This window comes from Nicotiana tabacum, chromosome 3, assembly GCF_000715075.1.
Source record: "Nicotiana tabacum cultivar K326 chromosome 3, ASM71507v2, whole genome shotgun sequence".
NCBI lineage: Eukaryota > Viridiplantae > Streptophyta > Magnoliopsida > Solanales > Solanaceae > Nicotiana > Nicotiana tabacum.
The window spans coordinates 87,042,401-87,114,489 of NC_134082.1; the positions used below are offsets into that span (position 1 = coordinate 87,042,401).

At 38.8% G+C, this 72,089-nt stretch overlaps 2 protein-coding genes and 2 long non-coding RNA genes across 6 annotated transcripts; 1 reads left to right on the forward strand and 3 right to left on the reverse strand.

Annotated features, from left to right (window-relative positions):
* Window positions 1-10,989: 10,989 nt before the first annotated feature.
* LOC107767695 (putative galacturonosyltransferase 13) lies at window positions 10,990-21,133 on the forward strand. Of its 3 annotated transcripts, none has more exons than XM_016586779.2 (7): window positions 10,990-11,429; window positions 11,508-11,754; window positions 13,558-13,613; window positions 13,775-13,930; window positions 14,196-14,786; window positions 15,833-16,135; window positions 20,110-21,133. In XM_016586779.2, exons 2-7 carry the CDS (start codon window positions 11,532-11,534, stop codon window positions 20,389-20,391), a joined length of 1,611 nt encoding a protein of 536 aa, XP_016442265.1. In that variant the 5' UTR covers window positions 10,990-11,429; window positions 11,508-11,531; the 3' UTR covers window positions 20,392-21,133. The 3 variants fall into 3 exon arrangements, with proteins under 3 accessions (XP_016442265.1, XP_016442262.1, XP_016442263.1); XM_016586776.2 differs by having other exon boundaries at window positions 10,996-11,429; window positions 13,772-13,930; XM_016586777.2 differs by having other exon boundaries at window positions 11,304-11,429; window positions 11,495-11,754; window positions 13,772-13,930.
* A 1,145-nt stretch (window positions 21,134-22,278) lies between these two features.
* On the reverse strand, window positions 22,279-25,081 carry LOC107767698 (uncharacterized). The gene is made up of 2 exons (XM_016586782.2): window positions 24,100-25,081; window positions 22,279-23,563 (listed from the first exon to the last, which is right to left on the reverse strand). The coding sequence occupies exon 2, from the start codon at window positions 23,494-23,496 to the stop codon at window positions 22,366-22,368; it is 1,131 nt and encodes a 376-aa protein (XP_016442268.1). The 5' UTR covers window positions 23,497-23,563; window positions 24,100-25,081; the 3' UTR covers window positions 22,279-22,365.
* Window positions 25,082-37,193: 12,112 nt separating this feature from the next.
* Window positions 37,194-40,821, reverse strand: LOC107767696 (uncharacterized). Its single transcript, XR_001643959.2, has 2 exons — window positions 40,370-40,821; window positions 37,194-38,040 (listed from the first exon to the last, which is right to left on the reverse strand). It is a non-coding gene; the product is annotated as an uncharacterized LOC107767696 (long non-coding RNA).
* A 7,878-nt stretch (window positions 40,822-48,699) lies between these two features.
* Window positions 48,700-51,656, reverse strand: LOC142179460 (uncharacterized). Its single transcript, XR_012707635.1, has 2 exons — window positions 51,225-51,656; window positions 48,700-48,938 (listed from the first exon to the last, which is right to left on the reverse strand). It is a non-coding gene; the product is annotated as an uncharacterized LOC142179460 (long non-coding RNA).
* Between the last annotated feature and the right edge of the window lie 20,433 nt (window positions 51,657-72,089).

Here is a 72,089-nt window from a genome sequence, read left to right on the forward strand (position 1 = left end):
GGATAGCTGAGACTGAACTTTCCTCCGAAATAGGAATCGTTGGCAGAGGAACTTCTGAAGACATTTCGACACTTCCTTTCGACCTTGTGAAGTATGTATGAACACTTCCTCTTGATTTAGTGACGGATGGCTGAACACTTCCTTTTGATCTCGTAAAGTATGAATGTGAGGCCAGACCTCCACAAAACCAAACCACCTTTCTAAAAACCTGGACTTAGCAGCAAGCAAACGGTTAGTTTGAAACAAATAACAGACAGGTAATCTCACGTTGGGGTGTGATGCACCTATACAGTTAAGTGAGTTTCTACATGTTTGCATCGATGGCATGCGTCATTCCGGTTTCTCTTTATGCTCCCCTTTATTTATATTTTTTTATTTATTATATATATATTTTTATCATTATTATTATTATTTTGGTTTTACAACCTTTCTTCTTATTTAAAGTTTCGGTCGAATCTTACGAAGATTGCCTACGTATCACGGCCCCGCGTGAATCAGACCAAGCGTAGTTCGTGACATACAAGTGCAAAAGTGGAAACATTCTTATTACAAACTAAACATTTTGAAACAAAAGGAAAATAACAGACTTGAAATAAATACAAACTCAAAAACTATTGATACACCCTTATGCGAAAAGACAAACAAAAGACGCCAAAACGGAAGATCCAGACTCGACCTACAAACACACTAAAGTTTTAAAAGTTGGCGCCCGCGGGGCATCGTTCGGCCTCGCCACGGGCTTAGGTGCGAGGTCCCTTTCAAGTTGTTCCAGCTCATACATGGTTCTCTCGACATAAATCATCACTGCCGAGAAGAAGGTAGTATGGGTCATATCTTCGCACCGTAGACACCTCATGATGATGGCATGGGCAATGGTCTTAATCTTATCCCTGGTTTTCCCTTTTTCTATAAGTAGGCGCTCTATTTGATCATTACGGGCCTTTAAAACCCGAGAATCCTAGAGATGTCGATTCTGCCGCTACTGAATTTCTACTTCCATCTGGGCCAGTAAATCATAGCAATGTCTATTTTCAGCTTCAAAGGTTCGGGCTTGCTTGGCTGCTTTGTCCTCAAGAGTGGCCACTTTTATCTTTAAATTGGCAATGGTTTGCTCGTGATCCTTTTTCAACTATTGCAGGTACCGGTGGCGCTCCTCTGTTCTTTTTGCCCAGTGTGCCTCGAGTCCCGCCAACTCACTCTTGTACTCACTAATTTCCATTTTTAAACCTTTTATCAGTCGCTCATCCGACCGGCTCCTTTGTTGGTTATCAACGGCTATCCTTATTTGCTGGATTTAGGCCCTAAGCGCCTCGTTTTCCTGGGCCAACCTGTTCTTTTCTCCCAGATCAGTAGCAACTTGCACGTTGTTCTCAAATTTTAGACCTTCAATTTATTGTTTCAGCTTGCTGATTTCAACCTGATAGCCTTTTTATTTTGCTAACCAAATCCATTGCTCCTGTGATGACTCGGCAAAATTCTGAATATGTGGTCTTTTAGCCGGCCTTTTGTGCTCAAGTTCTCTTCTGTACCAAGCAAGGTACCCTGGCGCTACTTCACCTTTGGCTCGATCCTGCACGCAAGTATCTGCTTTTAAACATTGGCATTCATTCCAGATCTGGCGGATTCTTGTTTTAGGAAATTGTCTGTCAGGGCCAATCTCGATTGCTTGGGCACTAAGATCTTCCTCGTATGGCACTATCTGGCATCTCCCGAGTTATCTCAAAACTCGATAGGGCGCGTAGGGCTGAATGCTCTTGAGTCCCATCAATAGAAAATGGGTCCTAGCTGCCGGCATATATATGACCTCATCGACAGGCAACCACCCCAATATCCACTGTATTTGGCTGGCGATGAGGGTTCGAAAGAATGACGTCCATGCCGTAGCTCCCTTGGGTAAACTGACCTCCTTGATTCTCGTGTAGAACTCTTCTATGCAAGTCTTCTTCGAGGAACCATAACCCAAAAGCTCGGAACGGTGGCAGAGATGTTCAGTCATCCATATTTGTAGCAGCAAATTACACCCCTCGAAAAAGTTCCCTCCGGCTTTGCAGGCTGTGAGAGCTCGAAAGATATCACATACTATCATAGGCGCGAGAGTGCTTTCATTTTGAGTGAGAAAAGTACTGACGACCCCGGATATTTTCAGATCAATGTTTCCTTCTTTCCTCGGAAACACCAAAAGGCCCAAAAATGTTATCATGAAAGCCACTCGTCTATGCTCATCCCACTTCTGACGGTTAACTTTGCTGCATAACTTGTTAACCGGATTGTTGAACCCTCCTACATGACCATATCTGTCGTATATGAAGCGCGGACTACAGAAACATGCGGCCAAATCTGGGTTATGGACCGTCCTGGGTATCTTTAATGAATCTAGCAAACGATGCACAGTGACAGCTCTTGGGGCAACCAGGTATTTTTGCCTTAATGGAACTTCAGCATTTCCGATGTACCCGGCTATTTCCTCCAGAGTCGTGGTGAGTTCAAAATTGGAGAAGTGGAAGACATTGTGTGCTAGGTCCCAGTAGGTGACCAAAGCTCTTATGATATCTCCCCGAGGCTGGATTTCCAATAAACCTGTGAGACCTTTCAGATATTTTTTGACCTCATCTTGCCCTTCACCACCTAGATCATCCCACCATAGCCGCAACTTGACAGGGATTTTAGTCATTATTGAAAAGTGTTCATTTTGCGTTGTGCTCATCCTGAACATTTATTAAGGTGATTTAAGCAAAAATAATTTGACTCGAAAATGATTTGACTATTTTTAGAAAAGAGAGATCCGATTTTCGAACACGGCCTTTCAGCACTTCGGAGATGAAGATTTTAAGGTTGTGAGGGTCAATCGATCCAAATTCTAAAGAATAATCGAAAGCGGCCGTTTATGCCAAGTCAGCCTTCCGCCGTCTCTTTTGGAAACATTTGGCTATTTTGACAAAAACAGCATCGCTAGATTTATTTATGACTCTTTTTTTTAGAATAGTGGCCCGCCATTGGGAACACGGCCTCACAGAGCCTCGGGGACGAGGATCTTAAGGCTATTGGGCAATTTGGTCAAAATTCAAAAAATGACCAAAATGGCTGTTTATGCAAAGTCAGCCTTCCGGCGTCCCTTTCGGGAACATTCGGCTATTCTTGACAAAAACGGCATCATCCGACCCATTTATTAAAATTCTGACATTTTGGGCTATTTCCGAAAAAGGGGAGGTTGGACCCGATGAGGGTTGCCTACGTATCTCACACCCTGTGAGAATCAAATCGGCGTAGTTCGGGCCGATCAGGAATAAATGAAATAAACTAGCTTTTTTTTTGAATAAAATACCTACAAAGAAAAAAGGAAATATTTTTTTTAGATTTTGATTTGTCTTTTTATTTATTTATTTATTTATTATTATTTTTGAAAAGAAACGACGACTATATATATATTTTTTTGAATTTTAAATTCTTTTTCCCCTCTTTTTTTGAAATTTCGAAAAATCTTCTAAGGAAATATTTTGGACTATTAGTCTGAATTTATGAAAGAGATACTACAAAAGAAAAGAGAAAAAAAATATTTTTGAATTTTGAATTTTTTTTTTAAAATTTTTTAAACAAATATTTTTTGGATTTTGAGAGCGATTAAAAGGAAATATTTTTGTATTATATATATTTGTTTTTTTAAAAATAAATCAAACTACAAGACAAATTTTGTTTCATTTTTTTAAAAAAAAAATCGGCAGGGTTTTGACACTACTTGGACATTGGTTTTATTTTTTTCTAAAAATAAGTAGTTATCTCCCTACACTGCTATTTTTATCTTTTCCTCTTTTTCACAATTTTCAAAAATTCCCGATTTCAGAAACCGGTCAGCATGCAGATCTGAAGCAAATAAATGCGTAGAACAAACAGGATGCAGCAGGATGGTCTTTTTCATTTCAGGTTGCTTGTCCTAGACGGACCCAACCCCTGTGTTGAGTCCCCTAAGTCAGATGCAACATGATGCAAATAAACGTTCCTACTAGGGATCCGGCATAAAGTCGAGTTATTCTAGGTTCATAACCTGGGTATTTGTTCTAGACTGTGTACCCGAGTGGACAACTCGAGTCGAGGAGGGGGATACGTACCGGGGACCCGCAAGATCGTCCGGCTTTGTAACTTGTCCGGCCTTTTCTTATTTCAAGGTATTGACACTAACTGAATAGGGAGTCTTGACCAGCAAGCTCCTCCCCGGAGGTAAGAAGAGAAGGGTTTCGGCACAGTTTATATATTCAGATAATATCAAAGCGGTAAAAGTAACATTTAGCACGTTAAGCATGAAACATGTAGGAAAATCAGATATAACCAAATACAACAATTTATCTAAGCTCGAATTCTGAACCCTGAACAAAATGTTCCGGGTTATTCCCCAGCAGAGTCGCCAGAGCTGTCACACCTCCTTTTTGCGCGCCTACCCCGAAGGATAAATGCGTGAGGGAGTTTTTCCAATTTAAGTGACAATATTCGAAATGGGATTATTTATTTAATTCAGAGTTGCCACTTGGAAAAGGTTTGGCTTTTGGTGTCCCAAGTCACCGGTTTATCTTGAATCCCAATTCGAGGAAAATATTCGACTTTCCAAATGAAGTCTGCGAATCAGAAATTCTAAGTAAGGAATTCTGTTGACCCGAGGGAAGGTGTTAGGCACCCCCGAATCTCGTGGTTCTAGCACGGTCGCTTAAATTGTTATAATGGCTAAATATCTGATTTTAATACATGTTATAACTTGTGTGCTTTTATTATATGTAAACCGCTTTTATTATTTTTTTTAATGGAATTACAACGTCGTGAAAATGCATTTCGAACCACATCACAATCAATGCGCCCGTGGTTGTTAATACATTCCGACTCCGTTGAGATTTGGATTTGGGTCAAATAAATGCGCACCCGAATTTAAGAATGTAATTTAATTAAATCGCGCCTAAAGAGTCTAACGCGTTATTATCTTTGGGGAAGGCAGTGAAATTCACTAAAACAGTCCATCCCGAAGTCTAAGTATTCAATTAAACATTTATCGAGGGCCCCGCAATTTGTGCGTTTTATTGGGCGAGGCTCATCTCATTTATTTTAAAAGATGTCCTAAAGTGACTATATAATTTTTTTTTTAATATATAAAAGGAAAGTCCTACTTACTTGCATGCTTGAGAAGGTGTAACTTCTTAGTCATTAGATTAGGACAAAAGTAAACGTAAAATTTGCACTCAAATATGTACAAGAGATAGTCGGTCACAAACCTTAGCCCAAGCCCAAATGGAATTCTAGTTTACAGGAAATGAAGATATGCTAAGTAGTTACATCATGCATTTAGTAATCATCCAAAAGAGTAGTGCATGGCCTATTTGAATTAATGAATACTGATTGTTTATTTCCAGTCGCGCGCACGAACCTTCCTTCCTAATTATATACTTACGGGTTTCGTAATGTCATTAAGAGTGCAAAACGACTAGGAGAATCATGTTGAAGTTGGCATTGAGATTTTAACAAAAACGAGACTGACGTATCAACTTCCACTCATTACTAATATGTTATTACGCGTAGGACTCGCAGATTTCGGAACCATTTGCCTGTTTCGATTACCATTTGATGTTCAATAACTAAATGTACATAATCTATAAATGTAGAGACAAGCGAATGAATATTGATTCCTTATTCTAAGTTTAACTACAACATCTAACTATTAAGCATGAATTTAAACTAAGAATCAATTTTCAATCCATAGTCAATTACGGATACTGAAAGTTCAAAGCAAAACAACTTCCGACAAACTAAACATTGAATAACTACAAACTAGTTGAATGTCCATAACTACTGTCAATATGCGTATGTCAGGAGTATGACTTCATTTCATTCAAGTTCAAAGTTACATCAAGGGGAGCTTAAACTGTGTACCTGAAATCGTAACACAAAAATGAAGAGGAAGCAGGAGTCAGCTGAACCAGCAAGGGCAAAAGTAGCAATAGCCAACAGCAAACAGTAGATTAAAACCAAGCAATTCCCATAATCCAGTTGCAATTTCAGAAGAATCAAACAGCAAATGACGACGACAAACCAACAGCAAACAACAAAGCCAGGGAATCGAAATATGGCCTAGAAGAACTTTGGAATTTAATCGAAACAAGTCACCTGGAATCCAACAGTAGAGTCCACCCCCAAAAAAAGACCTCCCTCAACTGCCTATCAATGGCTCTATATATATGCAAAAACAGACCATGCCAGCTCTTAAGAGCAGTCAAACCAAATTAAGAAACTAATTCTGCCATCATATTCCCTCTTTCTGCCCACTATTGTGTGTCCCATTCTATTTTTAATTCAAACGTTAATGGCATATATTTATTTAAATCAAACTCCATCAAAACTCCCCGTACCATTATCTTTTGTTCCCAACTTTTATAAAACAACTTCATTAGATTAATGGCATATTGGTACTTCCTGACAGTCCACTCAAGTTAACCTCTTTTCTAAGTTTTGAAATCCCCAAATTACCCCTGAACACCCTGTGATTCATTGTCCTACCCCAAACCCCTCAAGTTCTGGATGCAGACTTTCTAATTACAATAGCTATAACCAATTCAAATCCCTAGTAATTTGAGATACTAAATCAGATGGCGTTAGGATGAAGCCTAAGGGTTCAGGGCAGCATATATTGTACCAAACTATAATTGGGGAAACAATCATACTTAGCTTAGCAGCAGATGGACTGAGATCAAACTGACTAGTCTATGCCCTAACAGATCTGGAATGCAAAAATAAGGAACAAACAGCAGGGTTTCGAGGGGATTGACTAATCCAGGCTGGCAAACGAGTCATAAATTCAGCTCAATGAACTGAAGACAAACCACAAGCTCAATTCTAAACTCAAATATACCCACGAGCCCATTTTAACACAATATTCAGAACACAAACGAGGTAGGAGGAGACACAGACAAGAATGAACCCAACACCAGACTATTATCATGCTACTCTACCATTCAAATATATCAGACTAATTGACAACGCATTACAACATACAACAAATGACAACAAGCAGAAATGATAATAAAAATTGGAAACTAATGAGAAGGTCTGATGGGGCAAGATGGAATCAATCAAACGAAACTGAATCATAACCACCTAAACACACAACGAACAAGGAAGGAGAAAAAGGGTACCTTAAACAAAACAAAACTGAACGAGCTCAGGTCGAACCCTTGACTCGAATCTTTTGAGATCGAAGGGACCTTAATCGAGTGTTCTCTACTGAGAACACTTCGACTAAGGTTCATTGGACACCCAAATTTCTCCGCTTCAGACCAATTCCAGCTTTTGGTTTTCTAGGGCTTTTGGTTCGATCTTAGGGTTCGAACGATTCTAACCAGATTTGAACGGAACCAAGCGTGTCTAGGGTATGAGGGGGGTCAAGGGATACCAGGGTGTTAGTTTTGGTGGTGGATTGGAGTGGGTCCAAGTTTCGCTCGAATCTTCAAATAAAGATTCGAGAAGTTCGGGGATGATTCGATGCAAGCGGGTAGAATATTTGGAATGGGGGTGGTCAGATGGCTCAAGGATGTTAGTCTGGGGTTGGTTAATATAAGTCGAGGTTTGGCTCGAATCTTCGACGATGTAGGTTGATTCGAACCAAACGGTTTGCAGATATGTGTCCAGGGGGTCAAGGTGCACTAGGGGTGTTAATTTGGTGGTCATCGGCGTCGTTGCCGCTGGGTTTATGGTGAGGGAACGGAAGGGCGGCGCTAGGGTTTTTGAGGGTTTCGTCTCCGAGTTGATGGATACGAAGGGGTGCAGGGGGTGTTTGGTTACGGGGGCGGGAGGAGAGAGAAGAGGGTTTATATACGGGACGGGGGAGTTGAATCCTGGTCGTTGGATCAAGAATGGTCAACGGCCCAGATCTTTCATTTGGGTGAAACGGCGTCGTGTGATTTAAGTGAGATTGGGCCAGTCTCTGGGGTTAAATGGGTCGGGTATCAGGGACAGCCTGGAGCCGTTGGATTGGATGGGATGAACGGCTCTGAATGGTCATGCCTAAACGGCGTCGTTTTGGATTAATGAAAGAGCTGAACTGGACCGTTGGATATGTTTGATCAACGGTCCAGATGGAAGGTGCCAAAACGGCGTCGTTTCTTGTGTCTGGGGAACGGATTGGATCAATGTGTTTGGGCCTGATTCCTTTGGGTTCAAAAATGAGCCCAAGTCCGAATTCTTTCTCAATTTGCACTCTTTTTTCTTCTTCTTTAATTTCTAATTAAAGAACACAATTTCTAATTAAAATTGTAAAATCAAAAAAATAAATTACTCAAATATTAATTAACACATATAACAATCAAACTCATAAATCAAAATATTTGATTAAAATAAAATCACACGATGACGAAAATAAAAGACGAATGAATATTTTTTGCGATTTTCCTTTTTAGAACCAAACTATGATTTGATTAATTCCTAAATGCACAATTAAATCCTAAATATGCATGCAACATGTATTCTTTATATTTTAAGATTAACTACAACAAAGTAAAACATTTACGGACAAAAATAATTACCAAAATGTCATGCAAAAATTCTCAAAATTGTACTCGAAAGTAAATTGTTTTATTTTTGATTTCTTTTGGAGTAATTTCCGTGAAGCAAAAATCACGTGCTCACAGTACATATACATTTTAAAAATATTATAGGGAAAAATTGGGTATTAACATCGTCCCATTAGAAACTTCCCCGAGAACCCGATTGGGGCGAAACCCGGGTGATGGGAAGAGAGTACGACTTGAGGTGTGTCCTCTTTCAGGAGTTGAGGTATTTGAGGTGGGCGGCATTTCAATTATTTGGTAGTAATTTTCCCTCCATTGTTTCTAGTTGGAATGCTCCTTTGCTCGCTTGCCCGTACGACGCTCGTGTTCTTGTTTAAACCAACAACAGAGGGCAAACCAAAATAAAATTTTCTGTACCTCGATCCAACGGGTTGGCGAAAGGGAGCGATTTTGTAGCGTTGCTTGCTCTGCCTGGTATTTGAATGGTTGATGGAATGGTGGTTTTAGATTTGGCGGCCGTGTTCAGCTCCGTTTTTTAGCAACGTCTAAGCTTTGTGCGAGTTGGGCTCGCCTCACTTGCTGCAGTGTTGAAATCGAGTCCCGGTCCAATCTCGTTCAATTCGTACCCTCCACAAGGGGACATATCATACTTCGTTCATGGACCATCCGATGTGTGGGAAAATGTGAAAGTAGGGCAGGATGTGCCCATTCTTTCAAAGGACTTCGCAGCAAGCTGTCGTCCTCTCATAAAGGGTGGGAACATAGGTTAATATACAAGGTGAATGTGTAAAATAGGGATGTGGTCACGCCAGATGACCATGATCCTATTTTGAACGTGAGTGGTTACATTTCGTTGATTTTAGATCTGAAGGAAACTAAGGAATTTGGCTAAGAAATTCCCACAGACGGCGCCAAATTGTTTAGGCAAAAGATTTAAAACTCTTTTGTCAAACTAATTATCGATAATAAAGAAGGTAAATCTTAGCCAAACATAATTAATTTCAGCTCCAAGCATACAAAGTACGAAATAGCGAAGAGTAGGAATGTATAAGATTTATTAATGTGATAATCGTACACCAAACACGAGAGATGGGCTTATATCCAGAGCAGTGATGCATCATAAACAAGGGAGCAAAGAAGGGAAAGAGAAGTAACTGTTGATAAGCGGGAAATTCCTCTCGTTTCCTCTAGTGTGGTTGCTCTCCTCTCCAAAAGATCCCCTTTGAGCTCTCTCTAGCTATAATATAGTCCCTTTCCTTCTTTATCCAATGGTCTTTGACCTACGTGTTTTTTTTACGACTGTACCTTTCCTTGTTGTCCGAACACAATGTTTATTCTATGATGTACGCTTTCGACGATTTGACCCCGATGATGGCCGAGGTGCTTTTTGCTCGACCCCTCATCATTCCTCTTGGGGACGAATCTCAGATTTTGACCAATACAATGATAGTGTATGAAAAAATTTACATTATCTGTGAAAGAAGTTACAATCTTCAAAATAAATGATTTTACACCCACATCGAGCCAAAAAAGCTATAGAAGAAAAAAAAGGACGTCTTTGGTTATGAATTTCAACTCTCAAATATGTCTATTTTGGATGATTATCGACAGCCCGATTGCCGACAACAAGTTAATGAAATTAACACTGTAAATTAATGCCCTAATGAATCGTGCCTTACATGACTAATTCTTCTTGGGAGGACAGTCATTAACGCAATTAGAAGAAGAAAAATAAAAGATCAAAGCCGATTTTTTGATAAAACTAATTTTAAAAAGTGTTTAATTTAGGAGCTGTCCATCTTTGATTTTACTTTCTACATGAATAGATGGATTACAAAACAAATGTTCTATTTTTCTTACAGAGTGACATTATCCAAAGTACGAAGATTAGATCCTCTAATTTTCACAGTATATTTATCACCATTTTTCATTATCGTCCTATTGTTTTAATTCAAAAAATCACTTGTGCTTCGATTTGAATTAATATTTTATTTCTAAAAGATAGTATATACTTGTCGTTGATATTGCTAAACATGTAAATCAAATCAAGTTAAATAGAAAACGAATTTATTTCTTTTGATATTAATAATTTTTTTTTCATTTGTATCAATTGAAATAAAACTATACTAACGGCAGGGGAACAAAGAAGATAAAGTTAATTGAGTTAAAGCATTACAAACTTATCCATAAATATTGGACACTCTTTGAAAAGTTAAAAACTACCAAATCTCTTTATTAGGTAATTGTAGAAATTTTTTTGAAATAAAAAAAGAATGTGCTACAAGATTATAATAGTACGAAGTTTGCGTCTATTTTTAAATTTGAAATGATTTTTTAAACTATCCTTTAACATCTTTACCATAATTTTAGGACAGCTCTTTTATTCGAGCTAGGTAGCTTTCATTGGCCACATGCTTTTGACTAGAAAAATGTTACACATTCCATTTTTATATTTTATGCTGACACATCTTCCCCTCTTTATTTTTTCTTTAGTCCTAAAATAGAGAAGGAATTATGGATCAAAATTAGAAAAAACACAAAAATAGGCAATTACTCTCTCCCCTTCTTTAAACTTTCTCTCTCTATATTCCTTCTTCTGATCTCAGGGAGATAAATTAGCATATACTGCAGAAAAAAAATTCCCACCTCGGATTCAAATACTCAATTCATTCTCTTTTGATTAATTCACACATTCATGGATAAAAATTTCCGTTACACACATTTGCCGTTTGTGTGTGTAATTTCCATATATAGAAGCTGATACAGAAAGTTCTAGACATTTCCATTAATACAAAAGGTGCAGCTCGCTTTTGGGTTTTGGGCGAAAGCGTGAGCACCCAATGCATTGGTCTCAAAATTACTGTTTTGGTGGATCTGACCTAGTGCCTTCTTAGAGTATGTGCTTTTATTTTAATATCCTTTCTGTTTTTTCAAATTACCAATTAAATGCAATTAGTCAGTTTTGTTTTTCAGGTAATTTTTGTTAGGACTATTAAGATGCAGCTGCACTTCTCACCTAGCATGAGAAGTATTACAATATCGAATAGTAATGGAGGAGGTGTAGGTGGTGGTGATTTGATGAAGATCAAAGTCGCAGCTCGCCAATTCTCTTATCGAACGCTCTTTCACACCATATTAATCCTAGCTTTCTTGTTGCCTTTTGTCTTCATTCTCACTGCTCTTGTTACTCTTGAAGGTGTCAACAAGTGCTCCTCATTTGGTACTTCACTTTTTCCCCTCCATTTTCCTTTATTGTAATGTTAATTAGATATTTTTAACTCTCCATTAGTAATATTGTCTGATTGGTCCTTAGATCATAATGTGTTTCTTCATTGTTGGAAATTGTTGATTGAGGTGGTAATGTTCATGTTTCTTTTTTCCCAAATTATCATTGGATTTACGTTCTATGCAATGATAGTGTAATGAATTCTTACACCTTCACTGTAATTTAACCTCTTACGGCAGATTACTTACCAGTACGATGAATGCTTGTTAAATAAAGTTACCTGCAATTACCGTCTCAGTGACCTAATCGTTTTTGCACAAAGCTTAAGTTTATTAATATTGGGTAACTTTTTGTGTGTTGACGTCCTAATGCACCAGTTAAGCGTGACATTATGGTGATTGAAGTACCAGAAGGGACGAGAAGGATCCAAAATTGCATCGACGAAGTTGTCTGAGAAAAGCTATAATCTCTACGAATCAACGCAAAAGTTGCTAAAAACAGAACATAATGAAAGCAAAGGATCCATATGGGAGATACCAATTAGTTGGGATTAAGGTTCAGCTGAATTGAACCTACGACCTACATTAGGTATGGATGGGAATAAGTTTGGGATTGAGAACTTCTCTTTTAAGAGAACCCATGATTTGCCTTAAAGACAAATTACTCATCAATATAGGATTAAAATGGGCTTGAATATAACACAATATCTAGATGATTCATATCCTTGATCTCAATTAGTTTGGGTTGAGGCATACTTGAGGCATTGATTGGTTATTAGGTAGCCTGGATTTTATTACAGTTTCGATAGGTATTCATCATTTTCCTCTCACCAGTAATGCCTAAGAAGTTGTTTTATTTCTTAGTTTTTTTGGCTGTCGTCTAATTTACTAAAGTTGTGTTGATTACCTATCCAAGTATTTCAGTTTGATAAGAAATACCCCTTAGAAATGAGATACATCAAAGGTGCTTTGATGATAAAAGCTGTAATATCCAGGAGCTGAAAATGAAGTGTCTAGTTCTTTCTATTTTTGGTGTAAGCAAGAGTACTTCGAAGATCTTGAGTCTATTTTTGATGTTTTAGAATCCTTGGGAGCAGACAAAGGATTAGGAATTTTCCCTATATTCCACTCTGTAAATACGGGTAACCACACCGTTTTTGTGTAGTTTATTTTATATATACACAAAAGTTACCTTCTCAAAGAAAAAGAAATACCCCTTAGAAAGGGAAAGAGGGACAATGTTAAAACAATTTCAAATAAGTTTTTGCAATCTTCAACTTGTTTATATTTGATTCTAGAAAAGCTTACCATCTCAATTAGAAATTATCTTAATGTTTTTATTAGTAACATGAGTTTAAGGTGTGAATATTGTGCGCTTTTTTGTGTGGTGGTGGTGGTGGTTGGGGGGGGGGGGGTCTTTGGGTTTATCATGTATTTTGCCCTACTGGTATCTAGTGCAGTTTCATATATGTTTACCGCCATTATTTGCATGTGATACATATGCTTTCAGTAAATGTTGTTTGTTTCCTATGTGTTTGTGCTGTTTTGAATCACAAGTTTCTTTATTTTACATGTTCATATCACATCATTCAGTTGCTTTCAGATATTTTTAAATGCTGTTTCTCTGTTCCAAATAAATGTTTTAAGAATCTAGTTGCGATGCTTCTATTTTCTGCTTCTTTCTCAATTCAGTTCCAGATATTGTCTGCTAAGGGTGCTAGTTTTCCATTTTGTTTATGATTTTCTGCAAGAAACTACTGACAGACCATAACTTCATTTCCTTCACGTTGATCTTCAGATTGTTTAGGCAGAAGATTGGGACCAAAGCTCCTTGGTCGATCTGATGGTTCAGGGGTAAATAAACTTCTATCTACATTTCTTGTTGCTGGATTGATGTCATAGTTTTTCAATCTTCTGTTGAGCGTTTAAGTTGAATACCTTTTACTTTTTGTGATAAGTTTAAGTGGAATACCTTTCCTTAGCCCAAGCCTTTATCATTTTTGCTGTTCCAGCAGAAGCTTGTTAAGGATTTTGTTAAGATCCTCAATCAAGTGAACTCGGAGGAAGTGCCAGCTGGCTTGAAGCTCCCAGAGTCATATAGTCAATTGGTTTCTGAAATAAAAAACAACAAGTACAGCGCAAAAGAATTTGCTTTGATGCTGAAGGGAATGGTATGTGCATGTAATTGGCCTCACTCTTTCTTTGTGTACTATTTATTCAGACATATTAACTCGCATTTCCATTTGGCTTTATTGTTGTGCTTGCCACTTTGTTTTGGGCAGGAATTGATATATTATTTACCACATAATAGTGCTTCTTTAATGCCTGTGCATGCATTCGGATTCTGTGTGTACGTTGGGATGATCTGTATATAGCCCTTGGTTAAACTTTCCTTTACTTTTTTCTTTTCATCTGAAGGAATTCATTATTTTGCAGATGGAGAGATCTGAAAGGGAGATCAGAGAATCAAAATTTGCAGAGTTGATGAATAAACACTTTGCTGCAAGTGCTGTTCCAAAAGGCATTCACTGCCTTTCTCTGCGGTTGACTGATGAATACTCAACCAATGCTCATGCACGCAAACAGTTGCCTTCACCAGAACTACTCCCTTTGCTTTCTGACAACTCATTGCACCATTTTGTACTGTCGACTGATAACATCCTAGCTGCGTCAGTTGTCGTCAATTCTGGCGTGCAGTCATCTCTAAAGCCTGAAAAAATTGTTTTCCACGTTATCACTGATAAAAAAACATATGCAGGCATGCATTCATGGTTTGCTCTGAATCCTGTCTCTCCTGCTATTGTGGAAGTTAAAGGTGTTCATCAGTTTGACTGGTTGACAAGAGAAAACGTTCCAGTGCTTGAAGTAGTTGAGAGCCATTATGGGATTCGGAAATACTACCATGGAAATCATGTTGCAGGTGCCAATCTCAGTGATATTACTCCGCGATCTTTTGCCTCAAAATTGCAGGCTAGAAGTCCGAAATACATATCCTTGCTAAATCATCTCCGCATATATTTGCCAGAGGTAACACTTCGTTATATGGCATAAATTGCCTTCTGTGCTCTAAATTATATTGTGGAAGGATGAAATGGTCAGGTCAAAAAGGCTTGTTAAGAGAGGGATAACCTAGTAAGCACAAGGTTGGGTGTTCAAGTCACTAACGGAGTAAAAGTGGGGAAGGGCCATGTTGAGCTCCTGGGTAGGGGTTTGGAGGGGAGTGTGGTTTTCAATACACGCAAAAAAAAATAAAAAATGAAGGAAATCTGTCAAGTCTAAAAGGCTTACCTTACCCCTCAGGAACAAAATGCCAGGATAAATATAGAGTCAAATGATCGGTCTAATTATGCAAAATTATTGCTTAAGCAAGATGCCTGCTATGGAATTTGCTTTATTAATCTCAACCTAGATTTAGTCAAGCATTGAAACTTTCTGTAGGCTGTAGTATTTATACACAAGCAGTATGTACACATAATCAACTTTCAGTATGTACATGTGAGCAGAGAGGCTATATAATTTTGTACTCCTTACCCGAATTGTATGTTTGCATATTGCTAAAGAGCACAGATTTTTGAGCTCCATAATCATTTTCCATTTATATGCCAATAGAATGGAATGGCCGAGTCTAATGTACCACTGCTTGGAACATATCTGCTAACAATTTTCAAGCTTGTATCAGCTTCCAGTCTGAATGAACAAACCATTGCACCCCCTACTGTGCATCAATAGGTGTTAAAATACTGAAATTTGGAGCGTGAAGTGTGTATATTAGCAGTTCTTCATTCCTCATTTTATTCTTCTTGTTCTGCCATTTAGAAGATGTCCCATAAAGACTACAAGTGTGTTAGCCCCGTCTTCTCTCATTCCAGCAAGAATCCCACTTTATGCAGAAATATTTTCTTCTATTTTCTCCTTCTTGCTTTTGGTTGAATTTAAAATTTACATTTTGCCATTTTTCTGTTCTTTATTCTTTCACATGTTTTTGTATTCCAATTTTTGCATTGTCTGGATATGAACACTCTCTTTACTCTCTTTCCAGTACAAGTTTGAGATTTTTGTGTTGTATTTTGCAGCTCTTCCCAAATCTGGACAAGGTGGTTTTCTTGGATGATGATGTCGTAATTCAACGTGACCTATCTCCATTGTGGGAAATTGACCTGAATGGAAAGGTGAATGGAGCTGTTGAGACCTGTAAAGGTGAAGATAAGTGGGTGATGTCCAAGCGATTCAGAAACTACTTCAATTTTTCTCATCATCTCATAGCAAAGAATTTGAACCCCGACGAGTGTGCATGGGCTTATGGGATGAATATCTTTGACTTGCGTGCATGGAGAAAGACAAGTGTAAGAGATACTTATCATACATGGCTTAAAGAGGTACTCAGATCTCCATGATTCTTTAACCTAATCTTTTAATATGTGAATTTTCTGAAATCTGAGATTATTTTTTGTTATCTTTCAAGAGCTGGAGATTACCTTCTTTTAAATCTTTCAACATCTGCAAATCTTCTAGGATTCCTGCTTATGTCTCCATAATCCTTGACGACTTTGTGGCTAGTTTAACTTTTCTATTGACATGTTCATCTAGGAAACACAAGTACGTCCTGTTATACAATCTGTATTGCTGTAAAATTAATAAAACAATAAACTTTCTGGAAAAACAGAAACAGTAAGTTAGTAGAAATAAATTCTGAAAACAGTATGGTAACTTTAAAATAAATTCTGGAAAACAGTATAGAAACAAATCGAGCCTACTGAATACACAGTGTGTTCTTAAGGAAATTATTCCCCTCAAGTACTCGAGTTTCTGGAATATATCCTCCCAGGATAGAACGATTTAACTCACCAGCGTATCGGTACCAAAAACGCGGATGAACAGCGAACCACTCGAAGGCTGTAAAAAACACTGGAATTTTTTGTGCAGAAGAAGAAGAAGAAGATAATCAGAAAATTTCGTAAGTAAATATTCTGGGATTTGAAGGAATATTTATAGCCAATTTGGTACTGTTTCTGAAAAGGTTTGCAACCTTTCAGAACAACCATAACTGTTGGAACAGGTTTGACACTGTTTCAGAACAGCCATAGCTGTTGGAAATATTGCGGGAAAAATAAAACGGATTTAAAATAATCCGGGAAAGAAAACTCCGGACCGGGTCGCGGGTTATTCCGGATTGAATTTTCGTTAATTAATTTAATTAATTAATTAATTAAATATTTGAAAAGAATTTTGTCTCAAAAGATTAATCAATCAATCGATCTTTGACCAAATCCAAATTCGAATTTGAATCTAAATCTGAAGCCGAAGCCGAAGCCGAGCCGAGCCGAGCGAGCGACGACGACGGCTCGATGCTTGCCTTCTTCTTAGCTCTTTAAGAGCTAAAAGATGAGCTTCTCTATATATACACAAAGATTTTCTTTCCTTCTACCAATGAGGGACAAAGTGCATAAGTAAAGTGAGCTAATTCAAACTTTCAATTCCCTCCATTTCTTTTCCCACCATTTTTCATTCACGCCTCTTTTGTTATTAATAACAAAATCCAACAATCCCCCACATGAATAAGGAATACACGGACGCGTGTGTGTTTTACATGCAAGAATTAATTGCATCTAGATAAGTAGGTTTCCCTTTGAACTTTCCGTAGCGAACTTATATCGGATATACTCGGTCAATCGGTAGATTTGATATCTTTGAACCGTCGAGCTTTATTGTATACCTAGACAACATAAGTCACACAATCAATCCTTAACCATCTATGGTTCTCATGGTTATGTTCGTTTCAGCCATGAACACCGCCTGGTTTCATGAGTGCTTAGAGAATGGGCCTCTACTTTCATTCCCCTTGAAGCGGCTTACACTTCACACTCACATAGGTGATTCCTAAACGTGTAATCCTAAAGACACTATCTGGTCATATCCAGCCAGACTTAGCAAATCAATAAAAAGCTTTAAGCTTTTTTTAACTCATCAAAAAGCCTTAATGCTTTACCTCATTTTTTGAACATTGTCTTCATCACGAGAATGGGTTGAGTTATTTGACAATGTTGAACCGTCATTCATAACTTTGTTTGATCTCTTTGAACCTAGCTCTTGGGATCTCCAGTCTGCTAGGTAGAGTTACTGTCATGATGACTTGTCCTAGGCCTTTAACCCCATTCCCTTTGATGATCTTTCAACTGCCTCTCTAGATAAGCCTTTTGTAAGTGGATCCGACATGTTATCTCTTAACTTTACATAGTTAATTGTGATAACACCACTAGAGAGTAGTTATCTAACGGTATTGTGTCTCCGTCTAATATGACGAGATTTTCCGTTATACATAATGCTCTCTGCCCTACCTATTGCTGCTGGACTATCACAATGTATACAAATAGGTGCCAAAGGTTTGGGCCAAAATGGAATATCTTCCAAGAAATTTCGGAGCCATTCAGCTTCTTCACCGGCCTTAACTAAAGCTATGAATTCAGATTTCATTGTAGAACGGGCGATGCACTAAAGTTTGTTTGGATGATTTCCACGACATTGCTCCACCTCCAATTGTGAAAACATATCCACTCGTGGATTTAACTTCAGATGATCCGGTGATCCAATTTGCATCACTATATCCCTCGATCACGAAAGGATATTTGTTATAATGCAAAGCATAATTTTGGGTATGTTTCAGATACCCCAAAACTCGTTTCATTGCCATCCAATGTTTTTGATTGGGATTACTTGTAAATCGACTAAGTTTGCTAATAGCACATGCTATATCTGGTCACGTACAATTCATGATATACACCAAACTTCCCAATACTCTTGCATAGTCCAGTTGTGAGTCACTTTCACCTTTATTCTTTTGAAGTGCTTAACTCACGTCAATTGGAGTCTTGGCAATTTTGAAATCCAAATACTTGAACTTATCAAGTACCTTTTCAATGTAGTGAGACTATGATAATGCTATACCTTGTGGAGTCTTGTGAATTCTGATTCCTAAGATCACATCAGCAACTCCTAAGTCTTTCATGTCGAATTTGCTAGCCAACATGTGCTTTGTAGCATTTATATTTGCCATACTTTTGCTCATTATCAATATGTCATCAACATATAAACAAACAATGACTTCATGACCTGGAGTGTTTTTAATATAAACACATTTGTCACACTCGTTGATTTTAAATCCATTTGCCAACGTTGTTTGGTCAAATTTTGCATGCCATTGTTTGGGTGCTTGTTTAAGTCCATAAATTGACTTAACAAGTTTGCACACTTTCTTTTCTTTACCAGGAACCACAAACCTTAGGTTGTTCCATGTAAATTTCTTCCTCCAATTCTCCATTTGAGAATGCCTTCTTCTTAGCTCTTTAAGAGCTAAAAGATGAGCTTCTCTATATATACACACAGATTTTCTTTCCTTCTACCAATGAGGGACAAAGTGCATTAGTAAAATGAACTAATTCAGAATTTCATTTCCCTCCATTTCTTTTCCCACCATTTTCCATTCACACCTCTTTTGTTATTAATAACAAAATCCAACACGTCCTAGTTCAGCATTTTCACTTGTTATATGAGATAATCTTTATGATCTTGGTCGATCTTGGTCCCGCTTGAGACATCACGAATATTGTGAGTAGAAGTGGCAAAATGGTTCAAAGAAAACAGTTAACCACCCATATTATCCACTAAAAATGGATTGGATAATGAACTTTTTAAAAATGGGTCAAATATGGATAAGAACCATATTATCCATATAGAAAATTGATAACCAATGAGTAACTTTTTCATGTGTAAAGCCTCAAATTGGGGGTTCCTCAAGTTAGGAGACTAAAAATTCTCCCAAAAGTGATCAATATGCAAGAAGTCATGGATAATATGGTTGCCCATATTATCCGCCGGTTAACCCGTTTTTTTATCCGTATTAAATATGGTTCGGGTCGGATAATTTATCCGTTTTTTCATTACCCGTTTTCAACCCGAATTATATCCGACACGACCCGTCCGTTTGCCACTTGCAATTGTGAGTAAGCAGTTCAAAGGTTCTAGAGGTTTTCATTGTCCTTTGTTATTTCCATTCTTAAATAGACAAAGTATAGAAAGTGGGGCATGGAATCTTTGCTTTACCTTCTATTCCCCCTGGGGTTGGTGTAGATTTGATGTTGGGTCACTAAATTTTGTTGTATCATGCCACTTATTGATAGTCGAAGGATTGATCAATTATTTCTATGCGAGAAGAGTTGAATAATCTGAACTGCTTACATATTGCGATTCAACTTGAAATCATGTGATATCTAGTCCTTGGCATTATCTTAATTTTCTATTAAGCAGAAATAAATGTGCTATTAATTGGCGTTCTGAAACTTTTTGGTCATTGTAGAATCTGAAGTCAAACTTGACAATGTGGAAACTTGGAACACTGCCTCCTGCTTTGATTGCATTCAAGGGTCATGTTTATCCAATTGACCCCTCGTGGCACATGCTTGGCTTGGGCTATCAGAATAAGACCAACATTGAGAATGTGAAGAAGGCTGCTGTAATTCATTACAATGGCCAATCCAAGCCTTGGCTAGACATAGGCTTTGAGCATCTCCGCCCTTTTTGGACCAAGTATGTTAACTGCTCCAATGATTTTATTAGGAGTTGCCACATATTGGAGTAGTTTATGGGTTGTGCTGCAAGGACAACACACGCAATAGAAGCTCAGATTGTGCTGAATATGTGTGGGGAACTTTAAGACCAATTGAGATGGAGATTCTGATACTTCGCAGAATTGGTTGGATATATTCAATTGTTGGAGTGCTGCGCACTTCTACAAAGAGAACCTGCATCGGTAGCATGTATATGAGATTCATTCTTCCCATCTGTAAAACAAAAATTCGTCGCCTAGTTTGTTGATGGGAAAAAGTACATTGTATATTTTCCATTTAGCTGGGGCGTGGCATAAAATGCGCACCATTACTATCAGTGATGAATTAGGACATCCTGATAAGCAAAGGTAGGATGCTGACGCTGTTTGAAGGCTGCCCCTTTGGCCCTGTTAGAGGTTGAGATGATTCTTTTCAGTTAATTTCATTTTTTCTCTTGTCAGTTTGGTTGCCATCGCCCCCGCATTTCCCTTTTGTATTTTTTGACTAAATCATGTTGATCATTTTAGACTATAGATTGTAGGAGAGTTTTAAGTCCCCAGTTGGGTAACTACGTAGGTTATACATATTGGTACGTTTTGTATGATTGAGAGATATTATAGATACGATCAGAAAAAATTCTTTTTACCAAGTTTCCACTCACTGACCTTTTGCTTATGTGTTCCATGCTTTTTAGCATACACTAGGGATGTGATTATTTTAGAGATTTCATTTTTTCAACGTTTTGTATTTCAATGTAAAAGTGAGAATTGTATAGCCGACAACTTGTTTAAGATTGAGGTATAGTAGTTGTATTTTTTTTAAAACTTTTCTAGTGGTGTAGCTTTTGCTCTCTTCTACATGATGAATTTTCGAGTTAGTATTACTGATCAAATAGTGAGATTTACTCAATTAACCTTTGGTTCTCAAGTTCCTCCTGATCAATTATCAGTGGTGATGTGAAGGTATTTTACAGTTGATTAAAACAATATAAGGGAATATTGATTGATTGATTAGAATAAACGATTTGGGCGTTTTTTGGGAGATTAGTTACTGACTTCTTTCATTTTTCGTTCAATTATTTTCCTTATTTTCTAACTAGGAAATCTGATGTCCGTGGCAACGCAAACTCGTTATCGAATAACAAACATTGGTGGCTTTGTCACCTTTTTTGGTGTTGGTGTACGAAAAAACTTACCGACGATGTCTATGCCAAATTATAAAAGTTTATCATGATTAGAGATAAAGTTGAGATGAACTGTTTATGTAAAAACACATGTCATGTGTAAAGAGGAATTATATGTGTCCATAGCAGTGATATTGCAACGATTTTAGTGTTAGTTTTAAGGACACAGGTCTTAGAGGGGTTCAGAGCGCGTATAAACGCCTTTGCACAACTTAAAACCAATACAAGCTGGCAGCCTGGCCTATAGTGACTAAGAGGTTAAGAAAATAGACCTTGAACCTAATTCCTAACTCAAACCCAAAAGTAAGAAATGTTCAAGACTATACAGGAAGTCAACAGTTATCCTCTCAACAATCACATACATCACTTTCTAACGTTGCCACCGTTTAGTTGAATGAAGCAATGTCTTTTACAAGACACTGGTCAATTAAAACTCTAATGTGGTGACAAACATTGAGTCCAAATAATATGGACAAATCCAAGGGAATTATCACAGGCATACACTACGATTATACAAACCAACGGAAAAGCAATTCTCTTTAATGGAGAAGTCATTACGAGGGTACTTTTCTTTAGAGAAAATGTGTCTCCTTGGAAAGAATAACAAGCCGCAGATCAATTGCAGTAGCCATGGGGAGAATTCTGGTTGTCAAACAGTTGCTTGGCCCTAAAACACGTAGTTCGGAATCCAAAGTGAAATTAGAAACAGTAGCTGGAGAAACAGTGCCCAGCCATGTCAGAAAAGCTCATTATCTTCCATTACCATGAAATTAGTTCTATATGAATCACTATTTACAGGGATTAAGGAAATTATGTTTGTTAATCAAGAAACTATGAGTGCAGAAGGCTTATTCTCTTGTAGGGAAATTACAGTTTCAAAAGCACCAACCAAAGCTTTAACCTTGCTCTTCTTGCTTTCAACAAGCTTGCTTGCCGTCTCTTCAATCACATCATTGAGCAAAACCTGAGCATCTTTCTTCTCCTGCAAATCTTGATGCCTCAAAACAACTTTTCCTGATTTAGGATTGGTGCAGCTTTCATTGCCATCGATTACCTTCCCCCTCTTGAACTTCAGTTTCACAACTGAAGTATCATTATATTCGGAAACACCTGCCTTGCCCTTGCTCAAGATCTTTTTCTGACTTTTTCCTACAGTTTCTATGTCAGCTGTGGTTAATGCTTCACAAGATGTGTGCTCATCTTCCACGCAGTCAATCTCCTCTTCTTTTTCTTCATCATTAGATAACAAAGGAGAGTGTGGTTTGGACAAGGATTCGGGAAATGAAATTGATGGCAGTTGAAGTGACAACATTATGTTACCGTCCTGTTCAGGCTCTAAAAGGTTTTTCTCAGTTTCCAAATTGATAACATGCATGGTTTTCTTAGATACCTTTACAGCATTAAATTTGTTGGTTCCATCTTTCTGTATCTTGTTTTGGTTTTTCAGAGGAGCCGATGAACCAGCTTGGGACTTCAAATACTTAATTACAGATGCTTTTGGTACCATCTTTTCTTTTCTAAGACTAACATCACTGTTTCTTCTGCTTCTTGCAACTACGCCTTCTAGAGTCTTAGGCAAAGATGGTCGTTTCACCATTGTAAGTTTTATTGGCTCATCGGCAGGTGGTTTGTTAGTTCTTTTTGATAGAGGATACTTCGACTCTTCTTCAAAAGAATGTTTCCTTCCATATTTACACAAGTCGTGGCAAGAACCAGCTGAAGCCCTCAGATAATGAGGGAGAATATCTTGACCTTTCTCTACAGTTCCAGTAGATAGCCTTCTCGAAATACTTCCATCATTAGATGAATGGTTGCGATAGAATGGAAGAACTTTGTGCTCGTTAGTCGAAATTCTTGGTTTCCCTCTGCTGATATTATCTGGTTTTCTTCCAGACGAGCCTTCTTTAAAATGAGTTACCGAGCTCACTGGTAAATTGGTCTTATCCTCGATCATCAGGCACAACGAATTATGATAGGATGTTTAAAATTTCAAAACTCTGTAAGCATGAAAAGGAAAACACCTGAAGATTATATCGATTAGATTAGTAGTAAAGAGGGCATGACTTTCCAAAAGTTAAACACAGCAATAAAATGCAGATGAATTGATTCCAATCATGGTAAACCTTTGAGTTTCAAACTCCCAAAAACACCTTTTCATTATTTTTGTAAAACTGGCAGAGGAAATCAAAAACTAGGACGAGAACACACCACCAAATGCTCTTTTGAGATCCAAGGTTTCTAGTATGCATTCTCAGAGGTAACAAAGAATGTATAAAAAATTTGGAGTAATTCTGAGTCAGCAATTCTAACAAAATTAAAATAAAGCAAGCAATCATTCTACGTTTATAATAACAAGTACTCCTTATTCCTAAACTATTTTGGACTCATTTCATTCCATGACTGCTAAATAATTTGTGTTTTAAAGCAGAACCAGTACATGATTACATGCAACAAGTTATCCAAAACGTTAAAAACAAGGAAAACAAAAAAAAATTGCTTCTTCACTGATGAAATAACTAAATTACAACTTGAAAAATAAAAAAATTTAAGTACATACCTGGTGTTTTTGCTCTCCCCAGAATTCCTATCAGTCAGCAGGGCTTTCTGAAAGCTCCATTTGAAGCAGGTGACACGGTCGAAGCACGCCCGTCCAGTGTAATGAGGGAGGGGACTTGGGAATAGAATTACACAAAACAATGTAGAATGAAGGTGATTAAAACAAATAGCTACAAGCCTAGGGAAAAAATATTTCATATACAAAACACATATCAAAGGCAACCGATATTCTTAGCAAACCCATATCAGAACCCATGGAATAATTCATAATCGGGTTCTCTTTTCCGTTTCTTAACAGTGTCTCCAAAAAAAAAAAAAAAAAAACTTTAAACAAAGAAGAGAAAGATAGAAAAATCCTACTCTTTTTTTTTTTTTTTAATTTTAATAATATCAGCAGAGATCGTGCAAGCAACGTCTTTAGTCTAAAAGGTGAGAAATTGTGAAGAGTGGAGTACTCAAACTGGAAAAGAAAGAGTTAAATATCTTGTCAATGTATAAACAATCTGAATTAGATTTCATTTCGCTAACTAGATGGGAATTTTGGGTTTGGAGAAATGGCTGAAATCAGTCTTTAATTAGCAGAATCTGTGTAGGACTCTACGGAGAGGGAGGTTCGCAATTCAAAATTTGACATGAAATAACACCATCTTAAAAGTAGGCATTAAATTATGCGGAAAAAATTGGTATTAAATATAATTGACGTTTTGAAGTATTCGAGATCATTTGAAAATAATAATAATAATTGAAGTTGAAAAGTAAAAATAAAAAAAGTTTTGAAAGTTGAAATGGTATTTATTAGAGGGGATTCCAAAAAGATAGGTTCACACTTACAAAGATGTCACTTTAGGATTTATATTTGACGGCTTCAACCATTAGGTTTTTACGAGGTAATTGGCCTTCATGGCTTTTTATAATATTAAATTTAAAAAAATGTCTTTTTAGATTTTTTATGTGTAAAAGATAGACCTTTTATGTGCAAAGCAGATCTCATGTGTAAAAAAAAAAAAGATGAGTCATAAAACTAAAAACAAGTTGTAATGAGCTACAAAATCATTTGACTGATAGTTTTACCATGAATCCATTACCATTTATAAATCATAAGTTAAAATTAAATTTTGTCTTACAATTTTAATGTTATTTAACATATATACCTATATATACTCCATATTGGAAATGCTGTGATCATTGAATCATGCTAACATTGTTTACTGATATCAGTTTTAATTACATAAAATTTTGCAATGACAAAGGGAGATCAAGGATTTTAATGCGTTAGATTTGAAGATTTTGAATGAATAAATTAAATTATAAAAAAAATACTTAACTAAAACACAAGAAGAGACACTAGATATGCCTACAAACTCAGAATTAAATTTTTAACTTCACTCATAAATGTGCACCCAATAGTCATTGAACCATAAGACCCTTTGAGCTTGGGTGCACAAATGTATATTTAAGCATTTTTTTTTAAATATAATATTATTTTATATGGCATACAAAAAAAAAGCATGGGTTTACGTGACCGATGCTCCAACACATAGATACGTACTATTTATATAATGATTTTATTTGGACAAAAAATTGTGAAACCAGAATATTTATGAATAAAAAATACTTCATCCGGTCCAAAATAAGCGATTTTTTAGCTATTTTTATACGGATTAAGAAATTCACTTTTTAATATTAATTAGCAATAAAATTGACCATATTAACCTTTACTATCTCTTTACATCAACACTCCTAACACATACTCTAATACTATTTACTCCAAGGGCAATGTAGGAAAAAAATAATTAATTCATTCTTGAAATCTGAAAAAATCACTTATTTTGGACCACAAAAAAAGGTTAAAAAATTACTTATTTTGGACCGGAGGGAGTACTATTTACTTGAAATACACCTATTACATACTCCCTCCGGTCCACAATAAGTGACCAATTTGCTTTGGGCACACCCATTAAGAAAATACTAAATTCTAGACGAAAATAGTTAATGTGATTAAACTACCCTTCATTGAATATTGTTCCATAGTTATAGTAGCACTTACTTCTTTTAAACCATACTCCCTCCGGTCCACAATAAGTGACCAATTTGCTTTGGACATACCCATTAAGAAAATACTAAATTCTAGACGAAAATAGTTAATGTGACTAAACTACCCTTCATTGAATATTGTTCCATAGTTATAGTAGCACTTACTTCTCTTTTCAAATGTGAGGAATAAATGACTTTTTTAGGAATACGTATATAAGGATAATTTTGGAAAGGGAGATGCTAAACGACCACACTGGCGTGACCCAACTTTGGCCACACCAGTGAAAATACATAAATGACCCTCTAACTAATTAGCCTACATTTTTCCCTCCAAAACCCAAAATTAAATTCCAAGTCTTGAAGTATGCGAAAATTAAATGTTGTGTATTTCCCTTATATTTATGTGTATTTTATACAAATTATACGTTTTTTAATTTTTAACAAATTATTGTATTTTCTTAAAAACAAATACGGTATACGATTTTGTATACTTCCTCCTTACCAAACCTTAAACCAGCGGACACTTTCCTCCTTACCTATCCCTAAACCAGCTGACACGTTCTCCTTCTCTAAATGGATTCAAACCAAGAAAATTTGGCGGCGCAACAAAATATGAATCTGAATGAACATAACACAAATACAACAACCATGAATATCAACCAAGATAATAGGTTTGATCGAGTTAGGGACGAGTTGTACAGATCTTTAGGGATGGCATCGGACGATAGTTTGTTGAATAAATATGAATGGGTCGATGTTGATTCTCACGGCAGTTTCAACAATGTTGTGAACTTAGATGATGATGATGAAGAAGCCGATGATTTTGTGCACTTAGATAGTGATGATGAAGAAGCCGATGGAGAATATCACGGAGAAGCTAACGATGATGAGGAGCAGGTTTTAGGAAATGAGTTAGAGTTATGTGATGTTGATCGGGAAATGGAGAATGAATTCACTGAAGAGGATGTGGTTGTAGGTCCAATCTCTGGAATGAGATTTAGAGATAAAGATACTTTGTTTGCATTCTACAAAGAACATGCACGACTGAGAGGATTCTCCGTCATCAAAAGAAATTCCAACAAGAAGGGTGGTGACACTGCCAGGTATATAACCTACTGTTGTGATAGGACTAGGATTCGCAGAATCAAGTTTACCACCAAGAGTAACAATTGTAAAGCTAGGCTAGCTGTTGTTTTGGAAGATTCTGGTTGTTGGCGCGTCTCTAAGGTCATTCACGATCACAATCATGATTTGCTCCCATCCGTATCGCGCTTGATGGCTGGACATAGGTCTGTTTTTGATTCTTTGAAGAGGGATCTTGTAGCTCACGATCGATCTAGCATTAGACCCTCCAAGAATATTAGACTTGCTGAGGTTCAATGTGGTGGACCGCAAAATTTGGGTTGCACTCCAAAGGGTTGTAGAAATTATATTTTGAAGAGTAAGGATTTGAAATGCAAGAAGGGGACGCACAGTCGCTGCTCAACTTTTTTCGTGAAATCCAGGTGAAGGATAAAGAGATTTTCTATTCAATCGACGTTGAAAATATTGGTAGGCTGCGAAATATGGTATGAGTGCATTCACACTGTAAGGCAACATATGAGCAATTCCACAATGCGATATGCTTTGATACAACGTACCTTGTGAATCGATATAATATGCCATGTGCTTTATTTGTTGGCATCAATCACCATAGACAGTCCATCTTACTAGGATGTGCTCTCAAGTCTCATGAAGATATCGATAGTTACAAATTAGTTTTTAGAACTTGGCTTGATGATGTGATGACCCAACCAGTCGTCTCATAAATTACCGTCCGGTTTCCCCATTTCAGCTTCTTTATGCTTCGTTATCCGTGTTTTTGTGGTATCGGGTTGGTCGGATCGAGTCCGGAATGAGTTTGGTGAAGTTTGAGACACTTAGTCTCTTTTAAGAAGACTTAAGTTGGAAAAGTCAATCGGATATTGACTTATGTGTTAGAAGGCTCGGAAGTGAGTTCCGATGGTCCGGTTAGCTTCGGGAGGTGATTTGTGACTTAGGAGCGCGATCAGAATGGGTTTTGGAGTTGTAGACAAGATTTAGGCTTAAATTGGCGAAGCTGATATTTTGGCGATTTTCAGTTGATAGGCGAGATTTTGATATAGGGGTCGGAATGGAATTCTGAGAGACAATAGCTTCGTTGTGTCATTTGGGATGTGTGCGCAAAATTTCAGGTCATTCGGACGAGATTTGATAGACTTTTTGATCGAAAGCATAATTTAAGAGTTTTTGGAGTTCTTATACTTGAACCCTATGTTTAATTGGTGATTTAATGTTGTTGTGAGCGTTCCGAAGTTTTGAACAAGTTTGAACGATGTCATGGGATGTGTTGGTACACTTGGTTTGAAGTTCCGGGGGGTTCCGGGTAGGTTTCGGGATGTTTTAGGCCGAAAATCATAACTGTAGCAGGTCCAGAAGGGTTGCAGGCCTCGGAACCCACCAGCGCGGTCCGCACAAAATGAAGTGCGGCTGCGGTAGGTGCTGTGCGGACCGCACAAAATGCAGTGCGGCCGCGGTGGGAAATATTTCACTGGTCCTATTTCGGAAGCTCATACCTTTTGATTTGCAAAATTTTTTGAGATGATTCAAAAATGAAAGTTGTAGCCCTTCGTGTCTAGTTTCCAGAAAGGAAAAGATATCGCAATTTGGACATTTGTAGCGAAAGTTATGGCCAAAATACTAAAGCCTATCACTATAGATGAAAACCTATGCGGCCGCAGTCATTTTTGTGCGGGCCGCACTGGTTTTGTGCGGACCGCGGTCGTTTTTGTGCGGTCCGCAGAGGTGAAAATAGTGGGATACTCTATAAATATGAAGTTTTGGGTTTTATTTAATATTTTGACCTAGAGAGCTCGGATTTTGGTGATTTTTCGAAGGTTTTTCAAGAAATTCATCGGGGTAAGTGATTCTAACTCAGATTTGGCTAGAATACATGAATCTATCATTGAATTCATCATTTAATTCGTGATTTGGGATGGAATTTGGGAAGAAAAGTTATGGAATCTTCCAAAAATATAAAATGATGATTTGAAAGACCAAATGGTACCGGAATTGGATAATTTTGGTATGGTTAGACTCGTGAGGGTATGAGGATTTTGAAAATGTAAATTTTACCCGATTCCAAGACATGGGCCCGGGGCTCGGGTTTTGGTAAGTTCGGGAATCGTGCCATTTGTTGATTATTTTCGCTTGGGCTTTGTTCCCTTAGCATATTGTGACATATTCGTTCTGATTTTAGATAGATTCGATGAGCGTGGAGGCCGATTCGAGGGGCAAAGGCATCGCGAGTTAGAGATTTAGCCGGTTCGAGGTGAGTAATGATTGTAAATGATGCTCTGAGGATTTGAAACCCCGGATTTGCACATCGTTGTGCTATATTGAGGTGAGACACACGCTTGATGACGAGCGTGGGGTAGTGCACTATTGGGGATTGTGACTTGGTCCGTTCCGATTGATGATTTTACCGCGCATTTGACTGAAACTTATTTGCTATCATCATGATTTGGGCTGATTGCCATATTTGGGCTTTGTGCCGACTATTTGAACCCTTCGGGGATTTTTATTACTATTTCCTCATTGTTTTGACTTATTACTTGAATTCAGTCATGTTATTTTCCACTGTTTTACTACTCAGCCATTTTACTCAGTTTTGAAACTTAAATGATATTTTTAAATGAAGTTTTGAGCTGAGAAATATTGTTTTACTATTGCCCGAGGGGCATGTGATGATTTTTGGACTGAGTAAGGCCGAGGGCCTAGTTGTGAGGATACATTGATACTGATATGAGGCCGAAGGCCTGTGATACATAAATATGCAACGAGGTGGCTTGATTGATACGAGGCCGAAGGCCTAGATTTGATGCCACGAGATGACTTGATATTGCATTTGGGCCGTAAGGGGCCCCTCCCGGAGTCTGTATACCCCCAGTGAGCGCGGGTACCTATTGTGATATGAGATTGAGCCCGAGGGGCTGGTACTGTTCTGAGCTATTGCCCGAGGGGCGGATTTGTTGATACTGTGCCCGAGGGGCAAATTTCTATTTGTTTACTACCTGTCAATTACTTGTTCTACTTGTTAAGAAAGGGATTTTCACTTGAATTTTCATTGTTTTACTGTTTTAAGTGATTTTACTGCTTTAGTATGGAATGCCTTGTGTTTTACGTGATTTCTTACTTTCAGTCATTATTTATATTCGTTACTCACTGGGTCAGAGTACTCACATTACTCCTTGCACCATGTGTGCAGATTCAGGCGTTGTCGGTTCCACTCTTGAGTGCTGATTCCTCTAGTTCCAAGCGGCTTTCAGGGATTACGAGGTAGCTGTTGACGTCCGCAGCCCCGTGTCTCCATTATCTTGTCATCTCTATTCCTATTGAGGACTGTACTAGTTATGAGATCTAGCAGACTTGTATTATAACTCGTAGATGCTCATGACTTGTGACACCCCGGTTAGGGCTGTGTCGGGCTAGATTTCCGCATTGTTATCTATATTTCTGCTATTTAGATTATTTAAACCATGTTTAGACTATAATTGTGTTGATTAACTGTGTAAAAGGTGATTTTGGGTCAGATTGGCTGGCCTTTTCTTTACGAGAGGTGCCATCACGACCGGGTTCGGGGTTAGGGTCGTGACAAGTTGGTATTAGAGCCTAGGTTACATAGGTCTCACGAGTCATGAGTAGGTTTAGCAGAGTCTCGCGGATCGGTATGGAGACGTCTGTATTTATCCTCGGGAGTCTGCAGAACCTTTAGGGAAAAAAAACTTTACATTCTTGAATTCTTATCGTGCGTCCTTGGTTCAGCTTGAAAAGTAACTCTTTGAATTCCTTCCACGCGTTCGTATGCGCGCATGAGTGCTCAGTATCAGATGTGCATCGATGGCTTATGATTCCCCGATCGAGGGGCGAAACGTGATCTCTGTGAGTTGATGTTGGACCAGTCTGGTGGACTTGAGGCAGGATCTTTGCCTATAGCTTGAGCACCGAGGTGCTGATTATGTAAGCAAGTGTCTTCGAACTGATATGTTTGGTAGTGTCCCTATTAGTAGAAGTGACAGTTTCATGGCTATGTGATGAGTATGTTGTGATTGCGAGATGTATTCTTATGAATTGGAAGCGACGAGGAGGGTCTGCTGGAGGATAGAAGAACTATTAGGTGCTTGATTTTCATCTTGATTTGAGGTATAATCCCGAGTTATTGGTGTGCGAAGAGTCTTTTCATGTGTCCTAGTTGGGAGTGAAGTAAATTTCATGTTGCGGTATGAGTTTAGACTCAGGAAGGCTAAGCGATTGCGTAATGTTTGTGATGGTGGAAGGTATACAGAAATGTTAGTTGAAGACAAGGCAGGCGGGTTATCTTCTGCGAAGTTTTCCGAGGTTGTGTGATCCTTATGTGTCTTTTAGAAGGTCTCATTTACAAGTGAAATATAAGTGTTGAAATTTGAATTTTGAGTCGCTTAAGAGAGTAGGCTTGACTGTTGCAAGGATGAATGCGAGATTTGCAGAAGATTCAAGGTACCAGATGGTCTGTGTTTCACGAGCTTATAAAGGTTTGAGTTTAATCTCACTATGGTATTGTGGAAGCAATAGAGTATATGCGTTATGAGTTATTGTGTGTGTTTTGGTCTACGACTCCGAGCTAAGTGGGGGAGTCTGCTATTGATTAAGCGATTGCATGGTTATGTGCTATGTTGGTTCCGGTTTGAGATGTTCGGGTGAATTAGTTATGGCCTACGGAGGTTGAGACCGAGGATGGCTCGGGTAAAGAAATTTTTTGAAGAAGATTATATTATGCTTCATAGGTGTGTAAGAATCACGGGATGTCTTGAGTTGCTATTGGCAAGAATGCTCGGTGCATAGAGCAGGAAGTTTATTGGTTATATTGGGATGAGGTTACATTCTGCAGTGTCGGAGTGCCAATAAGGAACGGGTTGTTCGGTTCATTTGATCAGACTAATTGCAGTTTGAATAGAGTGAATGACTCTCGAGAATGGTTCTAATGTGTTCAAGATTCTACATGTAACAATTGGGTATTTTAAAGTTGTATATGTGGTTAGGAACTGAGTTTTCATTTGGAAGATGTCAAGACTTGTGGTACTTTCTACATTAACTATAGGATTCTATATATCAGTATTAGGAAGGTAATGGTTCCATATTCGTATGAAGTCCTTTCGGGGTAGGTATTATGAACGTGGTGCTTTTGGAAATATTTAAGAGAGTACTCAGCAACTTATAAGCCTTAGATAGTATGGTTTTATGCTTGGGTCTCGTGTGGTAAGTCTGGGTTGAGGAATTGTGGTGCTACAACAAGAAGGGATATCAAGTTAAATGTAAATTAGAAAGAAACTCGGATAGATGGGATAGCTGGGTAGTAGGCCGGATCGGTATGGTAAGGATATGATTAGTTCCTTGGGTGTGTACGGGGTAATGAGTTCCTATAGGTATTTCGCGGCAATGCTCTTAGGTTTTGATGGCTTGCATAGATTGGTCGAGTTAGAAGGATTCAGTCCTGGCAGGTCTGGTTTGTGCAAGGGGAACTCGGAGAGTTCTTGATGGTTTCTACCTCGGTTAGAGTTGTATATTTTCTATGGGAATGAGGAGCATGGGATGCATAGTGATTTCTTTCTATATGGGATTAATGGAAAGTTCTTGACTAGTGGAGTACGTAGATGTTTGTAGCTCGGACGAGAGATGAAGTTCTCATGTTATCCTAGGATGGTATGGTATATGCGGTATGTGTGGAGGATTGAGATTTGCGTGTGTAAGGTTACAGTTCAGTTTTGAACGGAAAGTCATAAAATTCTTAGGCAGCACAGGCAGTTTCAGATGATTAGAGAAATGAGCTTCAGATGATTAGGGGGATGATCTCCAGATGATTAAGAAAATGGTATTGCTAAATGGGAGTGATTTGACGAGGGTATATGTTTCAAAAAAGGCAATGTGATTAAGTTAAGGGTACTTCGGTAGAATTGCGGTGCTTTCTTGTTAGATCGACTGTTGATATTCGAGTTTGCTTGGTGACACAGGGGAATTTTAGAGTATCTTTCGTGGAATGATTGGGTATTTGAGGTGCGGTATGCATTCAAACGGCAGAGTTAAAGGTGTGGAAGGAGTAGCTTCACCTTGATAAGGAGTTCGTTGGCAGGCCAATGTGGATGCGTGTTCTAACTTGAGTGGGCTTGGTTGGCTCCGAATTGTATTATTGAGAGAGGTATTGATTCATCGGTTATTGAAGCTTATTAGTAATCCGGGGAGGCCTATGAGTTACCTTTCCGTGTTGTGAGGCGTTAGGATTTGTTGGTTATCGGCACATGTGGTGCGGTGTTATTGGGGTCTCTCAGCAGGATTCGAGCGGGAGGAGTATTGGATATTGCTTGGCGGATGGCGCATCTGTTATGCCCTTTCGAGTTGTGCGGTGTTATGTACTTGATTTACTGTGGTTATGATGATTTACTTTGATTCTAGACATCAATTGCGCGTGGTCGTCAATTTCGAACAGAGTGACTTGAGGTGTTCCATGTGGAGTAGTGTTTGGATAAGATCGCGCATTGCAGCGAATATATGTGGAGGTATGACCTTTCAGGTTAGATTCGTGTGTTCTATTCCTATGATGTGAGACGAGTTCTCAGCCTTGTGTTGTGGTGGTACTGCTGAGCTTGAGGTACAACTCTTTCATTTGAGTCATTTTCATGATTTGAGTACGTTCGGATCGTTGCTTATTGGTGCGCGTATTATGCAAGTTGTGGCTTAGGCCTATATTGATGTGTAATGTCACCAGAGTGGTGTGTTGGATTAGAGGAGATCGTTGGGATCATTAATGAATACGAACGGATTCAATTTTAGCATGTTGGAAGGATAATATCGAGGTTCGGCTCGGAAATTTGCTATGGCATTTGCCAAAAGAGAAGTGGCTTCATGAATGGTTGATCTGAGAAATAGTTATGGTTTATTGCGTGTTTTATTTATCGTTGGCAGTATATGAAAGTGTTGGAATGAGACTTTAGTTGATAAGAGGTTTTCTACCGGCATTCGGTTGTTGTGGTAGCTGCTGTGAATAGAAGTTATCGCTACGAGCATTTGAGTTACGTGGTTTATCATGTAATTGCACCTGAGGTTGCAGGTATGGGTTATTACAGCTGGTTCGGGCTTATTCTGAATATAGATGTGAAATTCTGATCTTGTGGATGATTTCAGAGGTGGAAATGGGGTTCTAAGGTTTATGGGCTAGGTTGGATTGTGAAATTTTAGTTGCATTATGTTATCGGACCTATATGAGATAGGGTGACGTGGGATCACCCCCGGGTATATGCATAGTAAAGTTATTCAGCAATTTGTTGGCTTCTGGAACAACTCTGGGCACATTTGAGGACGAACGTTTGTTTAAGTTGGGGAGGATGTGACGACCGGGCCAGTCGTCTCATGAGTTACCGCTCCGTTTCACCCATTTTAGCTTCTTTATCCTTCGTTATCCGTGTTTTTGTGATATTGGGTTGGTCGGATCGAGTCCGGAATGAGTTTGGTGAAGTTTGAGACACTTAGTCTCTTTTAAGAAGGCTTAAGTTAGAAAAGTCAACCGGATATTGACTTATGTGTTAGAAGGCTCGGAAGTGAGTTTCGATGATTTGGTTAGCTTCGGGAGGTGATTTGTAACTTAGGAGCGCGATTGGAATGGGTTTTGGATTTGTAGAGAAGATTTAGGCTTAAATTGGCGAAGTTGATATTTTGGCGATTTCCGGTTGATAGGCGAGATTTTGATATAGGGGTCGGAATGGAATTCTGAGAATGATAGTAGCTTCGTTGTATCATTTGGGATGTGTGTGCAAAATTTCAGGTCATTCAGACGAGATTTGATAGACTTTTTGATCGAAAGCATAATTTAAGAGTTCTTGGAGTTCTTAGGCTTGAATCCTATGTTAAATTGGTGATTTAATGTTGTTGTGAGCGTTCTGAAGTTTTGAACAAGTTTGAACGATGTCATGGGATGTGTTGGTACAATTGGTTTGAAGTTCCGGGATGTTTTAGGCCGAAAATCATAGCTGTAGCAGGTCCAGAAGGGTTGCAGGCTTCGGAACCCACCAGCGCGGTCCGCACAAAATACGGTTGTGGTAGGTGCTGTGCGGACCGCACAAAATGCAGTGCGGCCGCGGTGGGGAACATTTCACTGGTCCTACTTCGGAAGCTCATATCTTTTGATTTACAAGGCATTTTTAGATGATTCAAAAACAAAAGTTATAGCCCTTCGTGTCTAGTTTCCATAAAGGAAACGATATCATAATTTGGACCTCTGCAACGAAAGTTATGGCCAAAATACTAAAGCCTGTCACTGCAGATGAAAACCTATGGGGCCGCAGTCATTTTTGTGCGGACCGCACTAGTTTTATGCGGACCACGGTCGTTTTTGTGCGGTTCGCAGAGGTGGAAATCTGTGGGGTACTCTATAAATATGAGGTTTTGGGTTTTATTTAATATTTTGACCTAGAGAGCTCGGATTTTGGCGATTTTTTGAAGGTTTGTCAATAAATTCATCGGGGTAAGTGATTCTAACTCAGATTTGGCTAGAATACACGAATCTATAATTGAATTCATCATTTAATTCGTGATTTGGGATGGAATTTGGGAAGAAAAGTTGTGGAATCTTCCAAAAATATAAAATAACTATTTGAAGGACCAAATGGTACCAGAATTGGATAATTTTAGCATGGTTAGACTCGTGAGGGTATGAGGATTCTGAAAATGTAAATTTTACCAAATTCCGAGACGTGGGACCGAAGCTTGGATTTTGGTAATTTCGGGAATCGTGCCCTTTGTTGATTGTTTTTGCTTGGACTTTGTTCCCTTAGCATATTGTAATGTATTCGTTCTGATTTTGGATAGATTCGACGTGCGTGGAGGCCGATTCGAGGGGCAAAGGCATCGTGAGTTAGAGATTTAGCCGGTTCGAGTGAGTAATGATTGTAAATAATGCTCTGAGGGTTTGAAACCCCAGATTTGCACATCGTAGTGCTATATTGAGGTGAGACACACACTTGATGATGAGCGTGGAGTTGTGCACTATTGGGGATTGTGACTTGGTCCGTCCCGATTGATGATTTTAACGCGTATTTAATTGAAACTTATTTGCTATCATCATGATTTGGGCTTATTGCCATATTTGGGGTTTGTGCCGACTATTTGAACCCTTCGGGAATTTTTATTACTATTTCCTCATTGTTTTGACTTACTACTTGAACTCAGTCATGTTATTTTCCACTGTTTTACTACTCAGCCATTTTACATAGTTTTGAGACTTAAATGATATTTTTAAATGATGTTTTGGGCTGAGAAATACTGTTTTACTATTGCCCGAGGGGCTTGTGATGATTTTTGGACTGAGTAAGGCCGAGGGCCTATTTGTGAGGATACATTGATACTGATATGAGGCCGAGGGCCTGAGATACATAAATATGTCACGAGGTGGCTTGATTGATATGAGGCCGAGGGCCTAGATTTGATGCCACGAGATGGCTTGATATTGCGCTTGGGCCGTAAGGGGCCCCTCCCGGAGTCTGTACACCCCCAGTGAGCGCGGGTACCCATTGTGATGTGAGATTGAGCCCGAGGGGCTGGTATTGTTCTGAAATTTGAGCCTGAGGGGCTGGTACTGTTCTGAGATGTTGCCCGAGGGGCGGATTTGTTGATATTGTGCCCGAGGGGAAAATTTCTATTTGTTTACTTACTATAGACATGTGATTTTTGACCCTCCCCAAGATTTTTTATATTTTAGCGTAAAATATTTAATTTAGGCCTAATATAACTATTTTAATTAAGTTTGACTCTTTTACTTTATTTCATTACAAGAAAAATGAAAATTACAAAAAATATTCCATTAATGTTTTGTAGTCATTTTTAATATTGAAAAATACCAAAAAATAATTTATTTTAAAGGTGAGTCTTATTTGAACAGCTATTTTACTTAAGTAGGACTAATTAATAATTGAGATCGTATTTTTAGTCTTGTTCGCGGAGAAAAGATAGAACCTGGACTCGAGCAACTCATTTTTAGGCCATAATTTTCAAGCCCATAATTCCTAGGATCATACCCCTTAATCTAAAATCCTACCAAAAAACCTAACCTATATACACACAACCATGAGCCGTGAAAAAGGGATCGGGGGAAGCTATCAGCGAAAGGAGACACATTTTTAGGAGATCAGCCAAAAAATACACAAAAACCTAACGCTAGAGAGATAAGGAGGAAAACATCTTCCAGCCGTTTCTTACATACTGAAGCTTAGTCATCTTCTTTGAGCTGCAACCAACGACCCTTTTCCTTCATCTTCCTTAACATAAACACAAGAGAACCCTAAGAAAAGAAGCAGCAGCAGCCGCGTCTAGACACCCTAAGGCCTTAGCATATCATTCTTCTCCACAGCAGCTCTGCCAGCTGCTCACCACCACTAGCTGTTGATAATGACCTGCATTAGATAAACAAACTTGAATCACCGCCAGCTGCAATTCCCTCGGAGCCGCATGTAGATCCACACGATGGGCTCTCTGTCACAAAGGAACTAAAAAGTGTTGAACCGCAGGAAGACAACGAATCTCTGGCCGTTACTGCTCCTGAAATCGCCTCTCATTTTCCGTTTGATGAGCAAGTATAAAAGTCTGTTATAACACCACCACAACCAGCTGTAAAACCAGCCCTAAGAATATGAAAATAGTAGCTCAAACTGCAGCTCGTCGCCGTGGAAAAAGCGGCGTGTGCGTATGACTTTCTGATTCTCGCGGACTTTCAGATCCGGCTATTTTTTTAACTTTCCGGCGAGCTTCGAGGTAGCCGGAGGTAGCTGTCTGAGGTCCCTGTTCCGTCGTTCGTCCAAGGTTTTCGGTCCTAGATATTTTCAGATTCAAAGAGCTTAGCTATCGAGGTCCATTTCTTACTTTGAATTTTAAAAAAAATTCTCTGTGTTCTTGTTTCTTTGATAACTATGGCTGCCATATGATTGCTCATGCCCAGTTTTGATTTGTTTGTGCCTAGTTTGAATCCGACGTTTTATTTGAAACAAGAATGAATTAGTTAGCTGATTTTGATTTAGATAATATAGAAATCTACGTGTGCTTTGATTTGGTGTTCTGATGTATTCTCACAGTATGATCGTTTGGGAATCAAGTGGCTCTTATCGTGAATATAAAGTGATCTAATAGTGAAAATTGTTGATTGATTTGGAACGTAGTTACTCAACTCTCATTTACTTTATTCAGTACTCATGAAGCAAAGTAGTATATGTTTTATTGTATTTCTCTTCCTGCTTGTTTCCCTTTCAACAGCACCTTCCCGTTTCTTATCAACCAGTGAAGGTAATTAGCTGAATTAATGCTTATATTATCGCAGTCCGTACAAATGTATCTTATTTTAATTGAGTACATTTAACATCTATTTGATTAATTTTTTTTTTGTAGTGAAAGAGGAGGTAAACCATCTGCCCCTGTGTGTCAATAATTATAATGCAACTTATTCTACTCTATGATTCCTTGGTAGTCATGATAAGTAAATCTAAATTCGGGGCGCATGTGACCCGGTTCTAATTGCAGCAAGGTTAAACAGAAGGTGTCGTGAATCAAGGGCGCATTTTATGTGACGTGGCTTACGACATATTTTAAATAACCTTGAAATCTTCCTAAAAATGAATAGAAACGGCTTAAAAGTTAAAACGCACATAGGTTTAAACATGTAGTAAAATCAGATAATTAAGCCAAATACAACAGTTGAGCGACCGTGCTAAAACCACGGAACCCGGGAATGCCTAACACCTTCTCCCGGGTTAACAGAATTCCTTACTCGGATTTCTGGTTCGCGGACTGTTAACAGAGTCATATTTTCCTCGATTCGAGATTCAACCGGTAACTTGGGACACCATTAATCTCCAAAGTGGTGACTCTGAATTTTTAAATAAATAAATCCCGTTTCGATTGTCCTTTAATTGGAAAAACTCACTTTACCTTATACACTCTTCCGCTGGGGATGTAGGTAGAAAAAAGGAGGTGTGACAGCTCTGGCGACTCTGCTGTCACACCTCCTTTTTCACCTACACCCCCGGAAGGGTGTAAATAAAGGAAGTTTTTCCAATTAAAGCACAATCGAAACGAGATTTATTGTTTATATTCAGAGTCGCCATTTGGGAAATTTATGGTGTCCCAAGTCACCGGTTTAATCCCGAGTCGAGGAAAAGTTTGAAACTGTTTAACAGTCCGCGAACCAGAAATCTGAGTAAGGAATTCTGTTAACCCGGGAGAAGGTGTTAGGCATTCCCGAGTTCCGTGGTTCTAGCACGGTCGCTCAACTATTATTTTTGGCTCAATTATCTGATTTTAAAACACTTTTAAACCTATGTGCACTTTTAACTTTAAAACCGCTTTTATTTATTTAAGGAATTATTCCAAGGTTATTTAAAACATATCGCAAGCCATGCTACATGAAATGCACCCGTGGTTCACGACACGTTCTATTTAACCTTGTCGAAAATTAGAACCGGGCCACATGAAATGCACCCCGGGTTGTTAACATATTTTGACTTCGTTGAGATTTTGATTTGGGTCACATAAATGTGCACCCGAGTTTGGGAAGGTAATGTTATTAAATACGCGCCTAAAGCAGCTACGCGTTTGCACTTTGCGAGGGCCATGGAATTTGCTAAATGGCATGCCTCAGAGTCTAAGGATAAAAAAAAAACTAATTAATGAAGACCGTGCATTTTATAAATTTTATTAGGCACGACACGCCTCAATTCCAATTCTAAAGAGGATTCAAGCCAAATTCTCGAGGGCCATAGATACGTCTTACTTAACAGCTTCAAACCAATCCAAATATAATCAACCATCTCCCAAAATACAATTAACTACATAAACTTACTGCCATATTTAAAAAAAAAACAAAAGTCAACACATCAACTCAACAATTGTATCATGCGTACAACTTAGTTCAATGCAGCAAAATTAGCGTGAATTCATCCAAAGGATTTCAAAGCAGCAGTACGTATTTTCAGGAAAGCAGATAAATGAACTAAGACGTCCAACAAGGATAAAATAACAATTTAAAAGGAACTAATCCAAAAATATTAAACAAAATGACAAGGAAACCAAACAATACAGATTCAAACTTACTGAAATAGAAAGTAATCTATTGATTAATAAAGAAAGAAAAGAGATGGAAAGTGACGGACCTCAACAATTAACTCATTAGTATTAACGAGAATTCAGTTATGGCAAATTTCGACGAACTAAATCTGACCAAAAATGCAACAACAGCAAGAGTTTGATCCGTGAACCATGAAAATAACCTTGAACGGCACCTCGACGCACCGGACCTTGACGGACTCAGAAACTACACCGACGACCTCGAACGAACCTCAAATTAGTTGAACCTCATCTTTGAAACCCAAAAATCCGGAATTTCTGTCCGGAATTTGTCTAAAAAACTCGAGACTCAAAAGCAGCAGAATTTTTTTGTGAGTTTTTTTTTCTTATTTTTCGCTTGAGAACGCGAGTGTGTGTGTGCGTGTTCTCCAGTGAGTCTTGAGGAAATGGAAGAAGAAGGGGTCGCTGCTCATTCAAACGTTGAAGCCCAAGATAAGCGCTAGAGGGGGGGGGGGGGGGGGGGGGGGGCCTTATGAGAAAAAACGTTGTAGTAATTTCTTTTTTAGAGTGTATTTTTTTTGCGTGTTTTTGTATGTATTTTCGTCTCCTTTTTCTGTAGTTTTCGTCCGTCTGTTTGTGTAGTTTGTTTTCCTTTTTTATGTAGACAAATGGTTTTATAGAGTGTGTGGGGTAGGGTGTTATGTGGGGGAGTAGTTTTGGGTGAAGGTTTTATGTGTTGGAAAATTTTGGGGGGAAGTATTTTTGTGGGGAGGTCTCGTATGGGGAGAAGTGTTTTGGGGGAAAATATTTTTGGGGAAGGTTCTTCAAATTTTATTCCCAATTCCTTTTTATCTTCTTCTCTTTTTTTTTTATTTAAAAACCTAAATTATATAAAATTATACTAATTATGAAAATTATAAAATCTACTTAATGCTAAAAAGAAAAATCAATAAAAGTAAAAGGTGTAGAAATGAAATATTTTTTGTGATTTTTAATTTTTATGAAAACCAAATGACTTCCGATAAAACCTAAATGCCTTGCAAGATATTTTTTGGTATTTATTATTTTGATTTTAAAATATTAAATTGCATGAAATGCGACTAAATAAAGAAAAATTCCTAAAGAAATCAATAAAAATTATTTTGATTTATTTTTAGGAGTTATCTACATGTAGGGCAAAAATCACGTGCTTACAGCTGCCCCTCTTTGCTCGGAAACATGAAGAGTTTTCGGGCAAAGATAAAGTGAGCACTGTGAGGAATTTTTGCCCATTTGAAACTCCACGAGAAGCATTTTTGAAAAACTGTATGACCGAACCTTGCTTCAAAGGTTGCCTACATATCCTTGGCTATAAGAGAATCAAGTCAGGTGTAGTTCAGAAGTGAATGAGGTGATGGAGTAACGAAGTTGAGAGTCGAGTGAGGTTCCGTCCGAGGCTCCGGTCCGCTGTCCCGTTATTACATCAAAATCAAAATTGAAAAAGACTAACTAAGCCTATCAACTACGAGTTATAAGATTCCTATCTATATCTTCAAACTTGGTCTTGTATTTCTTATTGTTTTGTATCCTCCCGGTGGGATCCATTTGTTGCCTTTTCGAATTGTAAACTGAGATGTTGTTCCTTTCCTTCAAACTGCTGAACTTGAATGTATTCCACTGTTCTACGGGCGGGCTCCCGACTGCTGAACTTGAACTTGAATGTATTCCTCTGTTCTCTAGGCAGGCTCCTGACTTCACAAAAATAAACAAAACAAAGAAATCTTTCTGCCCCAGTTTGGAAACTGGGTACATGTTACCGGATATTAATAAGATTTTGAAAACTAAAACTTGAAATGTGATACCTCTATTTTCCAGGCGGGCTCCTGACTTCTGAACTTGAAAGTATTCTCATGCTATCCAGGCGGGCTCCTGACTTCAAAATAGACATAGCAAATAATTTGAAAGGTAAAACTTAAATTGTACTCCCTTGTTCTCCAGGCGGGCTCCTGACTGCTGCACTTGAAATGTATTCCCCTGCTCTCCAGGCGGGCTCCTGACCTTTGAACTTGAAATGTATTCCCTGCTCTCCAGGCGGGCTCCTGACTTCAAAATAGATAAAACAAAGAATTTGAAAGCTAAAACTTAAATTGTACTCCCTTGTGCTCCTGACTGCTGACTTGAAATATATTCCCTGCTCTCCAGGCGGGCTCCTGACTGCTGAACTTGAATGTCTTCTCTCTGTTCTCCAAGCGGGTACCTGATTTCAACAAAATAGACAAAAACTTTCTGACCCAGTTTGGTAACTGGGCACAGATGTGAGTGTAAAACTAAATCATATTACCAAATATTACAAAGAATTTGAAAGCTAGGTCACATTATTCAGGGGGGTCCTGACAACTCTTAACTAAACGACAATTTTAAATCTAAGTTATATCTTCTACATGTGTGACTTCTGCTAAATCTTGCTATCTAAGAGGATCTTTAAACTACTCCCCATTATCTAGGAGGGTCCTGAAAATCCAAGGTCAAATTTTATCTTAAGGGTGACAACTTTCATGGCTGAATTATACTACCTTACAGCAGAGTTTACGTTAAATGTTGTTATCTAATCGAAATCTTAAAGCTAAGTCCCATTATTCATGAGGGTCCTGGAAACTCTTAATTGAATCTTATCTCAAGCATGCAAACTTCTAAACCAACTTATATTCCTTTAGGATACATTTATGCTAGATTATGCTATTTTTGAACTTAAACTAGGTCCCATTTTCCAAGAGGGTCCTGATAGTCAAAAATCAAACCTGTTTGGTGACTGCCTTTCTTCACGGAGGGTTTCTCCGAAATAACCGAACTTTTCTGCCCCTGTTTCAAATCAAAGAAAAATCTTGTTAGTTTAAAATGTGGTGGTTGGTTTGTGGCCTTGACTTTGAGGGCGATTGCTCCTTCACTTCCCATGATAACTGATTTCCACTTCAGGACCTTGCTTGCTTATGGACCAACCACTTTCTCTGTTATCCTTATCACAGAAAATACCCCTTCTCTATTCAGACCCAATTCCCTTTATCTGTTGCATTGCTCATAAACTGACATTTACCAACCTTTGTGTTTCACCGAAAATACCTTTGATCCGTCTACCTAACACCTTCCATCTACTGCATCGTGCTCTTGTGTTGACGTGTACTGCACCTTTGTGTTTCTCGTGAATTCCAAAGTACTTTAATTGCCATCCACTTAGTGCGTATACTATTTTTTCCTGACTTAAATCACTGGCCTTGGCCTTGAAGTCTATTGTTCCCTCACTTGTCATGATAACTTTGATTTCTGCTTGGAAGACCTCGCTTGTCACTGGTTAACCACTTTCTTTGTTGATCTCATCGCAGAGAATACCTTTGACCCATTCACCCAACATCCTCTATCTGTTGCATTGTTCATGAATTGAAATATACTGAACCTTTGTATTTCTCATGGACCCCCAAAGCATGTTGATTGTTACCAACTCAGTACGCTTGTTGTTCTTTCCCGACTTATGACACCGATGTGCTAGCCAGATCCCATTTTGTGCAATTGGAAAGATGGGGCAAATTTTGAAGTCATTTCTCACTTGTTCTGACCAAATTGACTCAGAAAGAGGAAGTAAACAAGACAAAAGGAACAGAGTAAAGGGCAAAGGAAAGAGATGATTCCTAACAAGAAAACTACAAAGTAGAAACCTATCAGATGTAGATACCAACTCTAATGACCATGACATGCACCTGTGGCCTATTTTGTTGAGCAAGTCTGATGTTCAACTCCTGTTATACCCCTAAGCCATGAAACTGGGCTTCGATGCTCCGATCATCCAATCTGATTCACAATCCTTATTCGACTTGTAGTGCCCGAAGGGTTTTCACCATCAAGCCTCCCTCATTTTGTTCTTTCTCTCAACTTACCATCGCCTTACGGTGCCCGCAAGGGTTTTCACCAATAAGACTCTCTCATTTTCATTATTTTTCTGCTTGGACCAGAGTGTTGCCCCGATATGAATTACCTCTCCTTACTTGACTTGGCCTCTCTCGAAGACTGATCGGAAGGTCTTTCTTTAGACCGAAACGTGGGCTTTTGGATAGGGTTAAAAAATGAAAGGATATTAAAGGCTCAAAATAATTCACATGGGTTCAAAATTACAACTTTCGGAATCAGGTTTCTTACAACAACCATAACTTGTGCCCCAGTTTCTTTGCTTGGGGACTTTTGATTTTTTTTTGATGGGACCGAACCGTGAGGCTGCCTACGTATCCTTAAAAGAAATCAGGTCGAACGTAGGTCATGTCATAGGAATTGCTCTGTTGTTATGATTTTTTTTCTCTTTCTTTTTTCTTTTCTTTTCTTTCTTCCTTTTTCTCTTTTTGTTGTTTTGTTGTTTTTTTCTTTTTCCTCTTTTTTTTCTTTTTTTTCCTTTTTTTTCAATTTTCATTTTTTTCTTCTCTCCCTTTTTGTTCTTTTCTTTTCTCCTTTTCCTTTCCTTATCTTTCACTCTTGTTTTTCTGATCTTTGCTACTGATTCCAAAAGAGGGGTATGAAAGAAAATAGACAAAACTCAAAGGGGTGACGAAGGATAGGGTGTTTAGATAGCGGAACAAAATGTCTTCGTCATTCCAATCTTCAAAACATGCCAAGTACCAACAACAAAATTAAACAAACCAAGGAAAACATTCGTAACATCTTTTGATTGCGCCAGACTTGATGACCATATCCCCACATTTGCCTTCTACATCTGTTACATACAAAGCACCATTGGACAACAGTCTCACTCTCATTACCATGCGGCCCCTGTCAATTCGGGCAAACTTGCCTTTAGCTTCAAACCGACGCGGCATGATGCATTTCAATAGGATTTCTTCATATTCTATCTGCCCCAGTTTCACACAATTCGGGCTTGAAGTGATCTCAAAATACCTATACTTGAAGTGATCTCAACATTGTTTCATTGCTTCATGACTAAACTAACTTTTTAAGACCAGGCTGAGAATTACGCGTGCGTGTCATGTCACTAGAGTTAACAAGAAAAGGACTATAAAAGGAAAAGAGAACTAAACAAAAATGACTAAAAATAACATAAAACAGGAAATTGCATTAAACAGATGGTGAAAGGGTTTGAGCAACAAAACAAGCAAACTAAACTGGGTTACAACCCTAGAACAAACCTAGACAACACTTAACGAGTTACTATAAAAAATCAAATTAGGAAAAATAAAAGGATAGAAGGGTTTGAGTCATAAGACAATATCCGAATTACAACCCTAAAATAACCCGGACAACAGAAATGACAACAAAATAAACCACCAAAACCTCTCCCTAGCTAACCAAGACAGGAGCGTCTTTCCAATTGCCAAGCTCGGCATCTTAGCCACTGAATTTCGCATCAACATTACTAGGACCTTCACAAACTTCCATCACATTGTTCTTAACAAATTGCTTTTGGGTTCCCTTTGCTGGCTCGTTCTTAAGATCAACCTCTGATAGCACTAAACACTTTGTAGCTCGTGGACCTTCGAGGATCTCAGAAGAAATTTCATATTCCTTTCCAAAACAAATCATACTCACCATATGCGTCTCATTATGAATAGGCGATGGACTTTGGTTAGTGTCTGCTGCATCTGGATTTTGCACGACAATGTCACCTGCATAAATAAGCATCTGAATTGCTTTCTTTAGATTCCAACACTTCTCTATATCATGCCCCGGGGCATCTGAGCAATTGCGCACCTTTGAGAAAACTCAAACTTCTTTGACAGAGGGTTTGGCATTTTTATATGAATCGGCTTCAACATGTCCAATTACTTCAACTTTTGGAACAAACTGGCATATGACACTCCTAATGGGGTGAAAGCCTTTTCTTTTTTCAGTAACCTCTCATTTTTAAATTCTTGATTGGGCCGGAAACCTGATCCAGGGGGTTTTTGGTAGGCTCGTGGGGGCGGGTAAGACATTTGGGGTAGTGGTGCGGGCCATCGCGGGCCTTGTGGGTGTGGAGCATATGGTGGTGCATTGTGGACAGGGTACTGGGAAAGTGATGTATGACTTTGGGAGTTCTGTGGAGAGAAGTAGCATTGGGGAGGGTCATCTGGTGCACAAACATATCCACGAGGATGATGTCGAGGCTGGAAGTATTGATCGGAAAAGCCCATCGGATCATCTTTTCTGTTTCTCTTTCTTTCACCCAAGCTTATTGGGATGTTCTGAATGTCTTTCGAACAACTCATGATTTTGCCTGACTTGATTCCCTCTTCTACTAGCTCCCCCATTTTAACACATCTTTAAAAGGTTTTCCCTAGGTCGGGATCAAATGACTGAAGTAGGTGGGCCCTTGGGCTTGTAGGAAAAGCTCAACCATTTCTTCTTCACCAATCGGGGTATTGACTCGAGCAGCCCGCTCCTTCCATCTGAGTCCAAATTCTCTAAAGCTTTCCTCTGGCTTCTTTTCCATTCTAGATAGGGAGGAGCGGTCTGGGGTAACACCTGATCTGTATTGAAAGTATCGAACAAAATCTTGAGTCATGTCACCCAATGTAGGCCACTTACCAACATCTTGACAAATATACCAGTCCAAAGCTGCCCCAGTCAAGCTCTCACCAAAATACGCTATTAACAAATCATCTTCCTCGCCAACACTTCTCATTTTACTGCAATAACTCCTCAGATGGGTTACCGGATCTCCGCACCCATCATACAAATTAAACTTTGGTGCTTCAAACCCTGCAGGCAGGCGAACGTTAGGGAACATAGTTAGTTCTTTGTAAGCCATGCTACCCTGGTCTCCCATTCCTTGCTTGTTCTTTAAGGACTGTTCTATGCCTTTCAACCCCCTGGGTATCCCATTTCGCCCTTTTCTTCCTGTGAACTTTTCATTTTCAATATGAGACTCATCCTGCGGGCCCTGCTTGTATGAGTTGGGAACTTTATGGGCAACCTCTGAGGGGTAATATTGGGCATCGTGAGCTTTGAGTGGGTGTTCATTGTTGGGGATGGCGGATAAGACAGGAGGACAATTTCTGGGAAAGGTAATTGGAAGATGAGTGACGGAGCTACTAGGGTGGTTGGGAAAGCCATGGTAAGCGAGTGAATCTGGAGAGTATGGGGGATCATCTGGAACTGTGACCGGTGTTTGGGTAAGGGTAGTATTTAGGAAGCTAGGTGGTAGCTGGGGTAGTGCCTTCCCAGTCATCCAGGCCCGATACATGTCCGCCATGTGTTGTCTTAACATCCTCACCTCTTCAACCAACCCATTATCATGTTCAACCAATTGCTTTTGAGCACCTGTATCAACCAACTCGGTTTTGTTGTTGTTTGTCATTACCTTTGACTTTATGTTGTAGAGATGAGTTACCCCTTGAAAACTACAAACCAACCACCCTTCTGCTATGAATATAACAAAAAAAATGAAGCCATCACGTTAGCGTTAGGGCATTTAACAACAAAATATCACATTGCGTGCAATGCACCTGGCAACAATTAATGGTTCTAGAATGACTTCGAGGGTCATAAGGTCACTTGGCATCATCCCAATTTGTTCATTTCAATCTCTCTTTTCTTTGTTTTTCTGGCACTTCTTAGCTCGCTCATTTTCCTTCCCCTTTTTTCTTTCTGATTATCGCTCTTTTTCTTCCTTCTCATTTCTCACATCTCATGACTTCACCTCTTTTTTTTTCTTTCTCTTTTTCCTTTTCCCCTTTTTTTCCCTTTCTTTTAACAGTAAAAAAAATAATTCGATCGAACCCTACGTAGGTTGCCTACGTATCATGACCCCGCATAAATCAGATCTTTGCGTAGTTCTGGAAGATCGGGAACAAAGTAAACAGACTAACATTTCCATTTTTCTTTTCTTTTCTTTGTTTTTTTTAAAAACAGGTACTCTATGAGAAATTATCAAGGAAAAACCCTAAAAGAGAAAAATATTTTAATTCTTTTTTTTTTTAAGGAAATCTAAGGAATAAACCACAGAAAAACATTTCGAATCTTCATTTAATATCCTAACGCAAGATTTCGAAGCAAGCAATGAAAAAGATAAAACAGAATGTTTTTGGATTTCAATTTTGATTACCTAAAAAAGAAACTCTAATGATAAACGAAAGATAAAGTATTTTATCTATATACAATATCCTAAAGTTCTAATAGAAATAAAAGAATTTATTTTTACATTTTTCACTAATTTTCCAAAGAAACACCTCAAAAGAAAATCTTTTTGGATTTTGGAATTAACACCTGAAAGAAAGCTTTTAAAGAAGTACTAAAATAAAATTCTCTTTTTTTTTTTTTGAATTTTTGTCCTAATATACTAAAGGGAACATAAAAATAATTCATTTTAAGTCCTAGATATTAATTGCCTAAAGGAAAAACCACCTCAAAACCATTTTTTTCATTTATACAATTAGTATTCTAAAGAAAACTTATAACAGAAATATAAAATGCAACATCTCTTTTTTGGATTTTGATTTATTACACAGCTTTGCAAAATAAAAAGTACAATAATAATAATAAAACTCGACATTACTATACAAAACTAAAAGGCAAAGAACGACATAAAAAGAAGAAAAGGAAATCTTTTTTTTAATCCACTCCTGAATGGGCGATCCTGACTAGATGTCCTGGGCTCTGTCCTGCTCAAACACCGGTAAGCAAATTCACACCTGTATGAGGAAGCTTTAAACCAACACTATGTGAGACAATAACATTCCCTAAGACACATGCAAGACATGATTGAGGTTATTTTTGCAAAATGGCTTATTTGGCCAAAAGGTGGCTAGAAATGCAAAATTTGGCTAAGACCCCGCAAAGCCAAGAACCTAAGATTTACTAGGAAGACCGGACCATGTGTGGGTTGCCTACGTATCACGCCCCGAAAGACGAGAATCAAGTATGCGTAGTTCGGGCAGATTGGATACGGGCGAGAATTAAAAAAACAACTAACTTATAGAAAACACATTTATTTTGTCTCTTTTTTTTTTCGAAAAATGATGAAACATGTAAAATCTCTTTGGATTTTCTTTTATCTTTTTTTTTCGATTTTTTTTTATTTTTGAAAAAAGATAAAAAGTGCAAAATCTTTTTCAATTTTCAAGCTTTTTTTTTTAACAAAAATGTAACAGAATACATAATTGGGCCTTACTCTCTTTATCCTCACACTTCACCCTTTCTTTTTTCTTTTTTTCTTCCTTTTTTTCTTCATTCGCCCTCAATTATCATTGGCCGCCAAATGACCCTTTTACCCTTGAAGGAATGCAACATGTAGTACACAGGATGCATCAAGATGGTTTGTTATTTTGGGTGCACCTGTCCTAGACGGACCCAACCCCTGTGTTGAGTCTCCTAAGTCAAATGCACATGATGCAAGCAAGCGCTCCTACTAGGGATCCGGCATGAGGTCTTGTTTTTCTAGGTTTGAATCCTTGGGTTTTGTTCTAAACTTGGCTTACCCGAGCGGACAACTCGAGTCGAGGGGGGGCAGCGCACCGGGAATACAGAAGCTTCACCGGCTTTGCAACTTGTCCGAACCTCGTTCTAAATTTGCAATATGACTCTAACAGAAAAGAAGCCACACGAAGTGCACACTTCTTCATGATTTAGAAGACTCAGAGAGAAGAGAGATTTCGCAACAGTTTATATACAGTTCACGGAATATCAAAGCGGCAAAAGCAATCAATTAGCACATTAGGCCCAAATCATGTAACAAAATCAGACAATGGATAAAGCCAACTATAACAATTATTCTAAGCTCAAATTCTTGAACCCTGAACCAGAGATTCTGGGTTCGATCCCCAGCAGAGTCGCCAGAGCTGACACACCTCCTTTTTCACCTACACCCCCGAAAGGGTGTAAATAAAGGAAGTTTTTCCAATTAAAGGACAATCGAAACGGGATTTATTGTTTAGATTCAGAGTTGCCACTTGGGAGATTTATGGTGTCCCAAGTCACCGGTTTAATCCCGAGTCGAGGAAAAGTTTGACTCTGTTTAACAGTCCGCGAACCAGAAATCCGAGTAAGGAATTCTGTTAACCCGGGAGAAGGTGTTAGGCATTCCCGAGTTCCGTGGTTCTAGCACGGTCACTCAACTATTATTTTTGGCTCAATTATCTGATTTTAAAACACTTTTAAACCTATGTACACTTTTAACTTTAAAACCGCTTTTTTATTTAAGGAATTATTCCAAGGTTATTTAAAACATATCGCAAGTCACGCTACATGAAATGCACCCGTGGTTCACGACACATTCTATTTAACCTTGTCGAAAATTAGAACCGGGCCACATGAAATGCACCCCGGGTTGTTAACATATTTTGACTTCGTTGAGATTTTGATTTGGGTCACATAAATGTGCACCCGAGTTTGGGAAGGTAATGTTATTAAATACGCGCCTAAAGCAGCTACGCGTTTGCACTTTGCGAGGGCCATGGAATTTGCTAAATGGCATGCCTCAGAGTCTAAGGATAAAAAAAAAACTAATTAATGAAGACCGTGCATTTTATAAATTTTATTAGGCACGACACGCCTCAATTCCAATTCTAAAGAGGATTCAAGCCAAATTCTCGAGGGCCATAGATACGTCTTACTTAACAGCTTCAAACCAATCCAAATATAATCAACCATCTCCCAAAATACAATTAACTACATAAACTTACTGCCATATTTAAAAAAAAAACAAAAGTCAACACATCAACTCAACAATTGTATCATGCGTACAACTTAGTTCAATGCAGCAAAATTAGCGTGAATTCATCCAAAGGATTTCAAAGCAGCAGTACGTATTTTCAGGAAAGCAGATAAATGAACTAAGACGTCCAACAAGGATAAAATAACAATTTAAAAGGAACTAATCCAAAAATATTAAACAAAATGACAAGGAAACCAAACAATACAGATTCAAACTTACTGAAATAGAAAGTAATCTATTGATTAATAAAGAAAGAAAAGAGATGGAAAGTGACGGACCTCAACAATTAACTCATTAGTATTAACGAGAATTCAGTTATGGCAAATTTCGACGAACTAAATCTGACCAAAAATGCAACAACAGCAAGAGTTTGATCCGTGAACCATGAAAATAACCTTGAACGGCACCTCGACGCACCGGACCTTGACGGACTCAGAAACTACACCGACGACCTCGAACGAACCTCAAATTAGTTGAACCTCATCTTTGAAACCCAAAAATCCGGAATTTCTGTCCGGAATTTGTCTAAAAAACTCGAGACTCAAAAGCAGCAGAATTTTTTTGTGAGTTTTTTTTTCTTATTTTTCGCTTGAGAACGCGAGTGTGTGTGTGCGTGTTCTCCAGTGAGTCTTGAGGAAATGGAAGAAGAAGGGGTCGCTGCTCATTCAAACGTTGAAGCCCAAGATAAGCGCTAGAGGGGGGGGGGGGGGGGGCCTTATGAGAAAAAACGTTGTAGTAATTTCTTTTTTAGAGTGTATTTTTTTGCGTGTTTTTGTATGTATTTTCGTCTCCTTTTTCTGTAGTTTTCGTCCGTCTGTTTGTGTAGTTTGTTTTCCTTTTTTATGTAGACAAATGGTTTTATAGAGTGTGTGGGGTAGGGTGTTATGTGGGGGAGTAGTTTTGGGTGAAGGTTTTATGTGTTGGAAAATTTTGGGGGGAAGTATTTTTGTGGGGAGGTCTCGTATGGGGAGAAGTGTTTTGGGGGAAAATATTTTTGGGGAAGGTTCTTCAAATTTTATTCCCAATTCCTTTTTATCTTCTTCTCTCTTTTTTTTTATTTAAAAACCTAAATTATATAAAATTGTACTAATTATGAAAATTATAAAATCTACTTAATGCTAAAAAGAAAAATCAATAAAAGTAAAAGGTGTAGAAATGAAATATTTTTTGTGATTTTTAATTTTTATGAAAACCAAATGACTTCCGATAAAATCTAAGTGTCATGCAAGATATTTTTTGGTATTTATTATTTTGATTATAAAATATTAAATTGCATGAAATGCGACTAAATAAAAAAAAATTCCTAAAAAAATTAATAAAAATTATTTTGATTTATTTTTAGGAGTTATCTTCATGTAGGGCAAAAATCACGTGCTTACACTTACCTGTCAATTACTTGTTTTACTTGTTAAGAAAGGGATTTTCACTTGAATTTTCACTGTTTTATTGTTTTAAGTGATTTTAGTGCTTCAGTATGGAATGCCTTGTGTTTTACTTGATTTCTTACTTTCAATCATTATTTATTTTTGTTACTCACTGGGTCGGAGTACTCACATTACTCCCTGCACCGTGTGTGCAGATTCAGGCATTGCTGGTTTCGCTTCTGAGTGTTGATTCCTCCAGTTCTGGCGGTTTTCAAGGATTACGAGGTAGCTATGACGTCCGCAACCTCGTGTCTCCATTATCTTGTCATCTCTGTTCCTATCGAACACTGTACTAGTTATGAGATCTAGCAGACTTGTATTATGACTCATAGATGCTCATGACTTGTGACACCACGGTTAGGGTTGTGTCGGGCTGGATTTTCGCATTGTTATCTATATTTCCGCTATTCAGTATTATTTAAACCATGTTTAGACTATAATTGTGTTGATTAACTGTGTAAAAGGTGATTTTGGGTCATACTGGCTGGCCTTGTCTTCACAAGAGGTGCCATCACGACCGAGTTCGGGGTTAGGGTCGTGACAAATGCCATGGGAAATGTTCATCCAGATGCGATCATAACTGATTAGTGTCAGAGCATTAAGGTAGCCATTGCTGAAGTGATGCCAAATACAATACCTATGTATTGTATTTGGCATATATTCTCAAAGTTGCTTGTTTACTTAAGTGGTGTTTGTCCTTGTAAAATTACACGTGCAGAATTTAAATCCATGGTCCTTGATAGCATTACTGTTGAAGTTTTTGAGAGAAAATGGATAGAATATATTGCAAGGTATAATTTTCATACAAGGAATTGGTTCACCAAGCTTTACTCTGGAATGAAAAATGGGTTCCTGTGTACCTTGATGTGTATTTTTGGGGTGGTATGCTATCTACGCAAAGAAGTGAGGGGATGCATGCATTCTTTGATGGATATATTACCCGTCAAAGCACTCTTAGGATGTTTGTTCACCAGTATGAGTTAGCTATAAGAGCTAAGCATGAGAAAGAGTTGGAAGAAGAATATAGGTCAACATGCTTTCAAATTGTGTGTGAGTCAATGTTCAAGTGGGAGCAGTAGGCAATTCAGTGTTATACGCGTACAGTGTATGAATTTTTCAAGACACAGCTAAGGAAATTGTATCATTGTGAAGTCAACAGCCCCGACGATCAGCAAGTTGTCCCCGGTGTTGAGAAAATCATCGTTAGTGATTATTTAGTTATAACAAAAAATGATAAAAATCCAGTTGAGTACACTGTTGAATATATACCTATCAACGATTATTTTAGTTGCAACTACAAATGGTTCGAGTCTAGAGGGATACTTTGTTGCCATATACTCAAGATCTTGTCGCACAAGAAAATTGATAAAATTGATGAAAGGTATATACTGACAAGGTGGAGAAGCAATGTTATTAGGCCACACTTGAATCGATTTCATCAAGTTGGTTACCCAACCATGACGCCTGAGTATAAGACATACATGAGCATGTTGAAGTATTTTGACATGGCTTGTGATATAGCACTGGGCACTAGCGTGAATGTTCAATATGTTAAGCATAATTTGAAGAAGATGGTGCATGATCTTCAAAACTGGGACGACGAAATGATCGTGCCAAACCAAGACAAAGATGACTCAGATGAAATAGAAGGCACAAATCTACGAGATCCCTAGTACACTAATTCACGTGGCAGGCCATGTTTGAATCGATATAGAGGAAGAATTGAATACTACTTTACAAGTTCACAGTCGCGTGGTGTATTTGGAGCTAGTAATGACGCAAGAACTGGTGTTAGAGGGGGTGGCAGGGGTGGTGGTAGGGTTGGTGTCAATCGTGGTGGTAGAGGTGGTGGTAGAAGTGGTGGACGTAGGGGTAGGGGTAATGGGCAAGGCAGAGGTACAAACGTTGATTATGATGGTTCCCTAGGTGTGAATGAGGTATAATTTTGCGACTACATTTGATTAATTATTTAAACATATCATGTTTTCTTATAGTGGCAAATTGACGCTACACAATCGCAATCAAGCTTGTTTGATCACAATGCCGAACCAAACATGGAAATATAATAAAGAATATTGTTGAAACTTGGAGTTCTCAGTTGGTCTAATTGCATAGTTGTTTTTTCTGGTGTAGAACTTTTTGATTTTGAAATTTTTTTGCTTGTTTTATATAAACTTTGGTGTTTAATTATTTATGAAACTTAAACATATCAATTTTTTTTCTTACAGTGTTTGTAATGGCATATTAACTACTACACGATTTTGGATTAGTTACGTTGTATTCTAACAAAGAGAGGTATTTGTAATATTAAATGCCAATACTGGAGTTGTGGATAATTTAGCTTAATATAAGTGTCTTCATATAGATGACTAGAGAATACAATAATATTGGAGTTATGGTATTGTTATTCTGTTGAATAAGTTGGCTATTGACAGTACTCAACAATATTTATTACTGATAAGAGTTCATGTTCACCTTGATTCACAAATAAGTTTTAACAGCAAAAAAAGTTACAGTAGTAAAGCACATATTTATATTTGTGTATAACAACTAGTCAACTATAGCTGTCAACAAAGAGATGTATTTATAATATTGAATACAACCTCTAATAAATTATTCTCTTTTTTTTATCAACTCACTAATAAAACTATTTCTAATATTGAATCCAACCAGAAATTCCCATAGACCCGTTGGTTGATCAAATCTCCAATTTCTTTCCCGTTTATACTCACACACGCAGGTTCCAATCCCCACTTTAACATTGTTCTTTCCCTTTTGTTTTCATCCGAAGAGTCTAGAGGTGGTTGAATTGTATTTAATGTTTCGGTCTCCAATACTTTGATTCACTAATTAATACAACTTTTCGTTATTCGTGATGACTTTTCCAACTCTCTATGACCAAATTGTATTACGATTGTCAAGAGTTTTTTTTATAATTTTTTTCTAGTTTCTATTACATCTGAAAAAAGATGAGGAGGTGTAATTTTCAGTCCTCTTCCCAGTAGTTTAGGTTTTAGTCGTATTTTGAGGAGGTTTTAGTCGTTTAGAAAAATGTATAAAATAATTTTCATAAACATGAAACAACTATAACAAGCAAAAATCACAGACAATAATTCCACTATCCTTTAATAAGTATAACAATAATACAAGGAAACAAAACCAGACAAAAGTATAAAAAAATCATATTAATCCATAAATATTTTAATGACAAGGGTTGAACACAGGCGTACATGAAAAACCTAAGCATTAGATGTTCCTATCCTTGCACTTCAACAACGAATACAAGTTCAAAAAGAAGAACACTCAATTTCTTTAAATTGTTGTCTACAACAAATTGTTTCCACTCGTTAACGAGTCTTCTTCGAACAACACCTGTTAGAGTCACATTCCACTACTTCCCGTTACATCGTAGTAATGTCTTAGCCATATTAGGAGGAAGATATTGATAGATTGTTTTTGAAAGGTACTACACAAGCATAATGGAAAGATAGGGTGTAATGTTAACTAAATAAAATAAATTGAATTTACCATATAATCGCGCTTGATGTACGATCTGGGCAATTTCATCCTAAACCATAGATAGAATTCCTCTTCTTCAATCCACCCGTTAGCATTCATATGAAATGTTTCTTCCATAGCAAATATAGGTTAACTTATGTTTAGATATATATATATATATATATATATATATATATATATATATATATATATATATATATATATAGAGAGAGAGAGAGAGAGAGAGAGAGAGAGAGAGAGAGAGAGAGAGAGAGAGAGAGAGAGAATCGTTACTTTAAGAGTCCCTTTGTTTTGTAATGACCCGACTAGTCGTTTTGCCTTTTAGAACCCCATTCCCTTAAATAAAACTTTTTGCGCTTGCTTTAGCTAATTTATGACTTGCGGGGATGGTTGGTTCGGTATTTGGAAGAATTTGGAGTGAAATATGCCCATTCGATTCCTTAGGATTTTCTTAAAAAGGCTAAGTTTGACTTTGGTCAATATTTTGAGCAAACGGACCCGGATTTGTTATTTGATAGTCTCGGAGGGTCCGTATGAAAATATAGGACCTGGGCGTATGTCCAGAATCGAATTTCGAGGTCCCTAGCCTGAGTAATGAATTTTTATTAGAAATTATTAATCTAAAGTTTTAAGGATTTAAAGAAACTAATTAATGATTGATTTTATGGGTATCAGACTCGTATGATGGTTCTGAAGCCCGGTACAAGTCCGATATATTATTTAAGATGCGCCCGTAAAATTTGGTGTCAAACCGAGTAGTTTAAGGGTGTTTTGGCCCGTTAGATGAAAATTAAGAACTTGAAGTTCATAAGTTTGATTCGATTGGTTTTAGGGGGTGATTCTTAGATTTAGGCATTGTTTCAGGCATTTTGAAGGTTCGAGTAGGTATGTTTCGTGATTTCAGACTTGTCGGTATGTTTAGGCGGGGCCCGGGAGCCCCGAGCGTCAATCGGACGAGGCTCGAGTGAAGTTGAAATTTTTGAGAAGTGCTGAAGCTGCTGCTTCTGTCATAACCGCACATGCGGTTGGCGGACCGCAGGTGCGAGACCGCAGATGCGGTCCATCTATCACAGATGCGGCCCAGGGAAGGTTAGGCCAAACCGCAGAAGCTGCTCTCGAATCGCAGAAGCGGCCTCAAGACCACAGAAGCGGTCCCAACCCTTTTAGCATCTTTTCACAGATGCGGTCCCTTCTCGCAGATGCGGGACTGCATATGCGGGAATCGCTGAAGCAGTGAGGTTCATTTGATACGGGTTCTAAGTCATTTTTGATACTTTTCACTCCTCCATTGGCGATTTTGGGAACTTTTGGGAGAGGGCTTCTACTTGGCATCTTGAGGTAAGCTTACCCCCACCTATTCTTAGTTTAACTCTTGTGTTTTAGGTAGATTAAACACTAGGATTAAGGTAAAATCATGGGGTTAGAGCTAGACCTAGGGTTTTAATAAAACTTAAATTTTACCATGAAATTTGTTATGGAATGAATTAGAAATCATATATTATTGATCCTTAGGTTATAGAGAACAACTTCCTTTGAAAAATTTCAGAATCCAGGCACGTGGGCCCGGGGTCGGATTTTAGGAAACTTGTGTTAAAGGTTGAGAAATTGCTTAAATAGCTAGAATTCAATCTTGTGAGTCTATATTGACTAGCTCCTACCTTATTTAACTAGTTTGGGATCGTTCGACTCCGAATTGAGGGCTTGGACTCGTTCTTGGTATTGGAAGTGCACTTTGGAGCGAGGTGAGTCTCCTTTCTAACTTTGTAAGAGGGAATTGTCCCCATAGGTGTAATAATTGAATTAAATTGCTATTTTATGCCGGGGCTACGTACGCACTAGGTGATAAGAGTCCGTGCATAGCTACTATTATGTTAAGTCCGGGTAGTCTAGGACCCAAAATCATGCTCTACGTGGTATTCTTGTAACTTGATGATAAATTTGGATTCGTTTAAATTATGTTGATTAAGGTAAATAAGACTAGTAGAGGAACCTTATCTTGCTTGGTCTTTTAAAAGAAGATTTGAATATTCATGTGAACAATTACTCCTCAGATATACATTATTGTCTTCTTGTTGATGAGTTATTTATATCTGATCGCATCGCACGTGTGATTCGCGAGCGGGGTATTAGATGCATCTACGGTTCGAGCCGTTCGACCCTCGGCAGTGCACAATTTACTTTTATGTTGGATCGGGCCGTACATCCCTCGGTGTTGCTTGCGCATGCTTTACTTAGTATTTCTCTGTGGACTGAACTTCATATATGCCTTGAAACGTAAATGGATACCCATGATATTATTTGGAAAAAGAAATGTTATTCCTTGCCATGCAATGCTAATAAATTATGCTATCCATGCTTATTATAGTTTCTTTCTCATATTATTTGACCCTAGTAAGTATCAAGTCGACCTCTCGTCTCTACTTCTTCGAGATTAGACGGGATACTTACTGGGTACATATTGTTTATGTACTCATACTATACTTCTGTACTTAATTGTACAGGATCTAAGGCAGGTGTATCTGGTTATCAGTCTGGTGCACATCCTTGAGCGGATTTCGAGACTTCTACGGTGAGCCGCTTCCCTTCCCGTGTCGTTCAGCAGCCTGAAGGAGTCTCTCTTATGTATTTTTGCTGTATATTCTATTTCGGACAGTAGAATAGTGTGATTCTTTTGTATATTCTACTAGTTGCCCACAGCTTGTGACACTAGATTTTGGCACACACATTAGTAGACTGTATTATTTTTTGTGGGATTGTATGATTATTGTTTTGACTTTACTAATCATTTCTGATTTTATTTCAACTTAAAGAATCATTGAAACTATTTTGGGTAAAAGTAAATGAGATCTTATTTAGTATTTTCCGCGTTGGCTTGCCCGACAATGGTATTGGGCGCCATCATGACCTATTATGGAAATGGGTCATGACAATATGGTATCAAAGCACTAGGTTCATGTAGGTGTCACAAGTCATGGGCAAACCAAATAGAGTCTTGCGGATCGGTATGGAGACATATGTATTTATCTTCTAGAGGCTATAGGGTGTTAGGAAAACTACTCTTTATTCATTTCCTATTGTGCAGTGGTTGTTATGCTAAATTTCCCTCTTCTATTCTCTCACATATGGTGAGTAAACGCATGACTGATGTTCCAGACTCGGGAGGAGCTGCTCCCCCTGTTGCTAGAGGCTGTGACAGAGGCTGGGGGAGGGCACCAGCCCGAGGTAGGGGATGAGGGCATCCCAGAGTTATCCTAGTAGTACCACTAGCAGATCCTGCGGGAGATCCTATCATCGAGGAGCAGGGCGAGGTGCCCACAGCTGAGCCTACCCCGGCGGACTTTATGATATCACCGGGATTCTAGGAGGTCATGGGCCGTATACTATGGTTCATGGATTCTATGACTCAGGCTGGTTTATTTCCAGCAGATCCAGCTACATCACAGGAAGGAGGGGGAGCACAGACCCCTACTACTCAGGCTCCTAGTCATGTAGCTACAGTGTATCAGACTCCAGGTGCACTACCTGCTGATGGGCCCCAGCCAGTTGCTGCAGTGGCGCCCCAGCCCAGACCAGCTGAGGACGGTGACCCACAGAAGTTATTTGACAGATGGACTAGACTTCACCATCCTATCTTTGGGGGTGAGCGTCATGAGGATGCCTAGGACTTCATAGATAGGTGCAGGGATAGACTGCACAACATGAGGATATTGGAGTCGCATGGTGTTGACTTCACTACTTTTCAGCTAGAGGGCAAGGCCCGTAGATGGTGACAGTCTTATGTTCTTGGCAGGCCATTAGGTTTCCCTCTCCTCACTTGGGGTCAGTTCACATAGTTATTCTTGGATAGGTATATTCCACCCTCTGAGAGGGAAGAGCTGCGGTATCAGTTTGAGCATCTTGAGCAGGGTCAGATGTCTGTGACCAATTATGAGGCGAGGTTTTTTGAGTTGTCTCGCCATGCACTCATGATACTTCCCACAGATGCAGAGAGAGTGCAGAGATTTGTTGCGGGGTTGCACCCCATTATTCGAGCTGGCATGGCCTGAAAGGTGGAGATGGGTACTGAGTATTAGCTAGTGGTAGAGATTGCTCACAGGATTGAGGGGTATCACCAGAGGGGTAGAGAGCAGATTCAGCAGGACAAGAGGGCCCAGTTTTTGGGAGAGTTCAGAGGCGCCTCGGTTAGAGGTAGAGGTCACTTTGGGAGGGGTCAGCCTAGAAGAACCCTGTATTCAGCACCCCCCTCCCCGAGGTGCTCCAATGAGGCCTTATTTCAGTGCGATACCGGAGAGTTCATATCGGCCACCAGTTATTCAGGGTTCCTCTGGCGGTTATTCTGGTCATCAGCATTCTTCCAGTGTTCACTTCAGTGTCGTGCCAGAGAGTTCATATCGCCCACCAGCCATCCAGGGTTCCTCTAGTAGGTATTCGCGTTAGCAGGCTCAAACTTCAAGGCATCAGGCTTTGGTACCGAGAGTGTGCTACGAGTGTGGAGATCTAGGTCACATGAAGAGGACCTTCCCCAGACTTTGAGGCAAGGCAGTGCAGTAGAGTCAGCAGCCTATGATTTCAGTACCGGCTGCCCTGCCACCTAGAGGTGGAGGGCAGACGGGTAGGGGCCATCCTAGAGGTGGAGGCCAGGCAGGGAGAGGTCAGCTAGCTACTGCTCAGTCTGGTGGAGGCCAGCCAGCCGGCGCTCCAGCCAGATTCTATGCCCTTCCGGCCAGGCTTGATGTATTGGCCTCAGATACCGTCATCACAGGTATTATTTCCATTGGCGGTAGAGATGCTTCGGTATTATTTGATCCAGGGTCTACTTATTCATATGTATCATCTCTGTTTGCTCGTTTCCTGGTTATTTCTCCTGAGCCTTTGAGCACTCCTGTTCATGTGTCTACTCCTGTGGGTGATTCTGTGGTTGTGGATCGGATCTACCGGTCCTGTGTGGTTACACTCTATGGTTTCGAAACTAGAGCAGATCTCTTGTTGCTCGATATGATCGATTTTGAGATCATTCTGGGCATGAATTAGTTATCTCCGTATCACGCCGTCCTAGATTACCATTCCAAGATTGTTACTTTAGCGATACCAGGGTTGCCGAGGTTGGAGTGGAAGGGTTCCACAGTTGATACATCTAGTCGGGTTATCTCTTTCCTGAAGGCTTGGCAAATGGTCGAGAAGGGGTGTCAGGCTTATTTTGCTTATGTTCAAGACACCACCGCAGAGTCTCTGACGATTGATTCAGTTCCAGTAGTTCGAGAGTTCGCCGATGTGTTTCCTTCTAATATACTTGGCATGCCACCGGATCGTGATATTGATTTCTGCATTGATTTGGCTCCAGGCACCCAGCCTGTATCTATCCCACCGTACCGTATGGCTCCAAAGGAGTTGAAAGAGTTGAAGGAGCAGTTTGAGGAGTTGCTAGCAAAGGGTTTTGTTAGACCTAATGTATCGCCTTGGGGTGCACCAGTGTTATTTGTGAAGAAGAAGGATGGAACTACGCAGATGTACATTGATTACCGCCAGTTGAATAAAGTCACCATCAAGAACAAGTATCCGTTGACTCGTATTAATGACTTGTTCGACCAGAAGCAGGGTGCTTGGGTGCTCTCCAAGTTTGACTTGAGGTCAGGGTATCATCATCTGAAGATTCGGGACTCGGATGTTCCGAAGACTGCATTTCGGACTAGATATAGCCACTATGAGTTCCTGGTGATGTCCTTTGGTTTGACTAATGCCCCAGCAACATTCATAGACTTGATGAACATGGTATTCAGGCCTTACATTGATTCATTTGTCATCGTCTTCATTGACGACATCCTGATATACTTCTGTAGCCTAGGGGAGCATGAACAGCATTTGAGGGTAGTGCTTCATACCTTGCGAGAGTACAAGCTATATGCTAAGTTCTCCAAGTGTGAGTTCTGGATAGAGTCAGTGGCATTCTTGGGGCATATTATGTCAGGAGAGGGTATTAAGGTGGATCCCAAAAAGATTGAGGCAGTTTAGAGTTGGCCATGTCCTACTTCGGTGGCTGAGATTAGGAGTTTCCTGGGGTTAGTAGGTTATTACAGACGGTTCATAAAGGGCTTTTCATCTATTGCATCACCTCTGACTAGTTTGACCCAGAAGGGTGCTCCTTTCCATTGGTCCGATGATTGTGAGGTGAGCTTTCAGAAGCTCAAGACAGCCTTGACTACAGCATCAGTTCTTGTGTTGCCTTCCGGTTCAGGGATGTATACGGTATATTGTGACGCTTTGCGCGTTGGATTGGGATGCGTATTGATACATGAGAGGCGCGTTATTACATATGCTTCGCTCCTGTTGAAGGTTCATGAGAAGAATTATCCTGTGCACGATCCAGAGTTGGCCGCGATCGTTCATGCTCTTAAGATATGGAGGCATTATCTGTATGGGTGTCATGCGAGGTTTATACGGATCATCGCAGCTTACAACATTTGTTCAAATAGAGGGATCTTAATTTGAGGCAGCGCAGGTGGCTTGAGTTACTGAAGGATTATGACATCACCATTCTTTATCATCCAGGCAAGGCTAATGTGGTCGCGAATGCCTTAAGCAGGAAGGCAGAGAGTGTGGGTAGCTTGGCATTCATTCCAGTGGAGGAGAGGCCACTAGCCTTGGACATTTAGTCCTTGGCTAACAGACTTGTGAGGTTGGATATTTTAGATCCCAGCCAAGTTCTTTTGTGTGTGGTTGCTCAGTCTTCATTATTGGGGCAGATCAAGGCCCGACAGTTCGACAATCCACATTTGGCGGTTCTCAGAGAGACGGTGCTTCAGGGAGGTGACAAGGAGGTTTCTATTGGCGAGGATGGTGTTTTGTGACTCTAAGGTCATCTATGTGTTCCTAATGTTGATGGTCTGAGGGAGAGGATTCTAGAGGAGGCACACAGTTCGCGGTATTCTATTCATCCGGGAGCTACGAAGATGTATCTTGACTTGAGGCAGCATTATTGGTGGTGGAGGATGAAGAAAGACATAGTGGAGTATGTAGCTATGTGTTTGAATTGTCAGCAGGTCAAATATGAACACCAGCGGCTGAGTGGCCTACTTCAGCAGATGCCTATACCAGAGTGGAAGTGGGAGCGCATTACCATGGATTTCGTACTTGGGTTGCCCCAGATTTTGCAGAAGTTTGATTCAGTGTTGGTCATTGTTGACAGGTTGACCAAGTCGGCCCACTTTATTCCGGTGGTGACTACTTATACAGCAAAGAGGTATGCTCAGATCTACATTCGGGAGATAGTCTGATTGCACAATGTGGCCTTGTCTTCATGAGAGGCGCCATCACGACCAGGTTCGGGAATTGGGTCGTGACAAGTTGGTATCAGAGCCTAAGTTAATTTGTCTCACGAGTCATGAGCCAGTTTAGTAGAGTCTCGCGAATCGGTATGGAGACGTCTCTATTTATGCTCGAGAGGCTGCAGAACCTTTAGGAAAACTTAACATTCTTGAATTCTTATTGTGCGTCCTTGATTCATCTTGCAAAGAAACTTTTGAAATTCATTCCACGCGTTCGTATGCACGCATGAGCGCTCAGTATCAGATGTGCCTCGATGGCTTGTGATTCCTCGATCGAGGGGCAAGGTGTTATCTCTGTGAGTTTATGGTGGGCCAGTCTAGAGGACTTGAGGTTGGATCTTTGCCTATGGCTGGAGTAAGGCTGCACTGTGGGCCAGGCCCGGGCCTAAATGGGCTTAATGGGTCGGGCTTAACGGGCCCGGGCTTAGCGGGCCTGGGCTCTAGCAGTCCCGGGATTTGTGGGCTCAACGGGTGAGACCAGCCCATATGGTCCTGGGTTTAGCGGGCCGGTCCCGTGGGCTTAGCGGGCCTAGCGGGCTTTATTTTTTGTTTTTGTTTAAGACAATATCTTGTAAACCATATCATGGCTATATAAAATAGTAGAAATCTAATTATTAAAAGTGCTTGACGAAAAAGTAATATATATATATATATAGAATGTTATGTATATATATTTCATTGTATATTTTCTTGTAGTATATATTGTATGTTATGTATATATATTCCCTTATATATTTTCTTGTAGTATATATTGTATGTTATGTATATATATTCTCTTATATATTTTCTTGTAGTATATATATTGTATGTTATGTATATATATTCCCTTATATATTTTCTTGTAGTATATATTGTATGTTATGTATATATATTCTCTTATATATTTTCTTGTAGTATATATATTGTATGTTATGTATATATATTCCCTTATATATTTTCTTGTAGTATATATTGTATGTTATGGATATATATAGTATAGCTTATATATTTTCTTGTATTATATATTGTATCTTATGTATATATATTATAGCTTATATATTTTCTTGTAGTATATATTGTATGTTATATATATATATTATAGCTTATAAATAATTCCAAGTTAAAGACAAAAAAATATTGCAAAAAGATATTCAAGGGCATGTCTTATAATTTTTATTATCAAAAATGGCATATCTTTCTTAGTCTTCCTTCCCCCAATGGAATGAACACAACAAGGTACTAATACCACCATTAAAAGGAAAAAAATCTAAAAGAAGATGTGCCAAAGTACAAGTTACACCATAATCTACATTGTATCTCTAACACATCTCATAAATCCTTCAAGGTTCGGAGGAGGTTGCGTTGGTGGTGGTGGAAAAGAAGCTTGTTCATCACCACTTCCGGGCGAATCAGAATCCTCCGCAAGTTCCGCCATCATTTCTTCATAAGCTTCATCTATCGCCGGTTGTGATTCCGCAATTCCAAAGTTTCTTCTTTCCGAGCGGCTCCAATCTCTGAATAGTACTGATTTTTCCAAGCTCTCCTTCATAGATGCTCTATGATCACCTATTTGAAGTCTTGCTTGACTGAAAGCGCTCTCTGATGCAACAGTTGAAGCTTGAATAGATAAAATATCCCGAGCCATCCTTGCAAGAACCGAAAAATATTTTTCCCTTGCCTTCCACCATTCCAAAAGATCAAAAGAGCCGTCTGGATTCTCCTTTTCAAGTCCCTGAGACAAATAAACTTGAAGCTCATTTAGATGTGAAATTTCATCATAATTATCACCTTGAGAACCCCTGAACTCCGTCCAAGATTTAAGAGCTTTTAAGCCCGCAGCTCTTTTAGACGATTGTGAACTAGACGAAGTAGGGGTTGGAATATTTGGCCTAGCATGCTCTAAGGCAAGTTGATAAGCATTATAAACTGTTTGAGCATTAATTTTAATTGAGGCTTTTGCATCTGCAAGTGTAGCAAGTTCCTCATTTGAAAGATCTAAAGCCTTATAAATATTTGAATACCAAAAATGAGGACCTCCCAATTTCATTGTAGAATTTAACATTGCAGCAAAACCATAAATAGGAGGGATAGGAAAAAAATATTTTTTAAACTTTTGTTTCATTTCATTTATAGCAAGTTGATAAATTTTCCCACCCTCCGAAAATTCAACAAACAAATCAGATAGTGCTGCAATATAAACTAAACAGTTTGAAATAGTAGGATAATATTGCCCAGAAAATGCATTTGTAGCAATTTGAAAATGTTCTAAAAAATCTAAAAGAATTTTAAAATTCGTCCAATCTTGAGTAGTAAGCATTTCATCATCATCCTCACCCCCTACCCGAGCATTAAACGTTGCATTAATTGAGTTTCTATATTCATATGCAACTACTAAACTTTCGTACATATGATTGCATCTAGTCGGGCAAGGTTTAGGAACCTTTCTTTCTCTAAGGACATATTCATCACATTTTTTAAAATATTCTCTTAGTCTACTTCTACGGTTTGAATAAAAAAGGCAATTAAGAGCCATTCTAACCTTTTCAATTTCTAAATTTAAAATTCGCATACCATCACCGACAATTAAGTGATAAATATGACAAATACATCTAACATAGAAAATATTACTAAATACAAGATTTAGTGTTGTTGTAAGTATGCCTATAGCACTAGTATTACTAGAAGCATTATCCATAGAAATTGCCATTATTTTATCTCTAAAGCAACAATATCTACAAATATTTGCAACAGTGTTAGCTATAAACTTACCTGTGTGACGTGAATTAATTATTTTATACGCAATTATGCGTTTTTGCATTGTCCACTCCTCATCTATCCAATGACTTGTAACAGTTAGATAATCACAATCATTACCACTTCTACCAATATCAGTAGTAATAGAAATCCGATTAGGTATATGAGTAAATAAATACCGCAAATATTGTTCATATTCATGTTTATATTTATAAATATCGCTCTTAACTGTTGCGCGAGGCCAACCTTTATAAGTAGGATTAAAAACTCTTCTAATATAATGAATCCAATTAGGATTAGAAGCAAAAGTATAAGGTAAGCACATAACGGTAATCATCTTTGCTAATTCTTCACGATCTCTATTAGGATCGTAATATAAAATACCTCCGGTCACAATGTTAATTCCTGGTTGAACTAGATTTGAACTTGTACTAGGGTTAACCGTAGAATCTACACTTGTCCCCTCTAGCTGCGCTTTCATTTGTAAAAATCTAACTTTATCTCTAGGGTGTGTTTTTATGTGCCTAGTCAAACTACCCGTGCCGCTACGGTCTCCAGTATATTTATGCGCCATTAATTTCCCACAAGTTTTACACTTAGCCTTATTTGTTCTCTTACTTGAGTAAACAAATTCCAAACTAATGATGTTTCTAGGCATTTAGCAGGTTCTCTATTAAAAGTAGGAGTTTCTACAGGTGGGTCGGCCGATGCATCAGTTGGGTTATTAACAGGACTAGTAGGTGTATCATCTAAATCCGGTGCTTGGGTTTCATCATCATCCTCATTTTCCTCATTATTTTCTAAGATAGTTTCATTAGAATAAAGAGCATTCATAATTTCATCATCTAATCTTTCACCTGGTGCAACATTATGGAAAAATTCACTATCGGTAAATTGAAAACAAGGGTGATCACTATCAAGAATTACGGAAGGAGGAGGACGTCTAGGTTGGCGACTACTTTCAACTTGCTTATCTTTTCTAGGTCGGGGAGCCGGGGGAAGGGTAGTTGGTTGGCCACTACTTTCACCGGTTTTATCTTTTCCCTTACCAAACATTTTTTTCAAAGAAAATGCCATATTAATTACAATTATGCAAACTAAAACACACAAAAATATATTCTTAAAACTTAAGAGTTGAAACGAGTTTACCAGATTGCCGAACAACTTCTTGAAAATTGAAAATCGTTGAAGACTTGAAGACTTCAATTCACTAACTTCACAATTTTTCACGAAGTTTAAACAATAAAATAAGCAATTCTAGTAGAGAGATTGAGAGAGATTAATGAATTGATGAGTAAAAATGAAAGAATTAGGGGGTATTTATAGTTGAGAAATGGGAAAAAGTGTAATTATATAAAGTTTAGGGTTAAAATAAAGTTTGGGGGCCAAATGGCTATTTTATAAACTACCAAACGGTCAAAAAAAAGTCCCAAATGGCTACTTTTTAAATATGGCCGTTGGGCTATTTTTTTTGATTTTTTTTTAAATTATAGTCGTTAGGCCCACTAGGCCCGGACCAGGCCCGCCAGCCTGTCCCGGGCTAAACGGTCCCAGGCTCGTGGGCTTAACGTTGAAGACCAGCCCGCCTCGGGCTTTAAGGGACCGTTAGGACCGGACCACCAGGCCCGTTAGGACCGCGGGCCAGGTCCGGTCTGGTTCAGGCCTGGCCCACAGTGCAACATTAGGCTGGAGCGCCGAGGTTCTGATTATGTGAACAAGTGTTTTTGAACTTATATATTCGGTAGTGTCCCTGTTAGTGGAAATGATGGTTGTGGCTATGTGATGAGTATGTTAGTACTGCGAGGCGTATCTATATGATTTGGAAGCGATGAGAAGGGTCTACTGAATGATGGAAGAACTAATAGATGCTTGAAGTCCATCGTGATTCAAGTTATATCCAGAGTTATGGGCGTGTGAAGAATCTTTTCATGTCTCCTAGTTGGGAGTGAAGCAAATTTCATGTTGCGGTATGAGTATAGACTCAGGAAGATTAAGTGACTACGTAATGCTTATGGCGGTGGAAGGTATGCAGAAATGTTAGTTGGAGGCAAAACAGGTGGGTCATCTCCTGCGGGGTGTTCTAAAGTTGTGTTATCCTTATGTTATCTATTAGAAGACCTCAATTGCAAGTGAATAAAATGTGTTGAAATCTAAATTGGATTGCCTAGAGAGTGGGCTTAATTGTTGTATGAATGAATGCGAGATTTGCAGAAGAGTTAAAAATTCTAAATGATTTGTGTTTCCACAAGCTTATGAAGGATCGAGTTTAATCTCACTATGGTGTTGAGGCAACAATGGAGTATATGCGTTATGAGTATAGTATGTTGCGATATATTACTTCGAGCCAAGTTGGGGAGCTTGCTATTGGTTAGCAGATTGTGCGGTTATGTACTATGTTAGTTCCGATTTGATGCATGCTGGTGAATCAGTTCTGGTTGTGGAAATTGGGCCGAGAATGGCACGAGTGAAGGAAATTTTTTGACAAGATGTCATGAGCTCGGATGAGCAGGAGATAAGTTTCGATGTTTACGGTAAGTTGGTATTGTCTTCAGCGTCACCTAAGATCGGTGTTTTGTAAAAAGGGTTTTGCGTCCTGGTTAATAATTCTTGATCGCTCTTTAGCGTTAGTGCGACCGGTGGTTTGGATGTACGCTCCAGATATTGTTGTGGTAGGTTGTGGGAGTGTGTCCCACGGGAAGATTATATAAGTGTGGCATGTGATCACTTGATTGATTAAAGAAGTAAACCAAGTATGAAGTTTGCAACAATGTGATGTTGAGTATAGTTTTCTATATGCTATTTTGTATGCCTTGCTTCCTGTTTTCTAAGGAAAGTCCGTATTAGTGCGTGGGATTGGTAATTCCTTCCAGAGTTTGTTTTCTTTTTTGTATCGCGTTCGAATTGGTAGCCTATTGGCATATTGGGGCATCATATGCGGCTTTTGATTATGTCTGGGGTGGCTTATTGCCTGAGCAGTTCGTAATGGGTGAGACGAGATCATTGAATTCGAGATCAGTGCAATCTAAGTATATGAAGTAACTTAAGGGGTTAAAACCATTGTTTGGTTCAGAATGAGGTGATAGTTCTTGCCAGAAGTATAGACCCAATGAATTATTGATTCGGCGGTGTTATGAATTTATATAGATCTCATACATCGTATTGGTATTGTAAGAATTTGAACAAGACCTATGTATGTCATGCAAAGCATGGGATGTGTAATGTTTTTTCTTCTAGATGGGATCAATGGAAGTTCTTGACTAGTTGAGTACGTAAACGTTTATGGTTCGGAAAGGAGGTGAAGTCCTAATTGGAAGTGATTTGATGAGAGTATATGTCTAAAAAAAAGGTAATGTGATTAAATTGATGATGTTTCGGTAGTATTGCGGCATGTTCTTGGTGGGTCCACTGGTGGTATTCGGGTTTGCTTGGTAGCACAGGAAAAATTTGAGTATCTGTCGTGGAATGATTGGGTATCAAAGATGTGCATGTATTTGCACGTTGGAAACTGGAATCAGGTATGATGAATTGTGTGCCATATGGAGTTGGAGACCGGGAGTTCTCATGTACAGGCTAGGTTGTGGTGGTGGATCGTATGTATTCGGCACCGTCTAGCGGCAATCGGGATTTGGAGGCTCGAGTGGATCTTTGTTTGCTGGTATGTTAGATTTTGGATATGATGTCGGAATTCAGTCTGGTTGTCTTAGTGTTGAGTAATTCTGAACTATCGCGCTATGGGCAATACCAAAAATGCCACGGGTTGAGTGATGAAGTGCATTGGATTATGTTCTAGTAGAGTGGTTTATATTTCAAAGGACCAGCGGATGGTTGGGAAGGATTGCTTTCTTAATTGGGCATTCGTGATGGATGTCAGTGCAAAGGTTGCTATCATTAATTCAGTTCCGGTGTTGGGGGACTTTTCAGATGAGTTTCATATGGCTAGGCATGTTGCCGGGCGAGGTTGTTGATTTCGGTATTAATTTGGTGCCGGGCACCGGATCGTCTGGCTCCGATAGGAGTTGTAGTAGTGGAAGTCGAGAGGGATGAGCAATTGGGTGTTGCTCGGTGAATAACGTACCGGTTATGTTCTATCAGGTTTGCGTGGTGTGTGTTATTTGTTTCACCATAGGTGTAATGATTTGCTTTGGTTCCAGACATCAATTGAGCATGGTTGTCGATTTCAAGCAAAGTGACTTGAGGTGTTTCCTGTGGAGTAGTATTTGGATAGGAACGCGCGTTGCAGCAAAGCTGTGTGGTAACATGACATTGCGGATCAAATTTGTGTGTCCTGTTTCTATGATGTGAGACAGGGTCTCAGCCTTGTGTTGTGGCAGTACTGGTGAGTTTGAGGTACAACTCTCTCAGTTGAGTCATTTTCATGAATTGAGTATGTTCAGACCGTTTCTTATTGGTGCACGTATTATGCAAGTTGTGGCTTAGGCATGTATTGATGTGTCATGTCACTAAAGTAGTGTGTTTGGTCAGAAGAGATCGTTGAAATCATTAATGAATACGAACGGATTCGATTTCAGTATGTGTGAATACGAACGGATTCAGTTTAAAATTTGCTATGGTAATTACCAGGAGAGAAATGACTTCATGAATGGTTGACATAGGAAATGGTTATGATTTATTGCGTGTTTCCTTTATCATCGGCAGTATGTGAAAGTGTTGGAATGAGACTTTAGTTATTAAGACGTTTCCTATCAATATTCGATTATTATGTGCAACTACTGTGAATAGAAATTATCGTTTCGAGTGTTTGAGTTATGTGGTATATCAGATAATTGCACCTGATGTTGCAGGTATGGGTTATTACAGCTGGTTCGGGCTTATTCTGAGTATGGATGTGAAGTTCTAATCTTGTGTATGATTTCGGAAGGTGCAGTGTGGTTCTATGGTTTATGGACTAGATGGATTGTGAAATTTCAGCTATGTTGTGTTATCAGACCTATGCGAGATAGGGTAGTGTGGGATCACCCACGGGTATATTCTTGGTAAGGTCGTTCAGCTATTGGTTGGCTTCTAGGACAACTCTGGGTACGCTCGAGGACGAGTGTTTGTTTAAGTTGGGGATGATGTGACGACCCGACCCATCGTCTCGTGAGTTACCGCCCCGTTTTCCCATTTCCTATTTCTTTATGCTTTATTATCAGTGTTGGGTGTGAACGAGTTGATTTGGATTGGTTTTAGTAGGAAATGAGACACTTAGTCTCTTTAAGGAAGGTTTGTTTTGGAAAAGTCAACCGGACATTGACTTATGTGTTAAAGGGATCGGATTTGAATCCCAATGATTTGGTTAGCTTCGGGGGATGATTTGTGACTTAGGAGTGTGACCGGAAGTAATTTGGAGGTCCGATGTAGAATTAGGCTTGAATTGGCGAAGTTAGTATTTTGGCGAATTCCGGTTGATAGGTGAGATTTTGATCCGAGAGTCGGAATAGAATTCTGAGAGTTGTTGTAGCTTCGTTAGGTGATTTGGGATATGTGTGCAAAATTTCAGGTCATTCGGACGTGGTTTGGTCGGGTTTTTGATCGAAAGTGTATTTCGGAAGTTTTTAGAAAATTAAGCTTGAATTCGATGAGTTTTGGATAATTTGATGTTGTTTGAGGTATTTTGATGATTGGAAGAAGTTTGAATAATGTTATGAATTATGTTGGCATGTTTGGTCGGGGTCCCATAAGGCTCGGATAAGTTTTGGAAGAGCTTTTGGAAGATTTTTGCAGTTTGAGCATAAACATGTAATGATCCAAAGGTCCATTTTTAGTTCTAGAGATCGAAATTTTATTTCGAGATTTCCAGAATTTAAATAATGAATTATAGGAGTGATCTGGAAAGTTTGGTATAATTTCATCAAGTCGCGGTTGGGTTTTTGACGCGAAACATGAGTTAATTGTTTAACGAGCTAAATGGATATCGCACTGACCAAACGAGCTCCGAATTGAGTTTTGATTGAAGGACTATGTTCGTATCATTATTTGTGACTCATAGGAACAAGAATCATCGAATTCCGAGTTCGTATGATGGAGTTAGAGCCATTTTAGCAAAAAGAGAAGTAACCGCACGGGTGAACAGTACTTCCGACAAATTCTGGGCAGTGAGTTATAAAACAAATCATCCGCGATTTTGGGTCATTTTTCCTCCATG

Coding starts and splice junctions, on each gene's coding strand:
- LOC107767698 (XM_016586782.2), bottom strand. CDS start 23,496: ATGATCGAGGATAAGACCAATTTACCAGTGAGCTCGGTAACTCATTTT.
- LOC107767695 (XM_016586776.2), top strand. CDS start 11,532: ATGCAGCTGCACTTCTCACCTAGCATGAGAAGTATTACAATATCGAAT. Junction 13,614..13,771: donor GTCGATCTGATGGTTCAGGG/GTAAATAAACTT, acceptor TTGCTGTTCCAG/CAGAAGCTTGTTAAGGATTT. Junction 14,787..15,832: donor TCCGCATATATTTGCCAGAG/GTAACACTTCGT, acceptor TGTATTTTGCAG/CTCTTCCCAAATCTGGACAA.